The sequence below is a fragment of the Labeo rohita genome, chromosome 24 (genome assembly GCF_022985175.1).
Source record: "Labeo rohita strain BAU-BD-2019 chromosome 24, IGBB_LRoh.1.0, whole genome shotgun sequence".
Lineage (NCBI taxonomy): Eukaryota > Metazoa > Chordata > Actinopteri > Cypriniformes > Cyprinidae > Labeo > Labeo rohita.
In genome coordinates, this window is record NC_066892.1 from 11,360,850 (window position 1) to 11,432,938 (window position 72,089).

The following is a 72,089-nucleotide window of genomic DNA, read 5'->3' on the forward strand; positions in this document are numbered from 1 at the left end:
GGAAACTGGCTTCTGTACCATCTGCACTGAATAATTATTAAACTTTTTTTTCCATTTATAATTTTTTTATAAATAATTTATTAAGTACATGTGTGTTTAAAACACAGAAAAGGCCAGGCTTGACCATCTGTCAGACAGCTTTGTTCTGAAGTTCAGGCCTAGTAACGCAAACTAACCCTGTGGCGCGAAATTAAGAATCCTACTATGAAAAAACTCAATTTATGCAGCCTTTCCGACGTTCAGTCAGTATTAACTCGAGAGCCATTGATTCGCCAGTAGACCGGCGCCCGCTTAGCAACGTCTGCTTTTCAGCCAATCAGGTAGGTGTACTGGGTGAACGTTGTGCAACGTCATGAATATTCATAACCCAGCCCTTCACCGTAGTACTGCGAAATGAGAGGCGGGGCAAAGGCGGAGCCTAACCGGCGGGGTTGGTGAGGCACGGATGGACGGATCACATCCCTCCCTTCCCGTCTTTTGTAGTCAAGGAAGGGGAAAGATGGCGCCTACACATGTACTGAGATGCTGCCAGAGGGGTCTGGCGTGGATACCGGTGATATTTATTGCCTTAGTGGTGTGCTGGTCGTATTATGCATACGTGGTGGAGCTGTGTCTGTGTAAGTGCGCTTTGTTATTCATACCTGAGGGGAACGCGCCTACCGGAAGCAACTGAACTGAAACATCAATGAATGATTTGTTTACATGAGCTGGCTAATTAGCGTATTGATTTTAAACTGGAAGCAAAACAACAAGGATTATGCTCTTGGAGCATGTTTTGTGCTTTACACCGTGTTCTTTATTACGAAGTGTTCGTCAGTTTGGTGGTGACAACTGTATTCGTTTATTTGACAGTTAATTTATATTTAGCTATACAGCATTATATTATTATAAAATAATATTTACAGTGTTACAATAAGAAACACGTGAAATGTTTCGCGACAAATCCATGTTTTTTTCCTATTTATAAAGCAGATTGTTGATAGTTCCGTAGAGAAATAATAACACAAGTCATATTTTTAATATGGAGGAGATGCGTATTATAAGTTTATAAGCAAACATGTTCAGAAAGTCGAGTCTCAAGTCTGTCACATCGTCAAGTAAAGTGTTTATCATATTTCACCAGACGTGTGATAAAGCAGATGTGCCATGAGTCATATCTGCTAAACAGTTTCTTTTCTCTTTCTGTTTTCATATTCTGTGCAGTTACTATTCCCAGTCCTATTGAAAAAGGTGAGTAAACCTTCACTTCACTTTTTTAAGGAAAAAGACAAGGGATAATGTACAGTTATGATGTTGCATAAACTGACTGTATGTAATCCAGTTTCTTTGACATTAATTTATCAAAAACATGAACTCTTACATTTATGCATTTGCCAGATGTTTTTATTGAAAGCAATTTACATTGCATTTTAGTTACATAGTGCATTTGAAACAAATAAATGCACTGGAAATATTGATTTGAGTTGAAATTATTTTATTGCATGATAAAAATAACGTGGGATGATACAAGAGACATAAATTGAGACAGCAGTTTTTTTGACCAATGACCAACTGATCAGTAAGAATCAATTATTTCAAATAGCATTGTAAAAATGTATTAAATTTACAAACCAAATAACTATTCAATGTATTATACAAAGGAAAATCATTCATTTTATGAGTTTAGATTTTTGTGTATGTTTCTAAAGGTACAAAGTCACTTTGGCACAGTTATCAGGCTATTACGGGTTTATTTGGTCTGTGCTTGTGCTGACTACAGCCTTTAAGCACAGTCAGACTGCATCAGCAATCACAAACGTGACTGATTTATACTCGGACTGTTTCTGGCAGGCTTTTCTCTGCGGGCTCATGCGGTCTTGTTGTTAATGACTGTACTTTCTCTGTTCCATGCAGCCATCTACCTGGCTGTGTTTCACGTGTCGTTCATCATGTTTGTGTGGTCGTACTGGAAAACTATCTTTACAAGACCAGCAACCCCTTCCAAAGAGGTACAGTGGGTATACAACAAACAGTTTTATTTGTAGTAACATACCACATAGCTGATAATCCAGGCATTATGAATAAATGCACACAGTATTTATTTGTTTCCATGGAGTGAGTGTTTTTATACGTATCATTTTACACGCTATTGTTGTTCAAGTGGAACATGCTGCTGGTTTGTCACACAGCGAGCTGATTGATTTGCATTGTGCCTTAGTTTTGTCTACCAAAATCTGAGAAAGAGCAGTATGAAAAGGAACAGCGTCCGGAAACGCAGCAGGAGATCCTGAAGAGAGTGGCCACCAGTCTGCCCCTCTACACCCGCACCGGGGCAGGAGGTTAGAGACTCAAGCACATAGAATACCCACAAGATTGTAGATTTTATTGAGGGAGATGCATTTGAAACTTCAAATGATTTAGTTATTTAATTGCCAAAAGTGACTATTGAGCCACTGTAATTATGAAGTTCTGTGTAAATGATCTATATTTAAACGTTGATTAGTTTATTATGAAACTCTTAAAGGAGAAGTCCACTTCCAAAATAAAGGTTCACATATAATGTACTCACTCCCTTGTCATCCAAGATTTTCATGTCTGCATTTTTCTTTTTATATAATGGACTGGTATGGTGCCCCGATTTTGAACTTCCAAAAGGCAGGGTAAATGCGGCTTCAAACGATCCCAAATGTGGTTGTAAATGATCCCAGCTGAGGAAGAAGGGTCTTAGCTAGCGTAACAATCAGTTATTTTCATTTAAAAAAAAAAAAATACAATTTAAATACTGTTTAATCTCAAACGCTCATCTTGTCGTTCTCTCCATGAACTCTGTGTATTCTGGCTCAAAACAGTTAGGGTATGTTGAAAAACTCCAATCGTATTTTCTGAACATGCAAAGAAGATCAAACACCCTTAACAAAAATGGTAAAACAGCGATATAGGACGATTTTGAAGTTGTGGGAGAATGAGATAGGAGTTTTTCGACATACCCTAACTGTCATAAACCGGAACAAAAACAGTCCAAGCAGAGTAAGACAAGACGAGTGTTTGGCATTAAAAAGTATAAAAATTGTATTTTTTTTTTTTAACCGTTACGCTACATAAGACCCTTCTGTCTCGACTGGGATCGTTTGGCGCTGCATTTAAACTGCATTTTGGAAGTTCAAAATTTGGGGCACCATACCAGTCCATTATATGAAGAAAAATGCTGAAATGTTTTCCTCAAAAACCAATTAAAGATTTACGTTATTTAATAAAACCCACATTGATTCACACATATTTTGGACTATGGGGAGCGACATTATTTCGATGACGTGAAATGGTTGCACTTGGTGAGCTACTGGCGCTACCTGTTGCTATTTTTACACAACACAGCTCAGAATACACAATTCGGAAAACAAAATACTGATACCGATGCATATTTTGCTTTTGGTTGCAATTTTCAGTTGAAGCGCAACAAGAAAAACGATGTAAGTCTTCACTGCTTTCCTAGCGATAAGAAGAGAAAAAAAGAATTGGAAGATTCCTGTGGACGAATACAACTTTCTAAAGACATCTTTGTTCACTAAAATGTCTTTGAGGCTTTTAATAGACCACAGCTATTGAAAGAGCTTACAAACGGCAGAGACATGAAACGCTAGATACCATCCTGGCAGGATGTAAACATGCCGATGCATTTCATGACGCCTCAGCCACTGAAGGGAGAATCTCAGTACGGATTTTACTCATTATCCGGGGACGTTCAGACTCCTTGTGGGGAAAAATCGATGGTACGGCATTTGGTTATATCCATTGCCATCTGAATGCTCTTTCAGTAGCTGTGGCAGTATTTTATTTTGCAAGTTTGTTGTGGTAGAAGTAGCAACAGGTAGTGCCAGTAGTGCACCGAGTGCAACCATTTCATGTCAGCTCCCACATAGTCCAAAATATGTATAAAACGATGTGGATTTTTTAAATAACGTAAATCTGTTATAGGTTTTCTACTACAAGTATCAGCAAGTGACATCGTTTCCGTTATATTAATCCATACTAGTCTTAATATCCAGGGTTCCCTTTAAGGAAAAAAGTTTTACCAGGAAAGAAATTAAATTGTAAAATATTAAAAATTAAATAATTTTGTATAGTCTTTTTAAACTTGAAAAATAAAATATTGGAAGAAAATATATCTTATTATTACTATTATTATTATTTTATTGTTTATTGTCTTTTATTTATTATTATTGATTTTACTGTTATCTGTTTATTCTTATTTTATTATTACAGATGTATTAATTTGTATTATTACCAATTTATCATTACCTTTACTTTTGTTTATTTTAACATGGATTTTGCCATAAAATACATATTAAAACTGGCATGTTTTCCCCCCCATCATCTTCTAGCTATTCGGTACTGTGACCGTTGCCAGGTCATCAAGCCAGACAGATGTCATCATTGTTCTGCATGTGACATGTAAGTTGCTGTAGTGTCTCATAATCAGTTCTTATGATGTTTTGTTTTCCCATTTCATTTGTGTCATTTTAGCCACTCAGTATACCAAATTTTGATGGTCTTTCTTGAATGACCTTAAGACTCAGGGTACGTTTACACTAGTGCATTTTAATTTTTAAAACACGTAACCTGTTACAGTTACACCTGTCGTTTACACTACTCCTGCAGACCCCGTTTAAGTTTGAAAACTCTGGGGTTGCATTTCAGTGTAAACAGACCAAAATGGAAACTTTTGAAAACGACGTTGTGGCTGCCCACTTTCGCTGTACGTATCTTTGACAAACATGTAAACAATAACCTTATGCTCATTTGTTGCGTCTCATTTCAGAGGCTCATTTAAGAAAAGTAACCCTTAAAAGCAAAGTTTAAAAATAGACATTCTTCTCTTAAGTAAGTCATCCTTGAGGATGCATGCAGCCTGAATGGTCATGTGACATGCGTTTTTATTAGTGTAGTGTAGACTGAGATCGTTTATAAAATGCAGTGAAAACGCCAGTGTAGACAAGGATTGTTTTCATTTTAAAAAGCCGTTTTACAACGAAAACGCACTAGTGTAAACAAGGCCTCAGTGCTTGTTCTTGTTATTGACAGGTGTGTTCTAAAGATGGATCATCACTGTCCATGGTGAGTGAAATGCAGGTTGTTGGTGAAGCTTAATTTGCTGAAAACAAATCAAGGAACACCCTGCTAACGTCTCTGTTTTCCTCAATCTTCCACAGGGTCAATAACTGTGTGGGTTTCTCTAACTACAAGTTCTTCATCCTGTTCCTGACTTACTCGCTTGTGTACTGCTTATTCATCGCAGCCTCTGTCCTCCAGTACTTCATAAAGTTCTGGACAGTGAGTAGATCCTTCACCGTTCATCATACTCACTCGCAAACATTTCTTCCATGAACATACACATTTTAATTGCCATGTTGTGTCGTATGAGGGTAGGACATTATGTGATTTCTGCAGATTCCTGTCTGTGTTTCCTCCATGTCATGCATCAGTTTGTTTCCCATATACTTGGCTTCGCTTGTCCACTCTGTCACCCTTCGTTTCACTTATGCTACCGTTCAGAGGTCAGGCTGCTAAAAATTCAGTTTTGCTATCAGAGGAATAAGTTACATTTTAAAAATACATTGAGAAGTTCATTTCAAGAACAAAAATTTACAGATAATGTACTCACCCCCTTGTCATCCAAGATGTTCATGTCTTTCTTTCTTCAGTTGTAAAGAAATTGTTTTTTGAGGAAAACATTTCAGGATTTTTCTCCATATAGTGGACTTCAACGGTGCCCACGAGTTTGAACTTCCAAAATGCAGTTTAAATGCAGCTTCAAAGGGCTCTAAACAATCCCAGCAGAGGAAGAAGGGTCTTATCTAGTGAAAAGATTAATTATTTTCTAAAAAGAAAATTACAGTTTATATACTTTTTAACCTCAAATGCTCATCTTGTCTAGCTATGCGTGTACTCTATGTATTCTGGTTCAAGACAGTTAGGGTATGTCAAAAAACTCCCATCTCATTTTCTCCTCCAACTTCAAAATCATCCTACATCGCTGCAGAAAAACCCAGTGTTTACAAAGTAAACGTGCAAAGAAGATCAAACGCCCTTTACAAACAAAGGTAAAATGGCAATGTAGGACAATTTTGAAGTTGAAGAACAAAATGAGATGGGTGTTTTTTGATGTACTCTAACTGTCATGAACTGTAATACATAGAGTTCATACAGAGCTAGACAAGATAAGCATTTGAGATTAAAAAGTATATAAATGATAACTTATTTTAGCTTTTTAGGGAAATAACCAATGCTTTTCATTAGATAAGACCCTTCTTTCTCGGCTGGGATCATCTAGAGCCCATTGAAGCTGCATTTAAACTACATTTTGGAAGTTCAAACTCACAGGCACCATAAATGCCCACTATATGGAGGGAAATCCTGAAATGTTTTCTTCAAAAAAACATAATTAATTTACAAGCGAAGAAAGAAAGACATGAACATCTTGGGTGAAACGTGAGTGAGTAAATTATCTGTAAATTTTTGTTCTGGAAGTGAACTTCTCCTTTAAAGGCATAGTGCACCCAAAAATGAAAATTCTGACATGAATTATTCACCCTCATATCGTTCTAAACACGTAAGTCCTTCATTCATCTTCTGAACACAAATTAAGATGGTTTTGAGAGATGGCAATGGTACTACCACGTTCAAGGCCCAGAAAGGTAGTAAGGACATCATTAAAATAGTCCATGTGACATCAGTGGTTCAACCATGATTTTATGAAGCTACAAGAATACTTTTTGTGTGCAAAGAAAACAAAAATAACTACTTTTTTCAACCATTTTCTCGTAGCTTCATAACAGAACGGTTGAACCACTGATGTCACATGGACAGTTATAACAATATCCTTATTACCTTTCTGGGCCTTGAACTTTTCAGTTGCATTGCTTTCTATGCAGGGTCAGGAAGCTCTCGGATTTTATCAAAAACATCTTAATTTGTGTTACCAAAAAGAACAAAGGCCTTACAGGTTTGGAACAACATGAGGGTGAGTAATTAATAACAGAATTTTCAGTTTTGGGTATCTCTTTGAAATAGAACATGAGACTTTAAAAACATTAAAAAAAAAATCTTTCAGACTTTTGAACGGTAGTGTATGTCTCGATAAGCTCATGTTTTCTGTTGTAATCCCTTCCTGCCTGTCTCTCTGCACCCAAAGCTTTTGCTCTCCCGCTGTGCTCTTCCTGTGTCTAACAGTCTGTCTCTGTTTGCACTAAGCTTTGCCGGAGGAAATCGGCAGAGAATTGTCCAAAGGTAATCCCTCACAGTGTTTAGTAAATGTGTCAGTGTTCGCGCAGTGAGTTACATCAACTGTTTTTTTGTCGTCTTAACCCTGTGACCCTAATGTACCCGTGTCAGAGTGACCTGTTGCCCGTGTCTCTCTCGTTATTGATCTTTGTCTCACAGCTCTCCTTTCTCTCTCCCCCCCTCTTTCTCAGAGTGACCTGCCAGAGTCTCACGCCAAATTCCATGTCTTGTTTCTCTTTTTTGTGGCGGCCATGTTCTGCATCAGCATTCTTTCACTCTTCACTTACCACTTGTGGCTTGTGGGAAAAAACAGGTCCACCATAGGTAACACACCTGACCATACTCACTCCTCCGTATCTTTGTCTACATGTACTGTGTAGATAGATTCATGTTTCTAACGAAGCTGTCATGCCTGTAGACAACTTGCGCACTATTGTTACCATAGCAACAACAGCAGACTTGCTGTGCACAGGCTTGTTCAAATTTATTTTGGTAAACCGTCATTCAGATTTCCTTGTGTTGACCAGATCAGTCCAGCAGTCTTTGAAGCAGTTCTCTGCTTGTTTTTCCATTACGCCCTGTAATTTTATTTTGAAAAAAGCATAAATACACTCGGTCAGCTTCAGTCGCAGGAGCTCAGTGATTTCATGATGTGGTTTGTAAAAACTGTATTTTTAAATATGTTTTAAAATGTAGTTGATTTGTGTGATGCAAAGCTGAATTTTCAGCATCATTACTTCAGTCTTCAGTATCACATGAATCTTCAGAAATCATTCTTATATGCTGATATGCTTTTATTAATGTTGAAAACTTGTTCTGATTAATATTACGATTTTTTTATTGCTAGAAATGAAAATTGAAATGCTTTGAACTGTTTTGTAACATTATAAATGTCTTTTGGTAAATTTAACGCATCTTCGTTAAGTAAAAGTTGCTGACCCCAAACTTTTGAAAGGTATGAATGCATTTTAACCCTCCTCTGTGTTGTTTTTTTTATGTTCAGAAGCGTTCAGAGCCCCGGTCTTCAGAAATGGCCCTGACAAAAATGGATTTTCCCTGGGCTTCAGCAAGAACATTGCTCAGGTGTTCGGGGACCAGAAGAAGTACTGGCTACTTCCTGTCTTTACCAGGTGAATTTACATTTTAACATATTATTATTAATGCAGCTGATTAAAGGGATAGTTCACCCAAAAATTAAAATGACCCCATGATTTACTCGCCCTCAAGCCATCCTAGGAGTATATGACGACTTCTTTCAGATGAATACAATTGGAGTTACATTAAAAAATGTATTTTTTGATTAGTAATATGCATTGCTAAGAACTTAATTTGGACAGCTTTAAAGGGGACTTTCCCAATATTTAGATTTTTTTTTTTTTTTTTGCACCCTCAGATTCCAGATTTTCAAATAGTTGTATATCATCTAAATATTGTCCTATCCTATCAAACCATACATCAGTGACAGCTTATTTATTTAGCTTCCAGATGATGTATAAATCTCAGTTTCAGAAAATTGACCCTTATGACTGGTTTTGTGGTCCAGGGTTACATATATTAATCATGTGACACTGAAAACTGTAGTAATGGCTGTTGTAAATTCAGCCTTTCCATTACAGTAGTGGTAGTGTATATTATAGTTTTGCTTGCTCAGACACCACATTTTCCTCTAAAAATCTAAATTTAAAATTACATAAATATTGTATTAAAGATGCATTAACATTTTTTTTCTGCTATAGTCAAGGAGACGGCTTTTCTTTTCCTACACGGTTGGTAACTGTTGATCCAGAGCAGCCCACTGAATGTATTCAGCCTGCCGCGTTGGATAAAGGGTGAGGAGCCATTTCTTCTCTCACTATTTGGGGACAGTGTTTGTGAAACACTGAATAGTAGTAACTCTCAGTGTGGTTCTTTCTCTTAGTGCTGTAGAAGGGTCTGCTGAGCAAACCACCCCTCTCAGTGAGTCCCAAAACCGTCTGTTAGGCAACGATTACCACACTGAGGAAGATCACAAAGAGACAGACGCTCTAAAGTCTGGTAGGTTACATATTTTGCTGCATTCTAGCAATGAATGAGTAAAAAAGCCTCAAGGAAAACTGTCATCTTGCCTTTCAGATGAAAGTGAGGCCATCACGATCTCCATTGAGAGCGAGTCATAGCCAGGTAAGGTGATTTCACATTAAAGGAGAACTTCCAGAACAACAATTTACAAATAATTTACTCACCCCCTTGTCATCCAAGATGTTCATGTATTTCTGTCTTCAGTCGTAAAGAAATTATGGTTTTTGAGGAAAACATTTCATGATTTTTCTTCATATAATGGACTGATATGGTGCCCCTGATTTTGAACTTCCAAAATGTAGTTTAAATGCAGCTTCAAAAGGCTCTAAACGATCCCAGCCGAGGAAGAAGGGTCTTATCTAGAAACGATCGGTCATTTTTTTTCAAAAAATTTGTATACTTTTTAAGCACAAAAGCTCGTGTAGCACAGGCTTTGAGATGCATGTTCACGACACTACGTATTGAATCGCGTCGAAAGGTCACGCGGAACTACAGACCCAGTGACTAACAAAGTGCAAGTAAGTCAAACACTGTTTACAAAGCTACAACGATGTCGGATGATTCTGAAGTTGTAGGATAAAAAAAGATGGAGTTTTCCGCCATTCTCTACCTTTTTGAGCCGGAGTACACAGATGATGAACTTAGACGTGATTCGTAGTAGTGATGGGAAGTTCGGATCATTTTACCGACTCGGACCTTTGAGTCTCATTCAGCAAAACGAACGAATCTTTTTAGAGTTATTTCGTTCATTTTAGCAAAATATAAATAAAATGTTACGTGTTACTTCCCTAACACATCTACTGCTTAAACAAACGTTGATCACACTACAAACAAGATAAAACCGTAATGCTATAAGAAACAGAAGAGATTAATTCATTGTTTACCTGGGTCTTTAGTCTATGATTCGCTCACCTCGCCTCTTATCTGACAAGTTTTCGGGTTTGAGTCGTTCGTTCATCACGTGACAGCCCCATAAGATGAAACGACTCGTAAAACCTGAAGACTTGAAACAGGTGAACTAATTCCAGTACAGAACCTAATAGGATGTTGCGCATGTGCGACTGAACAAATCACTTCCCGAGATGACTCGTTCTTCCCGAGTCACATTAAAGATTCATTCAAAATGAACAAATCATTCAAGAACGCGCATCCCAGAGCCTGTGCTACATGAGCTTTTGTGCTCAAAGTATACAAATTTTTATTTTTCTAAAAAAATGACTGATCGTTTCGCTAGATAAGACCCTTCTTCCTCGGCTGGGACTGTTTAGAGCCCTTCGAAGCTGCACTTAAACTACATTTTGGAAGTTCAAAATCAGGGCACCAATGAAGTCCATTATATGAAGAAAAATCCTGAAATGTTTTCCTCAAAAACCATAATTTCTTTAGAACTGAAGACAGAAAGACATGAACATCTTGGATGACAAGGTGGTGAGTAAATTATTTGCAAATTGTTGTTCTGGAAGTGGACTTCTCCTTTAAGCACTATTTGTAATATATTAAATATACACACTACAGTTGAAAGTTTAAAGAAAATTTACTGATAATTTACTCACCCCTATGTCATCCAAGATGTTCATGTCTTTCTTTCTTCAGTCGCAAAGAAATGAAGGTTTCTGAGGAAAACATTCCAGGATTTTTCTCCATATAGTGGACTTCAACGGTGTCAAGCTAGTGCAAGGCGAGCATTTGTGGTTAAAAAGTATATAAATTTGTATTTTTTTAAGAAAATGACTGATCGTTTTGCTAGTTAAGACCCTTATTTCTTGTCTGGGATCATGTAGAGCCCTCTGAAGCTGCATTGAATCTGCAGTTTTGGACCTTCCACCCATTGACCACCATTGAATTCCACTATATGGAGAAAAATCCTGGAATGTTTTTCTCAAAAACCTTCATTTCTTTTCAAATGAATAAAGAAAGATCTTGGATGACCTTGGATGACTTTGGGGTAAGTTAATCATCATGGAAGTGAACTTCTTTAAGGTCATTTAGATGATTTTTGAAGGATCACATGCCACTGAAGACTGGAGTACTGGCTGCTGGAAATTCAGCCTTCACAGGAATAAATTACATTTAAAATATATACTGACCACAAACTTTTAAGCTAGTTATGACCATTCCAATGTCATTTCCTTCTCCAGGACTGAAGCTGGTGAGAGGTGAGTCCTCAGTGGTCTCGTGCCTTTGACTCCCAGTATTGGGGACTGTTGAGGAGAATCACAGCCATCAAAGCTGATGCCTTAAACAGCTCTTTTTCTCTTAAAGCTCCTGAACACTTTCTTTTCGTCATCGCTTTTGGAGCGTCCCAAGTCTGTCCTCACATCTGTAAAATTACTCCCAGTCCTCTTCAACTATAGTAGCTGCACTCTTTTAACAAAGAGGTTTGCACGCATGTCTTTTACATCCATTGTTTTTGCACAGCAAACTGTTTTGTTGCTCAGGCCTTCGTGAGACATGCAGATTTCATGTGCATGTGAATTGATACAGGTGATAGTAATTTCAAAACTCTTCTCCAAGTGTTTACCAGGAAATGCACCACATCTGGTACCAGCTGCTGTTTACTTGAGGGGAAAGGTGGGAAACGGTTTCTTTTCTGGATCCGTACCAAGTGACTGAGCTCGTCTGGAATTCTGTGTGCCACAGAGTGTAATGCAGAGCGCAAGGTGCTCATTCGCACTTTTATGTTTTGGAATATTACACGTTTTTTTAACTTCATTGACATTCTTCTAAGATATATGTATATATATATACACACAAACACACACGTGTTCACAAAGTGCAACCGAGTGTGTCTAGGCAAAGGAAAAAAATGCCTGCAAAAGACTAAGCTGCTCCACTTACGGTGACTTTTTTTTTTTTTTTGTCATCGTGTTGATGATTTTGGTGTGAAATGTTGTGCACACGTTGGCCACTTTACGTATGCCAAATAAAGGGCTTAATACCAGAGCTCTGAACTCTACAGGAGTGTTTACAAAATGTCAGTAATACCTCTCTGCTCATGCAGTGTAGCCGGTGTCATCTTGGAAACCAAAAGAAAATCTTTGTAGGTTCCTCCTGCAGTATCAGAACTGGCCAGCAGGCGGCATTTACACTGCTTGATATTGTATTATCCGGTCAGTGGTCTTTGGTATTGTATCACCAGACTTTATTATAGTCTCAATCCTTGATCAAATTATGTTTTTACCCTTTTTTCCTTTTGTATTTTATACATAAGCATTGTGAATAGCTCTATAGATTCAGAAGACTTATTTTTAAGCCATTTTTGCAAAGGTGAAAGGTTCTTTTTGTGTATTTATATTTGTCGTAAGTTATCATTTGTAAACTTTGGTCCGGTGTGGAATAATAATTGTGCCCGTCAGCTGTGACTGTAGCGTGAGCTTACGTGGAACTGATGTGTGGAAATCCAGATGTGTTTGTGTACTACAAAGTGAACCGCAGTGATTGCTTTGTGTGTGTTCCGACTTTTCTAAAGCAATGCCTTGACAAATCAAGACATAACGTTACGCGCAAGCGCACATTTGAATGTCGCTGTTCTAGAGTGTTTGTTGTAAATGAGGGTGAAACATATGGAACCCCTTTTCCGCCATTGAATAAAAAATAAAAAAGAATAATTGCAAATTTTATCTCAAAATTCTGACTTTTTTTTTGCAGTTGCGAAAATTGTGAGATATAAACCTTGTGTGAAATTTGCATGTTAAAACTTAACATAAACTCGCAATTCTGAGAACATGCCAGTCTTTTTTTCCCTTAAAAATGGACCTCATAACTCGCAGTTGTAAGTTTATATCTCACAATCCTGAGAAAAAGAATTCACAATTGCAAGATACAAATTGCAATTGTGAGAGAAAAACTCGCGAGATACAAACTCTCAATTGCGAGAAAAAAGTCAGAACTGTCAGATAACATACTTGCAATTGCGAGAAAATGTCAGAATTGCGAGATACAAACATGCAATTGGGAGACAATTTTCAGAATTGAGAGATAAAAACACGCAATTATGAGAAAGTAAATTTTGAAATAAAAAGTTAGAATTTCAAGATACAAACTCACAACTGTGAGAAAAAAAGTCAGTTTGATACTTTATCTTGCAATTCTGACTTTTTTTCTTGCAGTTGTGAGTTTATATCATGCGATTCTTAGAAAAAAAGTCAGAATTGTCACTATATGTTGAAATACTGACTTTATAATTTGCAATTGCGAGTTCATATCTCGCAATTCTGACTTTATTTCTCAGAGCTGCTACTTTTTCTCAGAATTGCGTGTTTATCTCACAATTCTGACTTTTTAACACAATTGTGAATTTCTCAAAATTCGGAGAAAAAAAGAATTGTGAGGTACAAACTCGCAGTTGCGAGGAAAAAGTCAGTTGAGAGAAAAAAGTCAGAATTTCGAGAGATAAGCTCGCGATTGCAAGGAAAAAAATGTAAATTGCGAGAAAAAAAGTCAGAACTGTGAGATAACAAACTTGCAATTGCGAGAAAATGTCAGAATTGCGAGATACAAACATGCAATTGGGAGAAAAATTTCTGAATTGAGAAATAAAAACACGCAATTACAAGAAAGTCAATTTTGAAATAAAAAGTAAGAATTCCAAGATACAAACACACAATTGTGAGGGGGAAAAAAAATCAGTTGCAAGAAAAATTCAGAATTTCGAGATATAAACTCACAATTGCAAGAAAGTCAAAAAAAAAAAGTTTATATCATGCAATTCTTAGAAAAAAAGTCAGAATTGTCACTATATGTTGCAATACTGACTTTATAATTTGCAATTGCGAGTTCATATCTCGCAATTCTGACTTTATTTCTCAGAGCTGCTACTTTATTTCTCAGAATTGCATGTTTATCTCAATTCTGACTTTTTAACACAATTGCGAGTTTCTCTCAATTCTGAGAAAAAAGAATTGTGAGGTACAAATTCGCAATTGCGAGAAAAAATCAGTTGAGAGAAAAAAAAGTCCAAATTTCAAGAAATAAACTCGCGATTGCAAGGAAAAAGTCAGAATTGTATGTTTTTATCTTGCAATTCTGAATTTATAACTTTCAAGTGCTAGTTATATCTTGCAATTCTGACTGTTTTTTTTGAGAATTGCAAGATATAAACTAGCAGTTGTGAGAAAAAAGTCAGAATTGTGAGATAGAAACACACAATAGCCAGTAAAAGGCCAGAATTGCAAGATACAAATTTGCAATTGTGAGAAAGTCAGTTGAGAGAAAAAAGTCAGAATTTCGAGAGATAAACTTGCGATTGCGAGAAAAAGTCAGAATTGTAAGTTTTTATCTTGCAATTCTGACTTTATTTTTCGCAATTTTGACTTTATAACTAGCAAGTGTTAGTTATATCTCGCAATTCTGATTGTTTTTCTGAGAATTGCGAGAAAAGTGTCTGAATTGCAAATACAAACTTGCAATTGCGAGAAATAAAGTCAGATGTTAGAAAGTCTAAATTTCGAGATGTATACTCGCAATTGCAAGAAAAAAACTAGTTATCCGACAGTTCTGACTTTATTTCTCGCAGTTGTGAGTTTCTATCATGCAATTCAGAGGAAAAAAATGTCAGAATTGTGATTTTGTATTTTGCAATTCTGACCTTATTTCTCAGAATTGCATTTATCTCTCACAGTTTTGACTTTATAACACAACTGCGAGTTTCTTAGAAACAAAGTAAGAATTGTTGGGTGAAAAGTCACAATCACCTTTTTTTATTTAGTGGTGGAAATGCACCATATAAACAAGTCAATCAAGCAGTTAAAAGAAAAAAAATATCTCCGTACAGAAAAACAAAGCAGTCTTTCATGAATTTAGATAGACAGCTAAGATTTATTTATACACCTGCAGCATTTATGGAAAATTTCAGTATCTCAGATCTGATTTTGAATGGCGTGTAAGTATTACCAGATGGGTTTTATAGTTCCTCAAGATATTTTTGACTGTTTATGTGCTGAGGCAATCTCAGTTTATCACTTTTACCATCAGCGACCACCTTTACATAGGTTGCTGGTGGTTATGGAAATTGCAGCGAGTAATTTTGTATGTGAAATGGTGTAGCTGTTTTTGTGGTGTTAAGGAATGCGTATATTGGTAAAGAATGTTTAATACAGGCTTTATAATATTGTTCTTTTTTTGTGTATCTCAGCCTTTTTTGCCATTCATGACATTTTATACTTTATTAACAAGGAAAAAGTAAACGTGAAGCCATAATGACATTATTATAGAAAACGTGGTGTTGGTGTCCTTCCACCATTTTCTTTATTTCTGTTACAAAACCGAAGCCTTGTGCTTCAATGCATGTCAAGAACAGTTAAATATTTGATCTGCTGATGTGGCCTGGATGGAGGTTAGAATTTTTTTGGAATTACATCTTTTAAAATGCATATGTTAGAGATAAAAACAAAGACATATTTTTTAATTTTAACATGGATATTTTGTGAATGAAGTACATGCTTATATGTAACAAGTAACAATAAATGTCCTTTTATAAAATGTCACTCTCTGTTTGTGTGTGTGTGTGCTGGTTCTCAAGGGCTGTTCTTTACCCTGAACTCTTTCCAGCTCATTAGCACCGAGGCCATTCAACTCTTGCCAATCACAAGTTCAGCATGTTAAACATACTCTTCTCATACTCTTTTAACAGTCTTTGTAAAAATGTGTACATGTGTTGAGTCAGTCTTGTGAACTTTGGTCGGTCTGAAGTTAACCTAACTTAACCTAAACCCTCCCAGTTAGTGTTCAGGCCTGTTTCAAACGCACGTGTTTTGGAGTCTCTAAGTTTTTCTTTCGATTGCAAGTAGTGTAATCTATCAATCTGATAACATTCTTTTTATTCCCTTGTATGTAATGTAATTCAGTAGAAATCAGGAAGGAAAACAGATAACACAGAACAAAATTTCCACAACTGGTACTACTATTTTAGTACTAAACAACAATAATGAAGACATTCTTTAGCATTTTTCTGTCATTTTCTCTGACGTTTAATTATAGTGAGTAACATAAACAGTTTTTAAGTTGATGTCTATTCTTTATCGTATTCGGGAGTTGTTTGTTCCACTGTGACCCTGCACTGATTTCCATCTGCGTGAGAGAGTGTGACGCTATTGCGCATGTGCAGTGTAGTCGGATGAGAGCATTGGATTTTCATTGGTTAGTGATCCATCAGTATTTATCCCTTGCATGGGCGGCCCCTTTAACAAGTGCTGGGATTGCTAGAGTACTGGGATTGCACATCTAATCGCGTACTTACGGTATGGGTGCTGGAAGCGGTCAAAATGGATGTAAAGACACTGTCAGACCGGCGTTTCCTTTATGGTTTAGCTGATATTTTCAGTAGATTGCTGTTCACGAATATTACTGCATAAAATCTAAAAAAATCAGCTAATAAAAAAATAGTAGTACAATTACAGATTTTTTTTTTTTTTTACATTGATTTGAATGAATCTGAATACATTACATACTATATATTTATTTATTTATTTATTTATCTATTTCTGTCTGTATCAAAGCTGATTTTTTTAGGTTCATTAGTCCAGTCAAATGATCCTTCAGAAATAATTCTAATATTGTAATTTGCTGCTCAGAAAACATTTATTAATATTATTAAGTTGAAAAGAGAGGAGTACAATTTTTCAGGTTTCTTTGATGAATAGAAGTTCAGAAGAACAGCATTTATCTAAAATAGAAACCTTTTATAATAATAAATGTCTTTATCATCACTTGTGATCAATTTAAAGCATCCTTGTTAAATAAAAGTATTAATTTCCATGTCTTTCCCCAAAAAAAAGGAAAGAAAGAAAGAAAAGAAACAATTATTTTTTTAAGAAATGCTGATCTTTGGATTTTCTATTCATCAAAGAATCCTGAAAAAATGTACTCAACTGTTTTAAATAATAATAACAGCACCACCAACAACAATATATTATATATTATTAACACCAATATATTGAAGTATAATACATTGTTTCTTGAGCAGCAAATCAGCATATTAGAATGATTTCTGAAGGATCATGTGACACTGAAGACTGGAGTAATGATGCTTAAAATTTAGCTTTGATCAAAGTAATAAATTACATTTTAAAATATATTCAAATACAAATCAGTTATTTTAAATAGTAAAAAAACAAAATCACAACATTGCTGCTTTTGCTGTATGTTGGACTCTCAAAAATCTTTCCTTTATAGGTTTGCTCATTCTTTGACTTGATTCCTGTTCACACTCACCCTGACTATTACTGTATTAATTTTCAAGTCATTTTACTGTACAGTTTTGGAGAAAATGAAAGGCAAATTCACCCCAAGCGTAAGTGCATCCTAGCGCTTTTGCATCATGTCCCATTTTTAAATGCTCATAAAAATCTTTCCTTTATAGGTTTGCTCATTCTTTCACTTGATTCCTGTTCACACTCACCCTGACTATAACTGTATTAATTTTCAAGTCATTTTACTGTACAGTTTTGGAGAAAATGAAAGGCAAATTCACCCCAAGCGTATAAGTGCATCCTAGCGCTTTTGCATCATGTCCCATTTTTAAATGCTCATAAAAATCTTTCCTTTATAGGTTTGCTCATTCTTTCACTTGATTCCTGTTCACACTCACCCTGACTATAACTGTATTAATTTTCAAGTCATTTTACTGTACAGTTTTGGAGAAAATGAAAGGCAAATTCACCCCAAGCGTAAGTGCATCCTAGCGCTTTTGCATCATGTCCCATTTTTAAATGCTCATAAAAATCTTTCCTTTATAGGTTTGCTCATTCTTTCACTTGATTCCTGTTCACACTCACCCTGACTATAACTGTATTAATTTTCAAGTCATTTTACTGTACAGTTTTGGAGAAAATGAAAGGCAAATTCACCCCAAGCGTAAGTGCATCCTAGCGCTTTTGCATCATGTCCCATTTTTAAATGCTCATAAAAATCTTTCCTTTATAGGTTTGCTCATTCTTTCACTTGATTCCTGTTCACAGTCACCCTGACTATTACTGTATTAATTTTCAAGTACTTTTACTGTACAGTTTTTGGGAAAATTAAAGGCAAATTGCATCAGTGTGCAGAAGAGTCAATAAATGTTCACAGGTGCTGAAGCCACAGTAGAAACGGTTGTGCATTCTAATGGGTTGTACATGAGTACCTCAGCATGCCCAAAGTGCTGTTATTCTTTAAGATGCAGAACTTTACATTATAACACAAAAAAACATATTTAGGTACAGAGAAACAAGACAATCCAGCTATGCAGGCTCATTCAATATTCAAACTATTATAGTAAAAATAAACACACCAAAACAAATACTAGCTTTGCAGGCATAATCATTATAAACAAATACAACAACCTCAGGGCTATAATAGCAAAGACAGAAATAAAACTAAAGGTTAGAAATTAGTTCTAGTAGACTTCTCAAAGGGGTGATGAACATGGTTAAAAACAATGTCTTTGCTAAATTAAATGTGACAATAACAAATAAAACGTAAGAAGAGGTTGTGTGTATTACGCCAAGAGAGTAATTCCCAGCAATTTTGTTCAATTCTGTACATAAAATGTGTTTCAGTTTCATACGGTATTAAATATGGTACGTTTACACAATAATTCTTTCAAAAACTGAACCTTTGTGTTTGAAAATGGGATACGAGTGCGACAATATACATTTATATAGTGAGTTTGCCTTTAATTTTACCAGAAACTGTAAAGTTCGACTGTAAGTTGTTTGAAAATGGCACATGATGTAAAAGTGCTAGAATGCAATTAGATGCTTTGAGTAAATTTGCCTTTAATATTTTCTAAAACAATGACATGAGAAACAATACAGTAATAGTCAGGGTGACTGTGAACAGGAATCAAGTGAAAGAATGAGCAAAACTATAAAGGAAAGATTTTTAAGTCCAACATACAGCAAAAGCAGCAATGTTTTGAATTTTTTTTTTTTTTTACTATTTAAAATAACTGTTTTGTATTTGAATATATTTTAAAATGTAATTTATTACTTTGATCAAAGCTAAATTTTAAGCATCATTACTCCAGTCTTCAGTGTCACATGATCCTTCAGAAATCATTCTAATATGCTGATTTGCTGCTCAAGAAACAATGTATTATATATTATATATATTGGTGCTAATAATATACAATATATTGTTGTTGCTGTTGCTGTTATTATTATTTAAAACAGTTGAGTACATTTTTTCAGGATTCTTTGATGAATAGAAAATCCAAAGATCAGCATTTCTTAAAAAAAATGTTTCTTTTCTTTCTTTCTTTTCTTTCTTTTTTTTTTTGGAAAGACATTGGAAATTAATACTTTTATTTAATAAAGATGCTTTAAATTGATCACAAGTGATGATAAAGACATTTATATAATGCAAAAGATTTCTATTTTAGATAAATGCTGTTCTTCTGAACTTCTATTCATCAAAGAAACCTGAAAAATTGTACTCCTCTCTTTTCAACATAATAATATTAATAAATGTTTTCTGAGCAGCAAATTAGAATATTAGAATTATTCCTGAAGGATCATTTGACTGGACTAATGAACCTAAAAAAATCAGCTTTGATACAGAAATAGTATATGTATATATATATATATATATATATATATATATATATATATATATATATTGACCGCTCCTAGCACTCATACCGTAAGTACGCGATTAGATGCGCAATAGAAAAAAAGTGCGGCTGGCGTGACCATGTATTTTCAAGACGCGGCCGGCGTGACCGCAGTATAAAACACCAGCCTACTTTCTTCTCAGTTTATTAGTTGCATGCATGCTGAAACTAGAGGTGCTGAGGACAGTGGGCATTCACGGATTATAGTTTGCCCTGGATCTCGTAAATAAACGCTGATTGTCAAGATGGAAACGTCCAATGTCACACTTTTTGATCCGCGATGCAGGCAAGAGGCTCCGTACACTATGGAGGTTCTTATGCGTAAGTATCTTTAATTTGTTTTTTTTTTTACGGAAAGTTACTTTTAAATGTTATTTTACCGAAAACTTGTTGTGTTTAGAACAGCCGACAAACATAAAGTTGCTCGTACACTGTATAATCTTTGTTGTTATTAATGAGATAATTAAAATATGAACTAGATGTAGTAAAAACTTGTAACCATAGCACAGTTCTGCTGTAGTAAATGGTATTATCATGGTATTACCATTCTCAGAAAAATAATAATACTATAATGGTAAAAATTATACTGATTTTTTTTACTATTTTAATACAAAACCTAAAACATTAGTTTTCGTGATATCTAAATAATATAAGTTGGCATAAATGATTTTTTTTTTCTCGAATAATGTATTTTTAGTATTATTCTGAATTTATTTTTCTTGAATATTGTATTATTCTGAATGATTATTATTATAATTATTATTTTACTTTAGTAACAATAACTATAAATGTAGAAATGACACTGATTTTTTTACTATTTAAATACAAAACCTAAAACATTCGTTTTTGTATTATCTAAATAATGTAGCCAACAGTTGGCATGAATGATTTTTTAAAATTGTATTTTAAGTATTATTCTAAATTATTTTTTTCATGAATATTCTATTGTAAGTATTATTCTGAATTATTTTTTTCTTGAATATTGTATTTTAAGTATTATTCAGATTTTTTAAAACATTGTATTGTAAGTATTATTCAGATTATTTTTTTAATATTACCCCAAAAAGCGTAAACAGCATTTACATCAACTATTATTATTATTATTATTATTATTATTATTATTATTATTTTACTTTAGTAACATTAACTATAATGGTAGAAAGTACACAGATTTTTTACTATTTAAATACAAAACTTAAAACATTAGTTTTCGTATTATCTAAATAATATAGCCAACAGTTTCCAAGTTTGCATAAATTATTTTTATTATTATTATTTTTATATTGTATTTTAGGTATTATTCTTTTTTTTTTTTTTTGTAATGTTGTATTGTAAGTATTATTCTGAATTATTATTATTTTACTTTAGTAACAATAACTATAATGGTAGAAATTATATGTATTTTGTACTATTTAAATACAAAAACTAAAACATTAGTTTTCATATTATCTAAGTAATATAGCCAGCAGTTTCCAAGTTGGCATAAATTATTATTATTTTATTTTATTTATTTATTATTTTTTGATGTTGTATTTTAAGTATTATTCTGATTTTTTTTTTAAATATTGTATTTGAAGTATTATTCTAATTTTTTCTTGAATTTTACATTAGTAACAATAACTGTAATGACAGAAATTATACAGATTTTTTTTACTATTTAAATAAAAAACCTAAAACATTAGTTTTCATATTATCTAAATAATATAGCCAACAGTCTCCAAGTTGGCATAATTTTTTTTTCTTTGATATTGTATTTTAAGTATTTTTCTGAATTATTGTCACTATTATTATTATTATTATTATTGTTATTATATATTACCCCAAAAAGTGTTAAACAGCATTTACATAAACTATTTTGTAATGGTACATCATAATCTAATAATTATTGTACTCTAGCAAGGCATTTGTTGTGTTAAGATATCTTGTGTAGTACTTACACTTACTCTTAAATTTGATAACCTTCAATTTTTTTAGATAAAAGCACTGATTGATAAATGTACGGCATGCTATGTTTTTATATGATCATAAACTCATAAAGATTAAAAATGCCAATGAAAACCAATACTTAATACCTCACACTGTTATCCTAAGAAGTGATTATCCTGTGGTTCATTGCTCCTGAACTTAACTTCACATAGCAGATTTGATAATGTTGAATGGCACTAATGTGGGCTCCTTCCATGTTGTTACCCTCAACCATAATTGACTATACAGTATGTGTGTCAAACCCACATTCTTCTTTAAATGCTTCTCACCTTTACTCAAACTTGCAGTAAAGGAAAGGCTGTTAGTGTAACATCAGTGATTGTAAACGCAAGGGTTGATTTGTCCTCAGATGAACTGTGTACATACATAATTACATGTTGGGCAGATGTGTTCTTGTTAAAACGATTTACAAGAAAGTGCATGCACCGGGACTGACGAAGGCTTCAGGAGTGCAGTTGGGAAATGCAAGTTGGGTAACATCACATCAGTGAACAGAATAAAACGCTTAGACACCTGGTACAATGTGTCAATCTGTAATGAGCAATGTAATGTAAAATAGCTTCAGCATGCATGGGCTGGTATAGATTGACGTCCCACACACTGCACCGCATATGGGTTGTGAAACCGTTATTCCCTCTAATCCGAATTTCCTAATTAAGACTGACTGGATTTTTCCAGCATACTGACTGGAAACAGATGGATAGTTAGGAAGTGATTTATAAGGTTTCAAAAAATGTAAAGTTATAAAACTATTTGCCTCTATAAAGCTAGAATTGTCCTTTTATTATAATGTGTATTTCAGTGTTTTCTTTGTTCCAGAATGAGTAAAATAAGGTGATTACATTTAAGACAACTGGCAAAATGTGCCAATTAAGCTTAATATTATTTGTACATTTTCCACTATTAAAAAAAACATTAAGAACTGGTATTTAGTCTTATTTACTATTAGTATATTGAATTAGCTTTTATTTATAATGATTTTGTTAAGATATTTTGTACTTTATTTACAGTAATTTGAAATTTTATGGCCACACCCATAATTATTCAGATAAAACCATTGTTTGTTAAATAGATGGTATGCTTTGTGTTTTATATGGTAGTAAAAACACTCAAAGGAGAGGGATATGATGGTTATAAAATATTTTGGGAAGTTATAAAATTGTTGAGTCTATAGTGTTGTTCTTTTAAGCCATGCTACATTCCTAAAATAGTTGAAATTATGTTCATTTTAATAATTTTGATATGTGTTTTTGTCTTTTTTATTATTATTTTTTTTTAAATAAACACTACCAGTCAAAAGTTTTTGAACAGTAAGATTTTTAATGTTTTTTAAAGAAGTGTTTTTTGCTCACCAAGCCTGCATATATTTGATCCAAAATATTTTTACTATTTAAAATAAGTTTTCTATTTGAATATATTTTAAAATGTAATTTATTTTTGTGATTTCAAAGCTGAATTTTTAGCATCATTACTCACATGATACAGTCACATGATCCTTCAGAAATCATTCTAATATTCTGATTTGCTGCTCAAAAACATTTATTATTATTATTATTATTATGTTGAAAACAGCTGATAAAATATTTTTATCATCACAAAACACCCTTGCTAAATAAAAGTATTCATTTCTATTATTTCTTTCACCCAAAAAATGTAAATATTGAATATTTAAATATTAATAATAATAGTAAAAATTAGTGCTGTCAAACGATTAATCGCGATTAATCACAATCAGAATAAAAGTTTTCATTTACATACTATATGTGTACTGTATATTTATGTACATATATAAATACACACACATAAAGTATATACTTTGAAAATGTTTATGTATGTATTTATATTAATATAATTAATATTATATATAAATATATTTAAAATATAAACATGTTTTTTCTTAAATAAATACATGCATGTATGTATTTACATATACATAATAAACATACACCGTACACACATATATTATGTAAACAAAAACGTTTGGATGCAATTAACTGCAATGGTTTGACAGCACTAATAAAAATGTTTCTTGAGCAGCAAATCAGCATGAATAAAATGATTTCTGAGAGATCATGTGACTGGAGTATTGATGCTGAAAATGTTTAGTTTTGATCACAGGAATAAATTACATTTAAAAAAATAGAAAGCAGTTATTTAAAATAGTAAAAATATTTCACAATATTACTGCTTTTGCTGTATTTTGGATCAAATAAATGCAGGCTTGGTGACTACTGTTCAAAAACTTTTGACTGGTAGTGTCATTTAAGATAATTAGTAGTGTAAGTTAAGATAATGCTAAACAAGTACAGTATGATAATGATGTAGCCATGTGGATGTTTTGATGGTGGTGTTTGTGTTTTCAGAGCTGGATATCTTTGGCATTGTCCTTTTCTCTTTGCTGACTTTTATGGCCACGGTGTCCATGCTGGTTTTCATTGAAGAATGCGTCTACATCTATAAGAAAGTACCTCCAAATAAGAAAGCCGTAATCATCTGGGTAACCGGAGGAGCACCGGTGAGTTCTACAGTATTAGTCAAATATTTGTCCTTTTTATCTGCTCTATTATTCATGTTATCGCTCCCTACAGTCTATTATTTGTTTTCTTAATAATTCATCACTCCTAATTAGCACTGACATGTCAAATATGAGCTTTATCTGTATCTCACCCAGACAGAAAAGAAAGCAATGGTACGGCTAGTTATTTTTAGTGTATGACTGCCTGGGTGAGTGATTATGAGTCTCAAGTTCATCGTCCTCCAAGGTATTATGTTTATCTTAATCTTTTCAGGTCATTGCTACCACATCTTGTTTGGGCATGTGGGTTCCAAGGGCCACAATGTTCACTGATATGACATCAACCTCGTGAGTTCACTTTTCACACCCTGTACTCTTCCCCATTGTTGACTGCATTGAAAAATGAAGTATAAATTATGTATTAAATGATTTCAGTAGCAGTCAAACATTGTTTTCACTCTTCAAAAATTAATTTCGGACTTAATCGGCAGATACTTTGCAATTGTGATGTTCAAGTTCCTGATTCTCATGATTGAAGAGGTCGGAGGAGACAAAGCATTTCTCAAACACTCAGAGAATAAGTCATTTAAGATCAGCACAGGACCTTGCTGTTGCTGCTGCCCGTGTCTGCCAGACGTCCCCGTCACACCGTAAGCAAACCTTCAAATGTGCTTGTCATATGCCATCAGAGCCTAAAAGATTTTAAAGGGAACCCTGGGTATTAAGACTTGTATGGATTAATATAACATAAATGATGTGTGAAATATGTAGTAGAAATCCCATGAACGATTTATGTTGTTTGAAAAACCCACATCGTTTTATACATATGTTGGACTATGGAGGGGCGACATTATTTCGCTGATGTGAAATGGTTGCCTGTTGCTATTTTTACCTCAACTCTGAAAATAAAATACTGATACGATGCCACATGCATGTGCAGCTTTTGGTTGAAATTTTCAGTCGAACGCCAACAAGAGAAGCGATGTTAGTCTTCAGTGCTTTCTTAGTGATAAGAAGAGGAAAAAAAGAATGGGAGGACGCCAGTGGAAGAATAAAACTATCTAAAGACTCTTTGATTCTCTTTGTTCTCTCCACTTTAGCCCTGATGCCTTTGAGGCTTTTAGTAGACCACAGCTATTGAAAGAGCTTACAAACAGCAGAGACAAGAAACGCTAGATGCCATCCTGGCAGGATGTAAACATGCAGACGCTTGTCATAACGCCCACAGCCGCTGAAGGAATTTCTCAGTGCGGAATTCACTCGATATCCGGTGGCGTTTAGACGCCTTGTGGGGAAAAATAAATAGTACAGCATTTGGTTTAAAGTTCTCATTAAATCAAAATGATTTTTTTTTTTGGCTTTTAGTTTGAATATGTTAGCATTGATAAGCTTAGTGCTCCAAAACCAAAAAAAATTGCGTTTACAAGATGTAAGCATTCAGAACTTACGATTTTGATGATATCACACTGCACTTCAGCTTCTCATCAAACATTCTGTCCAATCAAATGCTCTCCAGAATCCGAAACGTCCCGCCCCCCAGGGGCGTCGCTAGGGCTAATCATTCGGGGCTCGAGCCCCGAAAGTTTTTACTCCAGCCCCGAATGTGTTTTTTTGTATGGCTCTATATTTCCACGGAATTTGTCAAAGTTTGAATTAATTAATCAAAAGTTGGTCATTAAACTTAAATCAAGTCGCGATAAGGATCTGTAAATATTATGCAGCAAAAGACTGTTTAAATATGAATCCTGCACGTTCTGCGTGTCTTTTTATGAATGAACGGCGCGGATGCGCGGTTTCGTTTTCTGTACATGTAATACTGACAAGCGCAGTGATTTCAGCGTCTGCCGTTTCACTAAATGAAGGCATAAATACATTAGTCACTTCATGAGCATTTCACTGTTTCATTTGAGTAAAACAAGGGTCAAATATATACACAGAAATGTAAAAGTATTCACGGCAAGTCGGCAACCCGTCAAAATAAAAGTTCGGTTTAACTTTATTCATCATTCAGTATAATGTACGTGCCTACTACTACTACTATTAATTAATAAAAATGAATACTTTTTTTTTTCACACAATATTTCTTCCATGTTTTACATTTTAATAGTAAATCCCCTTTATTTGCCAAAAATCAAATATAAATTTTTATTAAAAGATAAATTAAATCTATATTTTATACCTTCATCTGATAACCAGAAAAATACACAATACAGAATTCCATAAGGCTATTGTAAAAATAAATAAAAGCTGTTTTTATGCATTCAATCAAACAGACATGCTAAAACATATTTGGTAACAATAAAACGTAAAGTCAGAAAAAATAAAACATTTCATAGGGTCCCAAACATGTACATTTTCTTAACTTTTGATAAATTGAGGTAAATTGTATAAGATTCATGGTTTTAATTAATTACACATGATTAATTACATTTTGATTAATAAAATTAAAATTATCCATTAAAAAGAAGACCAGAAAAATGAAAACAGAAAACAGAATTTGAAGAAAAAAAAAAAAAAAAAAAAAAAGGGCCCTATTTTTTACACTAGCCCCTGATGTTTTGGCACCAGCCCCGGATGTTTTAAAATCCTAGAAACGCCCCTGCCGCCCCCTACACTATAAATAGACGCTGAGGCTGCTGCTGAGATCGGTCTCTGGCAGTGTTACAAAGTCCTCGGTTTTCCCGCGGAATTGGGCTACTTTAACTTTAACACTGTAGGCGCGGGTTGAAGCGGCCACAATAACGTCATATTTAGCCCCTAAAAATATGTATTTACCGGGGAATCCCGACAAAAATAAACGTATATTTTATCCCCCCGGAACGCGATTTTTAAAGGGGACCCCCTCGAAACGCGACTGAGCTAGTTTTGAGTAGCAATTGGGTGGGTTTTGTTGTGAAAAACTGGCAACCTTGTTCACAGTGTTAGTATTTTCTGTACGGTGAATGGCATGTAGTGCACAATGTAGGGAACAGTTCAGACAGTGTAAATATGCTTTCTTTTGATTTTGGGGCAAATGAGGTCTGGTTTTGCGTTGTGTTACGCCAACCGCGGGAGCAGGCACAGTTTACTCCGGATTTTGGCTCTGGTCCAGAGACGCGATAGCACGGAGCGGATCATAAGCGCAAGTCGGCATAATATTAAACACTTTTAAAACTACAGCCTCAGCATGATTATGAACACTATTTGTTTTAGTAAAAGTTTCATAATAAATCTAGGGGTAATCTATTAGACTGTTGCTGTCATAAGCTGCCAAATGCTGTTTTACCGAGCGTAACGTAGCTCAGGGAGTTTAACCGTTTCACGTCATCGAAATAATGGCGCCCTCACATATTTCAAAATACGTATTAAACGATGTGGGTTTTTTTTAATAACGTAAAGCTTTTATGGGTTTTCTACTACATATGTCAGTAAGAGACATCATTAAAAGAATAGTCCACTTCCAGAACAACAACTTACAGATAATGTACTCACCCCCTTGTCATCCAAGATGTTCATGTCTTTCTTTCTTCAGTCGTAAAGAAATTATGTTTTTTGAGGAAAACATTTCAGTTTTTTTCCATATAATGGACTGATTTGGTGCCTTGAATTTGAACTTCCAAAATGCAGTTTAAATGCGGCTTCAAACCATGCAGCGCTGGCCCCAAAGAATTCATATTTTTTCATTTTATTTATTTTATTATTTTAGAATAAGTACGTTTTGGGTAAATTTATTTCAATTTAAGACCCGTATCCTCGCGAGTCGCGAATCACGATTCTCTTTTTTTCCCGCTTTTGCAAGTTAACTGTTTGGCTACATCAGAAACAAGTTTCTTAGTTATGAGGAAAGTAGAAAACTGGCTTCGGTGGTGCATATCTCTAGTTTCCCTCTTTTACTCGCTTTCCTTCGCTTTTAAATAGCTTGTAAATGCGCAGTGTACATTTTACTTTCACTTTTAAATTAGCGGCAATTCGGCGTCAGTTGCTTGAATTCCATTAAAGCAACAACAAAATACAACGTTAAACTCACTTACACTAAAAAAATAAAAAAACACAATTTGTTGAGTCAGCTTAAAATAATTTGTTACCCTGCTGCCTTAAAATTCAAAAGTTCCGTTAATTAAAATAAGTTTAGTCATCTTGAAATATTAAGTTGTACAACGTAACAACTTATATATTTGTGTTTGCTAAACTTAACAGATGGGTAAGTAACCCAGCTGTCTTAAAATTTTAGGTTGATTCAACTCAAATATCTAAGTTGTCACTTGGTATAATTTAACATTTCAAGTTGAATAAACTTTTTTTGAGTTGACTGAACTTAAAATTTTAAGGCAGCCAGGTTACAAATTATTTTAAGTTGACTCAACAAATTGTTTTTTACAGTGTAGCCTATAAAATAATCATGGAACTTTTCTTAACAGAACGAATAAAAATAGCTTACACAATGTTATATGCCTAATATAAAATAACAACTTAAAATTTAGTCTAGTATATAAGAAAAAAAAAATAAGATAAGATAATATAAGATAATATAAGATAAGATAAGATGATAAGATAAGATAAGATGATAAGATAGATAAGATAAAATATAATAAACGTAGAACGTTTACAAGAAATTACACCGAGTAAAAATCAGCAAACACTGTAGAACCAAATAAACAAGAAACGAATGTTTCAAAAAACTTCGAAAACCACCATAGATACACGGCAAAAGTCAACAGGCTTTTCAAAATAAAAAATACAGAACTTCCACCATCGTCTTGTCTGTCTCGCCTGACCTCACTCTTCTTGTCGGTCAGCTCGTCTCTCTGCGATGCGACTGAATTCGGCACTATGCATTGAGCAGCCGCGTTCAGTTTTATTTGTAGTGTCTGTTCTCCAACTGAACTTAATGTTTTATTATAAAAAAAAATCAAAACGACGGTAGTGGTCGGTGCCGCGTTGGGCAAGTGACGTAACCGGTGTTGCAGAACACCGACTATGGCAGCAAGCCTATTCTCTGCATTAGGTAACATTATGTTTTTTTTTTTTTTTTTAACTCTTTGTACAGCAGTCATTGTGAATTCTAAATGTATTTTAATGTAGAATATGTTACAGAAATGTTGTTACATAAATATATGAAATATAGAACATTAGAACATATAAAAATTCTGCTGCTGTCCATGCTCATGTCACTTTTTAATGACATGAACATCTTGGATGACAAGGGGGTGAGAACATTATCTGTAAATTGTTGTTCTGGAAGTGGACTTCTCCTTCAAATGAACAGCCTGAACAATAGCCTGTACAGAAGTAAATGAATCGCTCATATGTGACCCTGGACCACAAAACCAGTCATAAGGGTCAATTTTTCCAAATTGATATTTATACATCTAAAAGCTGAACAAATAAGCTTTCTATTGATGTATGGTTTCTATGATAGAACAATATTTGATCGAGATACAGCTATTTGAAAATTGGGAATCTGAAGGTGCAAAAAAATCAAAATATTGAGAAAATCACCTTTAAAGTTGTCCAAATAAAGTTCTTAACATTGCATATTACTACTCAAAAATTAAGTTTTGATATATTTACAGTAGGAATTTTACAAAATTTCTTCATGGAACATAATCTTTACTTAATATCCTAATGATTTTTGGCATAAAACAAAAATCAATATTTTTGACCCATACAATGTATTTTTGGCTATTGCTACAAATATACCCCAGCGACTTAAGACTGGTTTTGTGGTCCAGTATCACATATTAGCTAAATTGCACGAAACTGCTATCTGAAGTTTGCAATTAATTAAACCTTCAACTGGATATCAGCAGGATGATTGCACCTCTGGCCATTCAACTCTTTTGCAAACATTGAGGTTTTTATCATGCTTACTTCATAACCTAAAATTAGGACCTCAGGGCCATTACACCCTATCTGGAAGAAAGAGCAGTCTGTGGCTCCTGGAATCATTAGTTTTATATCAGTGTTATGTAAGACGTCCATTATCAAACTCAATGTAAACAGTTGAATGTAACACCTATGGGTGGGTCCATGTGACCTGGAAGGTCAAATTTGACAAAATTACACCTAAATATTCTGCCTTGCTTTTTCAGACGATCTCTGTTCATACTGAAGCTGGGGTCTTACCAGTTTGCATTGCTGAAATTTCTGTTAAGCATCCTTTCTATAGTCCTCTGGACAAATGGCAACTTCAGTTTAGGTGAGGTAAGTATTCACTTTATTCTTCAACGCGGAAGTAATCTTATGGGTGAGACTTCCAGTTCATTAGCCGCTATAGGTAAATAATGAGAAGAATAACAATGTGCAGTAAACAGTAAAACTGTTTGCATTACAAACCAGTGTGTTCATAATTAAGATAACACATTAAAATAACATGGTAAGACACAGCAATTTGCAATATCAAGCAACGAAACAAGCTTCGTACAGCTAAAAACAACTGGACGCGGATGAGACCGGAGATCTCACCCATTAAAAAGTGAAGGTGCATAGACTGTGCAAATATTTTAATACATAATTTTATTATTTAACTTACTGTAGTCTCTTTCTCTGGTCTGTAGATGTCATCCAGTGGCGCAGCCATATGGATAAACTGCTCTATAGGCGTTATCATGATTATCGCCCTTTGGCCTGTTGCAATCATGTTCATGCATGTGCGAGTGGCATTACGCACCCTTAAAATAATCCCGAAATATGCCATGTATCAGGTTTGTGTGTTTTTTTGTACTTATTCCTTCCAATTTAAGAACATACTTGATGTTTAGTATTTCTGGAATTAATGTTACCAGTGATTCAACTACTATATCCATCCGTAGTTGGTGCTGATTCTCAGCCAGCTGCAGACTGCTATCATCAACATACTGGCAATGAATGGGACTATTGCCTGCGCTCCACCCTACCCATCCCAGTCCCGTGGATACTGTGAGTACCATCATGTGGCAGAATGTAACATAGCAATCCTGTTAAAATATCATAGAGCACATGACTTAAAAAAACAGTTTACCCAAAAATGAAAATTACTGCTTGATTTACTCACCCTCAAGCCATCCTAGATGTATATGACTTTCTTATTTCAGATGAATGCAACTGGAGTTATATTAAAAAATGTCTTTTATAATGCCAGTGAATGGGTGCTGAGATTTTGAACGCCAATAAAGGGCATCAATCCATCATAAAAATCATCCACAGAGCTCTAGAAAGTTAATAAAGGCCTTCTAAAGTGAATTGATGCATTTGTGTAAGACAAATATCCATTTTAAAAACTTTAGAAAGCTTCCGCTAACTGTTGTACACTAAAGTGGCATTCCAGCAGATGACGTAGGATGTAAATGACTGTGGAAATGACAAACGCTGAGAGAGCAAAACAAAACACCGGTTACAAATTAGAAGTACAAAAGATGATTTGTAGAAAAATGTTGGCGGATTTCAATATAAGCCAAGAGGAGACTGGTTTTCCTTTGCTGTAAACAAAACTTGTTTCTCAATAGATTAACATATCACCTACATCCCACGTCATCCACTGGAACGCCAAATTTTCATAAACGCATTTATGACAGTGAAAGCTAGAGATTAGTTTATTATTTTAGGTTTTATAGAAGTATATTTTTCTTGCATAAGCGCATTGATTCATTTCAGAAAGCCTTTTATTAACCTCCAGAGCCATTTAGAGCATTTTTTATGATGTTTGGATGTAGTTTTTTGGACTTTGAAATCTCAACACCCATTCACTGCCCTAATAAATCTTGGAAGAGCCAAGACATTTCTTTTACTATAACTCTGATTGTATTCATCTGAAAGAAGAAAGTTATATACAACTAGAACGACTAAATCATGAGGTAATTTTGATTTTTGGGTTAACTATCCCTTTAATTGTTCCTAAAAACACCCAATTTCTTTTCGCAGTAATGAGCCAGCAGCTGTTGATCGTGGAGATGTTCATCATCACGCTGGTGACCCGTGGTTTATATAGACGTCAGTATGACCCCATACCAGAACTGGATGATGCTGAGGAGACAAAGATTGTCTTAACCTCAAAAACACCCGTCAATACTGCCTGAGAAGAGGAGACTGTTGTGTGTTTGAGGCTGGTTTGTTGAAAAAAAGTAATTTGTGAACAATGGCGATCATTAACTTCGTATTTTCTATATATGTATGTATATTCTATTATCTAACATTGTGCCAGATCTGTTTTTTATTGACGTTACTGTGAATTATTGGAATGCAGAATTTGACTGTAGAGCCATTCAACCATGGCTTTGATGGCTCTGATATTGATGTTTACACTTTATGTTGGGTACGTCAATCTGGAGAATCAGGAATACAAGGGATTAGTCGATCTTGTGAGTCATGGTGCACAATTCTGATGAATTGAGATAAAATGATTTCTATGGCTTGATAATAGGCTGCATAAAGGACTTTTGGAATTGTATAAAGATCAGGAATCATTTATGTTGCTAAATTTTATGGTAATATAAACTCATTGTACTGTAAAGTCTGTCACCTCCTATCGTCGAATACAGATTTTTCCAGTAATCATGTCATTTGTTTAATGTTGTTGTTAAACTAACACTATTAAAATGGGTATTTAAAAAGGTGAAATAAATACTGGATGAAAAAAAAAGATAAATAAAACTTTAAATACTAAAATTGATCAAACAAACAATAAGTTGAAGCTAAATAGAAATATTAAAAATGATTTTAAAATAATGCTATGGGACTAATAAAAAAACGACCAAACTTAAAATGAAGCTAAAAACATAATAATAAAAGCTAACTCAGAATATCAATCACAGCTATAACAATATTATAAACAGTACTGAAATAACAGTGTTATCTGCACATAACTGAGAACCAACACAATAAATGTATTTGCAAACATACAATCAGGTGGCAGAATGTAACGTAACAATCCTGTTAAATTATCATAGAACACATGACTTAAAGAGACAGTTCACCCAAAAATGAAAGTTATCCTATGGTTTACTCACCCTCAATCCAACCTGGGTGTATATGACCTTCTTCTTTCAGAAGAAATACAGTCATATTAAAAAAAAAAATATTCTGGCTCTTCCAAGAATTATAATGGCAGTGAATGGGGTTTAAAAATGTGAAGCCCTAAAAAATGCATCCACACATCATAAAAAGAATCCATACAGTTCTGGGGGGTTAATAAAGGCATTCTAACGTTTTAAAATTCTAAAAAAATATCCATACTTATAACGTTAGCTTCCGCTAACTGTTGTACACATGTACATGAGAGTGGCGTTCCAGCAGATGATGTCACAAATTAGAAGTAGCGTTACAAAATGACCATTTGTAAAGATTTGTATAAGCCAAGAGGAGACCGGTTTTCCTTTGCTGTAAACAAACCTTTCAGTCAGTCAGACTGGGAAACCAGCTAAATTGTTCAAAACCAGCTAAGACCCTTCAGACCCTTAATATATATATATGTTTTTGTTTAGTTTTTTCCTTCAAGCTAATGTTTCTGTTTTTATGGACAAACAGCTGTGTCATATGGGTCTCAGAATTAATAAAAAAACGTGTAGCATCAAATGTTGGCTTTGCAGGAAACACACACAGAATGTAAACAACATGAAAGACATTTAAAAAAAACTCAGAACCGCTGTTCTGCAACCTAACTTCCCACAGAAGCGTTTCATTCAGGTAACTGGATGGACCAATTACAAACCACCGTCTTTTTTCCGTATTCTTCTCAGCCAATCACAGCGCTCGCTGTTTAAAATCATGGTCGGTTGTGTGTTGGCTCTTGTGTACGTGCTGTTTAGCGCAACAGTGGCCGTACAGGAAAACACAAGGCACTAATATTCAACGCAGCGCTCTGTTATAGAAATAATATGAAACGGAGGTGAATTTTCGGATTCGGATGTTGCGGTCAGCTCTATTTTTTGGACGCTCCCTGCCATGATTCCAATATAAAGATTTTTCTTTTTTTCATAAACAGTCTCTGGCCTCAGTCGGCTCACATTTTCCCCTCACAATGAGACTGTACGCATTTCTTCTGAAGGACCATTTACCAAAGATAGAATATTATTCACGGTTTTCACCATCGCCCCTGTCAATAAAACAGTTTCTGGAATTCGGTAAGTACGAGCGCATCCATCACGTGAATACTGACAGTCACTGACAGCGGCACTTGTTACTTTTGATGCAGCATGATTATGTTGATTGCATCAGAATTGAATTCTGTTTTATAACCCCTCTTTGTTTTAGTGTATGTTTAAATCTGTTGATTGTAAATGTAAACAAGAACTTGGTTCATTTGGGAAAGGAAACACGCAGGACGCTTCTGTTTTATGTTATTGAGGAAATTGGTTCTGTTTATATGACAGCATGACAATAATTAACATTTAAAGATCTAGTTTAAACTCAGAAATTGTTGAAATAGAATAATTACACATTCACTGATGCCATGTATGGTTGTCCTTCATTTATTTATCGTCATTTAGCTTGTTAATTGTGTGCATATGTTGCTTGTTTGATGTTATTTGTTTGCATATGAACCATCTCATGTTATAATATTATTATGACATATTTATAAAATAACTTCGTTATCCAATTGTATACTTTTAATAAGAGGGAGAGGCTCTTTATGTAAATACAAAATGAAGTGTTATGATACTAACAGTATGTAGACTACACCTAGGTGACGTCAAACACAACAGATAGTCGCAATAAATTGGTTTTTAGATGTATAGTTCACTCAAATAGCGTAAATCCTGTGACTGAATCATATGCTGTATGACTGTGGAAAAATAACAGGTTTTTATGAATTTTAGTTTTGGGTGAACAGTGCACGGAGTAATGGCACAAAAGGGACTGTCATTATGACATGAGTCAAAAGAAAGGCTTATGCAACAAGGCTAATTATGATATTAGTTACAATCTTAAATAAATTATAGAGATTGCTGAACCTGCTTGTGACGTTTCAGCAGAAAACATATAGAGGCGCTCTGAAGCCTACAGCAAGAGTGAATGAGTTTTTTTTTTTGTAAAGAAGTCTCTTCTACTTACCAAGCTTGCATTTATGTGATTCAAAGTACAGTAAGAGACTGTAAAATTTTGATATATTTTTGCTATTTAAAATAAATTATTTCTATTTGAATATATTTTAAAATGTAATTTATTCCTGTGATTTCAAAGCTGAATTTTTAGCATCATTACTCCAGTCACATGATCCTTTTGAAATCATTCTAATATTCTGATTTGCTGCTCAAAATAACTGGGGTTCAAGCGCTTAAGGTTTTTATGCATATAAGGAAAAACATGTTACATATTATTTAGCAAGGCTGTACCCACCTAAATTAAAGATTAAAGTAGCATTTTTGGCAAATTCAGGTAATTTACCATAGAAATACAGCTTTTTTGAGTCCTTTTTAACTCAGCTATAATCCGATCCCCTTAAAACTTTAAATGCTTGTATAGAATCCCGTTGCATGTGCTCAGCAGGTTTCGTGAAGTTTTGAGTTTTCCTTTAGGCTTTATAGGATTTTGGGTAAACTTGGACAGGCCTCTTTTCTAAACGACCTTCTTATAGCTTTCCAAAGGGTAAATTTCATTTTTTTTTTAAATTATTGGCCTAGAGAGTCCAAACAGTTGCAGTGTTTTGGTGTTTTTTTCCAAGTTAAGCGAAAAACCTAGGACTAGTTCGCAAAAGTAGGGTTTTTACATCTTCTCAGTTATTTAACAAACAATTTAATTGACAGCAGTGATTCTAGAGGCAAAATTGTCCAGAATGAGGAGTTCTATTGTAGATAGAAATATTGTGCGTATGTGTGAAAAACTGCACAAAGCCCTTGAAAATTGCTCTCAGGCATTTGGGGCTGTGAGTCGAAGAGCCCCACCGAGATTCGTTCCAATCAGCCTACGTCAGGGGTGCTCAACCCTGTTTAGTTCCAGCCATGATCAAACACACCTGTGTGTAATTATCAAGTGCTCCTTCAGATCCTAATTAGCTGGTTCAGGTGTGTTTGATCAGGGTTGGAGCTGAACTCTGCAGGAAGGTCGATCTCCAGGACCAGGGATGAGCACCCCTCGCCTACTTAACCTTGTCTAACCAGTGCTCAAACTTTGTAGGCCAATTACAGCCATGTTTTTTGAGCTATCGAAATGTCCTTGTAGCCACTTGTGGCACTTTGGACCAAGATTTTCATGTTGAAAGTTCTACTTTTTTTGATAATTACCTTGATATTCACTCTCCAGAGAATTTTTCTGCACTAGTTTGGTTTTAATTGGGCGAAAAAAAAAAAAAAAAGCAAAATACCCGAAAATTTGGCCAGGCTAACAATCGAATCTGTGCGTTTTGACTGACGCGAGCCAAGGATTCCAAAGACATAAGACACTTGAGCCTGCAACTGATGGTTTAGAAGTTATGAGCGATTTCGTTCTTTTGTTTGCTGTAGCGCCACCGTCAGGCCGATTGGGCCGAGCCTTGGCCACATTGTAGGTGGTGTGAGTACTACCATCCCTCCAAGTTTCAAATCTCTATGACTTACGGTTTGGCAAATCAGCATATTAGAATGATTTCTGAAGGATCATGTGACACTTAAGACTGGAGTAATGATGCTGAAAATGCATTTTTGATCACTGGAATAAATTACATTTTAAAATATATTCAAATAGAAAGCAGTTATTTTAAATAGTAATAATATTTCACAGTATTGGTAGTTTAGTTTAAATTTTTGCGACGACACAAGCAGTAAACCGGTTGAGATTTGCTGTGTGGCGTATAATGCTTGAAATTGGTTTGTGTGTGTTCAGGCTAATTAATAAGTTGTTTAGTACTTTGCACGTGTCTCGAGTTTCAGGTATGGATGATAAAGCATTTTTCACTACTTTCCCTTCTGTAATCACTGACGGCCCCTCCTGTTTTCTCACGTTTGTTTTTTGCTTGCTGGAATTTTAGGTAGGGATAATGCATGTGAGAAGACGTCTTACATGTTCCTCCGGAAGGAGCTTCCGGTGCGTCTGGCTAACACTATGAGAGAAGTCAATCTGCTGCCTGACAAGCTCCTCAGTCAACCGTCAGTCAAACTGGTGCAGAAATGGTGAGTATAAATGAGTTTAAAATGTAGGATGTCAGATATACACGCTCATGAGCCTGAGCCATGTCACTTTCCCTCCACAGGTACATGCAAAGTTTTTTCGAATTGCTAGAGTTTGAGAACAGGAAGCCAGAAGACCCACATGCCCTGAATGAGTGAGTAGGATTCTTTTTATGGTGTTTTTTTTTTTTTTTTGTGAGCCATCTAGATGGTCTTGTTCTGCAGGCAGTTGCACGGCATGCTATTTTCACGCGGGGTGAATTCAGGCCAGAGTTGAGAACAGAGGAATAGTGACTGAAAGCTGCCCTGACAGTGGAAAAGAACAAATATGCATGCTGGGTCAGCAAAAAAAAAAAAAAAAAAAAAAAAAAGAAAAAGGAAGAAGCCTACTCGCATGCCTTTTCTACATACAATGGCATTTATTATTCATAGAAAATACTGTAAATTACTTGGAAAAACTACAAAATAGAGCAAAGATTTGGGTTTACTTACAGTTTGCTCTAGCAAAACAATATAATGACTAGGTCAGTTTTAGATGTTTTTTTAAGTATTGAATATTTTATTGTTCACTGTAATTTCCTCTTGTTCTATTTCTCTCTCCATATATATGTAATTTCCTCTATTACTATTTCCATAGAAATATTTACACTACCAGTCATAAGTTTTTGAACAGTAAGATTTTTAATGTTTTTTAAAGAAGTCTTTTCTGCTCACCAAGCCTGCATTTATTTGATCTAAAATACAGAAAAATCAGTAATATTGTGAAATATTTTCCTTTCTATTTGAATATATTTTAAAATGTAATTTATTCCAGTGTTCAAAGCTAAATTTTCAGCATCATTACTCCAGTCAGTGTCACATGATCCTTCAGAAAACATTCTAATATGCAGATTTGCAGTTATTATTATTATGAATATTTAAAACAGTTTAACATTTTACAGAGTAAATTTTTTTTCAGGATTCTTTGATGATTATAAAGATACAAAGATTAGCATTTATCTGAAATGAAATGCTGAATTAAATTGTTCAAAAGTAATAATAAAGACATTTATAATGTTTCAAAAGAATTCTATTTCAGATAAATGATGTTCTTCTGAACTTCCTATTTGTGACCCTGGACCACAAAACCAGTCATAAGTGTAAATTTCTCAAAATTGAGATTTATACATCACCTGAAAGCAGAATAATAAAAAATTTCATTGATGTATGGTTTGTTAGGATAGGACAATATTTGGCTGAGATACAACTATTTGAAAATTTGGAATTTGATGGTGCAAAAAAATCTAAATATTGAGAAAATCACATTTAAAGTTGTCCAAATGAAGTTCTGAGCAAAGCATATTACTAATCAAAAATTTAATTTTGATATATTTACGGTGGGAAATTTACAAAATATCTTCATGGAACATGATCTTTACTTAATATCCTAATGATTTTTGGCATAAAAGAAAAATCTATAAATTTGACCCATACAGTGAATTTTGGGGTATTGCTACAAATATACCCGTGCAACATAAGACTGGTTTTGTGGTCCAGGGTCACATTTATCAAAGAAACCTAAGAAATTCTACTCAGCTGTTTTCAACATAATAATAATAATAATACATGTTTTTTGAGCAGCAAATCAGAATATTAGAATGCTTTTTGAACGATCATGTGACTGGAGTAATGATGCTAATAAAATTCAGCTTTGAAATCACAGGAATAAATTACATTTTAAAATATATTAAAATAGAAAACAGTTATTTTAAATATAAAAAATTGTACTGTTTTTCTGTACTTTGGATCAAAAAATGCAGGCTTGGTGAGCAGAAGAGACTTAAAACAAAAAATACAAATCTAGTAGTATAGAATTTTACTATTGACCATTATATGAAAGTAATTACTAACTTATCAATCTCAGATAGAATTTCAATATTGTGATATTTATTTAAAAATGTGTTGTATATATTTATCTACAAATTATTATTATTATTTTAACCTATCAATGTTTTTCTAGCTTTCTGGAGACTCTTATTGAGATCAGGAACAGACACAATGATGTGGTCCCGACTATGGCCCAGGGTGTGATCGAATATAAAGAGAAGTTCGGTTTCGATCCGTTCGTCAGCTCCAACATCCAGTACTTTTTTGGACCGCTTCTACACCAACCGAATCTCTTTTCGCATGCTCATCAACCAGCACAGTACGTGACGCCAAGAAAAACACCACTTACTGGTCCACAGCTTTTCATCAAGTTTTATCGTAATTGCTTTTCTCTTTATTACAGCTCTCCTTTTTGGCAATGACATCAACCCAGCCCATCCAAAACACATTGGCAGTATTGATCCCAACTGCAATGTTGCTGAGGTGGTGACTGGTAGGTTCAGAGTTTTTATTTTTTTTGTTCTGTCACAAACACTACCTTTAAAAAGTTCGGAGTCTGTAAGATTTTATTTTATTTTTTTACAATTATTTTTTTTTTTAGTTTTATATTTATCAAGGAATACTGAAAAAAGATTATCACCAAAATATTAAACAGCAAAACATTTTAAACATTTATAATAATAATATTGAGCAGTAAACTAGTATATTAGAATTTTTTAAGGATCATGTGACACTGAAAACTGGAGTGATGATCCTGAAAATTTAGCTTTGCGTCACAGGAATAAATTACATTTTAAAATATATTCGAATAGAAACCAATTACTTAAAATTGTAATAACAGATTTCACGATATTACTGTTTCTATTGTATTTTGATCAAATAAACGCAGCTTTGTGAGCATGAGAGACTTCTTTCAAATCCTACCAACCCCAAACTTTTGAATGGCAGAGAAGGAAAAACATCCTTATCTTTTGTTTGGATTTTGTGCTTCACTGATTCAGCGTAATGTTGTTTTCAGATGCATACGAGACTGCCAAGATGGTGTGTGAGCAATATTATTCAGCTGCCCCTGAACTCAAAATAGAGGAATTCAATGGTACATGTCCTCCTTATTCTCTCAAAACTCAATATATAATGTTTATTTCAGAGTTACTTTATGTCTAAATCATTTTAAAACTTCCAGAGCTCCAAAATAGTACAATATGTTACTTTTTATGTAGCAAAGGCTCCTCAAAAGCCCATCCAGGCTGTGTATGTTCCCTCACACCTGTTCCACATGCTGTTTGAATTGTTTAAGGTACAGTATGTTTCTAAAACTTGCAGATATGTATTGAATTTGATATATGAAGTACTTGCATGTATTATGCAATTCAATAATTAGCAGCCCTTATTGTTTGTGTTATTTCCCAAGGCTCTGACGTATAGCTGTAACAGCTTGTGTTTGTGTTTTCAGAACGCAATGCGGGCCACCAATGAGCTCCACGAGGGCAGTACGGAGGGTCTTCCTCTTATAAAAGCAAAAGTGACCCTAGGGAAGGAAGATCTCTCTGTGAAGGTCAGTTTGCTTGCAAATCAGTTTTCTTTGCAAACACATACACATGACATGCCTTGATCCTAAGCTTTGTGTGTTTTTCATCATAGATCAGTGATAGGGGAGGGGGTGTGGCTTTACGGAAGATTGACAGGCTGTTCAACTACACCTACTCGACTGCACCAACACCCAGTCTGGACTCCAAACGAGTGCCATTGGTAAGGAAGTGTGGCTATGGTATTCTCAAAACAAAAAAAATCATCCTGTCATCACTTAGTCACCCTTATGTGGCTGGAAAACCACCAGTATGACTTTATATGAATGTGAAACACAAAATAGATGTTTAGCAGAATGTTAAAGGGATAGTTCACCCAAAAAAGTTTTGTCAATAATTACTCACCTTCATGTCGTTCCAAACCCGTAAGACCTTCGTTCATCTTCAGAAAGATGAAATTAAGATATTTTTGATGAAATCCAAGAGCTTTCTGACCCTGCATACACGTTTCAGGCCCATAAAGTTATTAAGGACATGTTAAAAGAGTCCATGTGACATCAGTGGTTCAACCGCAATTTTATGAAGCTACGAGAATACTTTTTATGTGCAAAGAAAACAAAAATAACAACTTTATTCAACAATTTCTTGTGTATGCGTTGCTGTACTCTCATCAATGTGCATCAAAGACTGATGCGGAAGAAAATAAATTGTTGAATAAAGTTAAAGAAAATGAATACATAAAGAAAATGAAGGTTTGTAGTACAATTAGTATTTTTAGAGGAAGCATTTATTTAGTAATGTAATACAGTACACTACCAGTCAAAAGTTTTTGAACAGTAAGATTTTTATTGTTTTTTTTTTTTAAAGAACTCTTCTGCTCACCAAGCCTGCATTTGACTTAAAACACAGCAAAAGCAGTGAAATTGAAGGAGTGAAATTTTTACCATTTAAAATAACTGGTTTTATGTGAATATATTTTAAAATGTAATTTATTCCTGTGATCAAAGCTGAATTTTCAGCATCATTACTTCAGTGTCACATGATCCTTCAGTCATTCTAACAATCATTCTAATATGCTGATATTGCTGAATATTGCTGTTCAAGAAACATCTTTTTTGTATTATTATTATTGTCAGTATTTAAAACAGTTGAGTACATTTTTTTTCATGATTCTTTGATGAATAGAAAGAAATAAAAAGCTTTTGTAACATTATACACTATACCATTCAAAAGCTTGGAGTCAGTATTTTTTTCTTTTTTTAAAAAAGACATGTTAGAAATTAAAGCTTTTATTTAGCAAGGATGCATTACATTTATCAAAAGTGATGATAAAGACATGTTTCTATTTCAGATAAATGCTTTCCATTCATCAGCTGAGTAGAGTTTTTTCATTTTTTTTAATAATAATTATAATTATAATAACAACATAATTGTAATAATAAAAGTTTTTTTGAGCAGCAGCTCAGAATATTAGAATGATTTCTGAAGGATCATGTGACTGGAGTAATGATGCTAACAATTCAGCTTTGAAATCACAGAAATAAATTACATTCAATATATTCAAACAGAAAGCAGTTATTTTAAATAGTAATATTTCAGAATTTTACAGTTTTTGCTGTACTTTGGATGAAATAAATGCAGGCTTGGTAAGCAGAAGAGACTTCTTTAAAGACATTAAAAATCTTACTGTGCAAAAACTTTTGACTGGTAGAGTATTTATAAAGTACTTTATTGTATTACATTGCATTATACATAATGCATATATTATATGTGTCAATTATATAATGGCATTATTGAGATCAAACCTGGCGTTTTTTTTTTTTTAATCAATTAATCAGTGACATTTTGGTCTGTTTTTATCCAATGCTATCATATTGTTTCAGAACCAGTGTTGCTATTGCTAACTAAAACTAAAAAAGCTATTAAAATTATCTCATTAATTAAAATAAAAATAAAATATAAATATTAGATGAAAAACTTAAACTTAAAAATTAAGAACAGTAGGCTTTGCGACTAATTGAAATAAAAATTACTAAACCTAAAACTGAAATAAATATAAATTAAAGCTAAATAGTAAAAATAAAAAAGCACATAACAAAGTTACTAAAACATAGAACTAAAATTAAAATTACTATTTAATTACTATAGTATGTAAATCATTCTAAAAGAACACAGCACAGCACTGTAAAGTCTTATGTACTTTCATATTTTACTTTATTTATTTTATTTTTTTGTCCTATTATTTGAACTTCTCTTTTTGTGTTCATTGGAAGATTTAAAGAGATAGTTCACCCTAAAATGAAAATAATGTCATTAATTACTCTCCCTCATGTCGTTCCAAACCCGTAAGACCTTTGTTCATCTTCAGAACAGAAATTAAGATATTTTTGATATTTTTGAAATACAAGAGTTTTCTGACCCTGCACAGACAACAACGGAACTGACACGTTCAAGACCGAGAAAGGTAGTAAGAACATTGTTAAAATAGTCCATGTGACATCAGTGGTTGAACCGTAATGTTACAAAGCTAGGAAAATACTTTGTGCGCAAAGAAAACAAAAATAACGACTTTATTCAACAATTCCTTCTCTTCTGTGTCACCATCGGCTGATGAGGTGGAGTAATTCATGACAGAAGTAAATTTTTGGGTGAACTGTCTCTTTAAAATCATAAGAGTTTGGAATGACATTAGAGTGACTAAAAGAAAGAGACAATTTTAGGTGAACCACCCGAATTTAACCTTGAACCACAGCTCTAAATCTAGCTTCGTCCTCTGTAACCTGATCTCCACGCTCTCTAGGCTGGATTTGGACACGGTTTGCCAATATCCAGACTGTACGCCCGCTACTTTCAAGGAGACCTGAAACTGTACTCGATGGAAGGCGTAGGGACCGATGCCGTCATCTACCTGAAGGTAAAAACAGCTCTCAACTTGCACTTCACGTAATTATCCCACATGGGTTCTGAATGACATCCACTCTCCATCCTCTCTGACCAGGCTCTCTCCAGCGAATCATTTGAGCGTCTGCCCGTCTTCAACAAATCTGCTTGGCGACACTACCAAGGAGGCCCAGGAGCGGATGACTGGAGCAACCCGAGCAAAGAGCCCCGAGATGCCTCAAAATACAAGGCCAAAAGATAATCGCACTCGCCCCATCCGTGTCCCACTGCACCCATTACAGACCTGCCGTCTTTAGTCTAGCTTCAGTTGCCATGGCAACATCACATCGATGCTGAGTGTTCTATACTTGTTAGCATTTCCAGAGCAGGAGAGCTGATGATGGAAGTGTCGTTAGGTCTCTGCTCCTTCTTCCTTTGTGCAGCTACAGACGTAAGATACAGAACCTCCTTTTAGTGTCTTCCAGGGTAGTTAGAGGAGAGAGTGTACATTTGTGTCCGGGGTGTTTTGTAATCGTGCCACAAAGTAGCCTCCCTGTTTCATTTTCTAAAACGGCCAGAAGGACGCCTGGAGTTTGAGATGGTCAAAACAAAGAGCATTTCTCTTTCTGCCATTCACAAATTCACAGGCACTGGAGAGAGCGTTTGTCCACAGTTTCTGTGGCTATGACTCCTGTTTTTTAGGCAGTGGACTAATGGAGAAATCATTTAAAAAGGCTCAGAGGAAAATTAAAATAATTTGGTTAAACTCAAAACTACAAGAACACGTTGAGGTTATTCTTCACCCGTAAAATTAAAAGAAAAATATGAAATTATATTTTGCATTAGAGAAAAATTAAACCGCACAGTACAATTAATCATATATATAATATATAATATATATATATATATATATATATATAATATAAAAAAAAAATGGCTAATTGTACTGTACTATATACGTAAGTAAAATGTATTATTTTATGATTATTTTAAATTATAAAATCATTTCAATTATTATATTGCATTTATTAAAATGTATATACATTTATTAAAATAATGTTTTACTTCTATATGTGTGTATATATATATATATATATATATGTCTGTGTGTGTATATGTACACACAGATAAATAAAATTATTATTTTATGATTTATAATAAATGTTTAATTTATAAATAAAATGTATTTTGAATTAAGTCATTTTAATTATTATACTGCATTTATTAAATTGTATATACATTTATTAAAATATATTATATTATATATATATATATATATATTGATAATAAATGTATAATTTATAATGTATAGTTTAGTACATAATGTATATATATTTTAATTAAATGCAGTATAATAATTAAAATGGGTTTATAGTGCAAAATAATTCATTTTACTTACATATATATATATATATATATATTATATAATATAATAATTAAAACGGCTTTATAATTCTAAATGTTATATATATATTTTAATTATTTTAATTTATATTTTATATTTTATATTTTATATTTATATTTTAAAAATTTTAATTATAAAGCTGTTTTAATTATTATATTGCATTTATTAAAATTATGTATATATGTGTGTTTGTTTTTGTTTTTTTGTAATAGAATTTTAAGGTATTTACATTATTAAGAATGTATTTATTTCATTCTGATTTTAATTGGGGGGAAAAATCTGTCCAGACGAGATTATTTTCATTGCTGGGTTACAGTAATGAAAATTTGAGGATGAAAAATGTGCTTAATTCTCATGAAAATGTCATAATGCAAACAATTTTAGTCATCCTAAAAATAAGTTTCTTAATGCAAAATGGTTCTTATTTTTCTTTTAATATTTTGGGTGAAATGTGAGCGGATATTTTGCTTGTTAGACGCACCCGCACTATGTTTTTTTTTGGGGGGGGGGTGGAGGAATGTGCTGATAAACTGATTTCCAAGCATGGTGGAATGCATTTTTAAACAAACCAGCGTAGTTTCAAATATTTATTTATTTATTTGACCCCCATATATTTCGAGTTTTCTCCCAACTTTGTGCATTTGTGTAGGGATGTGCTGATTCTGAGCTGGGCCTCAGTGCAATTAGCTGCAGTACATCACCTACATTCACTTATAGGTCAGCAATACAGAACTAATGTAAATGAAGTGAGACGGTGGTAAACTTTGAAGAAGAATGCACTATTATAGCATTTGTGCTATAGTAATTAATTATTCTTTTTTCATCTTAAGCAGATACTGGTTTTACAACATTATAACCCCTGAATGATGACATTTGATAGAGTTGATAGACAAATCGCTTGCAGAGATGTTTAGATTTCAGCAACATGTGAGTGAGAAAAATGCATAGAAAAAATGTCATGATTTATTTTCATTATACCACTTCTCAGACATTCCTTTTGATGGAATTAATGTTCAGAGGACCTCGTCTTAAAATAATTCCAGACGCAGATACGGTTTGGAACTGCAATGATTGTAAGAAATACAGGACAGCTTTTCTGGTTCACAGGAACCAGTGCTTAACTACAAACTTAACTTCGCCCAGGCTAGTTAGTTTGTGACACTGTGTCCTAGTTAAAACAAAAACCTGTCATTTATCACTTAATGGTTCTTTTGTACGCACAAGTATATTTAGGTGAACCTGAAGGATATTTCTATAGTCAGGTGAGTTTTGCCTATTATTTGAATAATTTTGCTATTCGAAACTCCATAAGATGAACATTTGTTTAGTAGTTGGTAGTTTTACTGCAGCACTCCAGGGTAAGTCAAAATCACATTTTAGCATCTAAAAAAAAAAAAATTATATATATATATATATTATTAAATTATATATATATATATATATATTTTTTTTTTTTGAGGTGCTAAAATGCGATGTTGTACATTTTCTTTTTCACGTTCATGAGATTCATCCATCAAAACTCCGCAGGCATGCTGTTGTGTTATACCAACTGATTGTATATTTATCAGATGTTCTGTTACTGTTCCACGTCCGTTTCCTCCGTTTCCTTAGAAAACATTCGAAACATCTACATCTGTCTTAATGCTGGTTTGTGTTGTGTTTGGAGGTCTCGTGAGACCTCAAGAACATTTTTGAGAAACATACAGTACCTTACATTTTCTCATGTTATTGAAGTGTAGATTTCAGTATTTATTTTAAAATATTTGTAATATGGTTTCTTAGTTCTTATGTTCAAATACGTCAATGAAGAATGCACTTTGATGCCTTGAACTCCAAGCGTTCAGAAGAGCAGAATGAAGTATGCAAGCATTTTCCTGTGAAAACAAGCCTTCGCGATCTCACGTGTCATTGTCAAGCTCAAATAGTCGTTGGTTTTGCCAGTATCCTCTAGTTTTTGCATGCATACGGCACATTAGGAAAATGTTTACCGGCGATAAAACTCCTGATATTTTAGTGTTGTCATGCAACCATATTGTATCTTCAAAAATGGCCGTTTTTGTGAGACTATTAGTGTTTTTAGTTCTTTTTGTTATAAGTTAAACACCACTGCTTATAGATAAATGCTGTTCTGAACATACAAAATATGTTATATATTAGATGATTTTGTGTGATGCTGACACTGACGCATAAATCATCATAATATTGATCTGTTGACATTTCATCTGAAGTACCTATAAAAAAAGAACAATAAAGAGATCTTCCAGTACTACCATTAATATGTGTACATTAATCTCAGAGCTGAAAGTTGTTGTTTCTCAGTTTATTATTTACATTTTAAGCCAGTTTTAATGTAAAAGAAAAAACATACAAACAAAAGGACCTTTTTTTTCAGTGCAGATGTAAATTGAAATGGCTCTGGCATACATACCTAGACAAGACAGGAAGACATTACATGATGTACGGCTGGTAGATTGAGCAGCACTGATTTAAAGAAATAGTTCACCCCAAAATTAAACTGTGCTAAACATTTATTCACACTCAGGCCATTCAAGATGTAGAAGAGTTTGTTTTTTTATTGCAACAGGTTTGGAGAATTTCAGCATTACATCACTTGCTCACAAACAGATCCTGTGCAGTGAATGGGTGCCGTCAGAATTAGAGTCCAAACAGCTGATGAAAACATCACAATCCATAAGGCCAGGTTTAAGGTTTTACTTTACTTTTTAAGGTTTTCACTTCACACAGTATTAATCGATGCACTGACATCGTGTGGATTGCAATGTTTTTATCATCTGTTTGGACTCATTCTGACGGCACCCATTCACTCCAGTGTTTCCATTTGTGAGCAAGTGATGTGATGCTACCGTTCTTCATATTTGATTAAGAAACAAACTCATCTACATTGTGGATGGCCTGAGTAAATGGGTGAGTAAATTTTCAGCAAATTTCATTTTTGGCTGACGTGATATTCCCTAATTTGCATGATTTTTAGTCTCTTAGATTGAGTTAATTTTATTACAATTTATCTAAAAGCCACTAGACCTTTTGGATGTATTATTCTTAAGACATTTGATTTGATAGTGTCATAGATTTGCAAAGAAAATGCTCTATTTTGAGGTTAAGGCTGCAGTAACACACAGGTTTATGACTATTAATGAGAACTAAACACATTCATGCACAGACAGCTCAGTGAATGCTAGAGGCTTCCTCATGGGTGCGCTGACACATAGTTATGAGGTGGATCAGACATCATTTTTTGGAGAACAATAAACAGGGATTGATGTACATAAAGTATGTTACAATAAGACAGTCCCAATGTTCCAGTCAGACCTGAGCAATAGACGACAGAATCAGTCCTCATCCTTTGAAACCTTTATGGTGAATACACTAAAGTTGCGCCATTTTTGTTCACAATATTTCAGTGCAAAAATCAGTGTTTATTTCACAAACCACACTTTTTTGGCCTTTTTTTTTTTTCACACAAAAAATAAAACTTTGTTATTAATTACTCACCCTAATGTCATTCCAAACCCGTAGACCTTATTTTCAGAACAAAAATTAAGATATTTCTGATGAAATCCAAGAACTTGCTGACCCTGCATAGACAGCAATGCAACTGACACGTCCAAGGCCCAGAAAGGTAGTAAGGACATTGTTAAATTATGTTAAAAAGGCCCTCGCACCCGGGCTTACCACCACCCGGTGGCTTTAGGAAAACAGTGAACGGTGAGCAATATGCATTTCAACTGGTAAATATAAAAGAAACATGTAAAAGTCATTTATATGTGCCAGTCTTCCTGATTCCAGGTGGTGGCGCTATGACTATAACTGAATATTTGCCTTTAGATGTCTGCAGGCCAGTACTCTTACCAATGGGAAGTTTGGTGCAGACTGGACATTGTATGTTTAAGTTAGTGCAAAACAAGTCATTTCCTGTTGCCAGCAGGTGGCTCTATGATTATAACAGAATATTGGCCTTTAGATGTGTTCCAGTGTTGCCAACTTTGTGGTTTTCCCATGGAATTGGGCTACTTTCACACTGTTGCTGCAGGTTACTTTTGATTTTGTTATATAGCCCCTAAAATGTGAATTTACCAGGGAAACCCTGACAGAAAAATGTCCCCTGTCTATTTAACCCCCCTCTAAATGTAATTAGGCTAGTTTTGAGTAGCAATTGGGCGGGTTTTGTTATGAAAACCTGACAACCCTGATGTGTTCAAGGCCAGGATTTTTCTTGGAACGGGTGAAGTTTGGGGTAGATCGGAGATTGTATGGCTGAGTTACAACAACTTCTGTTCCCATGGTAAAACCTTGAACTTTTAGGCCGCCACAGACATGCCCTTTAAGGAAAACTCAAGAACTTCACAATTTAACAACGCAAAGGCCTTTTAGCCTGACCAAATATAATGCTGATGTCATTAAATCTTTATGAGGAGTTTGTTAGAGTGTAAAACATGCCACTTCCAGTTGCCAGCAGGTGGCGCTATGACTATAACTGAATTTAGGCATGGACATGTGTTCAGGACAGGACTCTTATCAAACATGTGAATTGTATGCCTAACAACTTTCTTTTTCATGGCAAAACATCAAAGTTTGTCAGGCCGCCACGGACACACGCTTCAGCGAAAACTTAAGATCTTCACAATTTAATGTCACAAAGGACTTTAGACACTGACCAAATTTGGTGTTGATCTGTTTAAATTTCTAGGAGGAGTTTGTTTAAACAAGTTGATATGATTTTTTAGGGTCTTAATGAAAAGTCTCTAATATACTTTGATTAAAAATTCTCAATCGTTTTGTAAAACAACACCCTTTTTACCTTGTCAAAATGAGCTCAGCAAAAATCATCTCATGCTAAGGGGTTGTTCCTTTAAATGCAAACGAGCTCTGCTCGCCCCGCCCCTCTCTTCTCTCTGGAGAGACGGTCTTGTTTACATTAGCCGCATTTAGCCACGTTTAGCCGCTAAACTTCCTAACTACCACGTTATTAGGAAATGCGATCGCAAAGATTCATAAAAAAAACCCTTATACTCACTTTTGCTGTAAGTGAAGCTGGATCATGAATGATTCGCGTGAACATAGACGGATGTATGTACATCGGGAGGTGCATTACATTCACAAACAAGCGTAATCTACTGCATCTTCAGTGGCTCAGATGTCGGGAGTAAATGACGACCACTATGTTCATTATTACATCCAGCAACACAACACCTCAATCGCTCAATTGGAGATATTCTTGTCTAACTTACATCCCTGCTCCGGCATGGAAAAAAAGAGGGCGGACTGTGACAGCTGATTCGAGGTAAATCGCTCATGTCAATCAACTATGGTGGGAGCGGCCTCTGACGGTGTGACGGCACACCGACAGGCATCTGGGAACGGCTCGATTTGAAAAAGGGGATATTATTTTTACAGATTAATTTTGCCACACCCACTTCTGAAACCCATATGAGATGTAAAGTTTCACCACTTTTCGTGCGTGTTCAAAAATTTGTGAGTTTGAGTATGTTTAGGCTCTCACAAATACTATTCATTTTGGAGAAGAAAAATCTGAGCAATTCCAATAGGGTCCGTGCACCATCGGTCCATGTGACAGGAGTGGTTCAACCGTAATGTTATGAAGCTACGAGAATACTTTCTGTGTGCAAAGAAATAAAAAATATTGACTTTATTTCTTCTCAACAATTTCTTCTCTTCCATGCTGGCTGAACCACTGATGTCACATGGATGATTTTAACAATGTTCTTACTACCTTTCTGGGCCTTGAATGTGTCAGTTGCATTGCTGTCTACACAGGGTCAGAAAACTCTTGGATTTCATCAAAAATATCTTAATTTGTGTTTTGAAGATGAACGACAGTCTTACAGATTTGGAATGACATGAGGGTGAGTAATTAATGACACAATTTTGATTTTTGGTTGAACTGAACCGAATTTGTTGGTGCTAAAACAACAAAAACAAACAGTGGCCGCAATTGATTTAGTGAATCCCACCTCTGTTTGTTAAATCTCTTCTCAGGTTCTGTTTTAGGGCTGCAATGGCTTTCAAATATTTGCTGTAATGCCAGCATAACTATACAGGACTTCAACAACCCTGTGTTGTGTACAGTACTTTAAATTTTCCCATGAGGGTAGTTGACCTGTCATCGCTGCCAGTGTGTGTAAATGTGTGTTTGTGGGTAAAGTGCAGTCTATTATGTGTGATGGTTTATTCCTCACTTCTCGTCCTCGTCGCCCTCGCTCATGCTGCTGATGGAGGCCGAGGCGCCCTTTGGGGACGGGGGAGGTGAGGTTCTGGGCATGGCCCAGCGGGATGGAGGTGATGGAGAGCGGATGGGGAAAAGTCCCTTGGTGGACTGTTGCTGGGTGAGCAGCGTGGAGAGAAGGCTTGGATCATTCGTCCGCTACGTTCCTGAAACATTTGCTTCTGGAAAAATGAAAAGGTCATGTTCAGAAAAATGTAAGTGTGATTGGAAAAAAATGAAAAGTGATAGTCTTATCTTGCTTACCCATGTTCCATCTGGACCGAAGAGCTCTAGAAAGTTCCCAATGAATTCTCGTGATTTCTCCTCCCATTTCTGAATAAGATCGTGGCTCTTTTCTTCCACTCTATACACAAAATGCTTGGACTTCTCCTCTACCGTCCGCACCTTCTCTTTCATCCTGTCCACCTGATTCTGCAGACGGTACTTCTTTTCCTGTCCAAAAAGAGTTTTAAATGTTAGTGTTGAATAAAGTTATTTTTTGTTTTCTTTTTGCACAAAAAGTATTCTCATAGCTTTTTAAAATTAAGGTTAAAGCACTGATGTCACATGGACTATTTTAACAATGTCCTTACTACCTTTCTGGGCCTTGAACATGTCAGTTGCATTGCTGTCTATGCAGGGTCAGAAAGCGCTCGGATTTTGTGTTGCAAAGATGAACGAAGATCGTACGGTCTTAGAACGACCTGAAGGTGAGTAATTAATGACAGAATTTACATTTTTGGGTGAACTATACTTTTAAAGGTTATTCAAAACACATTTTACTTTATGTATGATATTCTTCAAAGTAAATCAGGATTGTTTTAAGGCAAGACACTGCAGGTGAATAGGGTAAAAAATTAACTAATAGTTATCACCTTACTTACCCTTGATTGATTGATTGCATTGATAATTGCAAACATTTTTTGTATTACAAGTTTTCTAAAATGATTAAATATGCAAATGAGGCGTTATTTAACAAAATATATTCCGTTTGTAAAATGTTGTGATGTGACACCAAAATATTAATATTAAAATATTAAAATATTTGTTATAAATCTTATGTATAATAAAATATCTACAATATTTTTCTGAGTAGTGGTTAAGGAAAATGTTTTATCCATTTGTTTTAGAGGTGAGTGTTATTTTAGTATCATTTATTTTTTTCATTATTATTTTTAAAAATAGATTTTTAAATATTTTTTGGGTGCTTTGTAATTTTTATTATTTTTTATTTTTATTTGTATGATGTTTTAATTTGAGCTATTTTGGTTATTTAACTTAGCTGACAACTAGCTAAAATACGTTTTTAAATTTTTATTTTAATTTATTTTATTTCAGTTAATGTTTATTTTACTTCAAGTAATAAACTACCAGTAAAAAGTTTTTGAACATTAAGATTTTTAATTTTTTTTTTTTTTTTTTTAAGAATTGTCTTCTTCTCATCAAGCCTGCATTTATTTGATCCAGAATACAGCAAAAGCAGTAATAATGTGAAATATTTTACTATTTAAAATAACTGCTTTCTATTTGAATATATTTTAAAATGTAATTTATATCCGTGATGAATTCAATAGCTACATTTTCAGCATCATTACTCCAGTCTTCAGTGTCACATGATCCTTCAGAAATCATTCTAATATGCTGATTTGCTGTTCAAGAAACATTTATTATAATTTATTATTATTATTAATTTATTATTATCAGTATTTTTTCAGGATTCTTTGAATAGAAAGATCCAAATATCAGCATTTATCTGAAATAAAAAGCTTTTGTAACATCATACACTATACCGTTCAAAAGCTTGGAGTCAGTATAAATATATTTTTTTGAACAAAATTATAGAAATTAATACTTTTATGTAGCAAGGATGCTTTAAATTGATCAAAAGGTCTTCTGAACTTTCTATTCATCAAAGAAACCTGAAAAACGTATACGCAGCTGTTTTCAACATAATAATAATAAATGTTTTTTGAGCAGCGAAACTTAATATTAGAATGATTTCTAAAGGATCATGTGACTGAAGTAATGATCCAGGTTTGAAAACATATCCTGCCAGAAAATACCCATTGGTCTGGTAACAAACAAACTAGTCAGCAAAACTGAAGCATAACACACAGACTTGCATTTGGGGATCCTTAGATCCTTCATTAAGTTCATTTACTTACATTAATATAACTAACGTTGAGTTCTTTAGCGGTGTAGCCCCTCTGCAAGTTGCGTCTAGCGTACACGTCATAGTCTCTCACTATCCGGGTGATCAAGTCAGACGTCGAAATCCCTTCTGTCCTTTTAGTGGGCACAAACATACCTGAGACACTCACACATGTTAGATCTTTTCTGAAACACAAACACACACATGCTCTCAAGCGAAGGCCACTTTTCTTTACCTGCCTCCTTAATATGCTTGTACACGTCCTCAGAGCCAGCAGAGGAGTACGGGATGTCATCATGCGCCACAAAGTCAATCTGGAGAATACGAAACAAAGGGTTAACCACAGGGAATTGTGAGAGCGGTATGGTGCTGGGATGTAAATAACTGACCTTGTGTTTTTCTAAAAACTCTTGAGTCAGAGTCCAAGGCGCATCACGCAAAACCTCATCGACGTAGCGGCAGTGTCTCAATGCCTCGTACCGCTCGTCTTCCGTCATTACGGTGAAGCCCTTGTACTTGTGAGTGAGTTCATCACTACATACTTAACACAAACACACATACATATTTCATCAGTTTATGACCACAAAGTTCATAATTCAACATTCTACAGAATATTGATCAGTAATCAGTAAATTAAACGTGTCTATACCTCCAACTATAAGGTAGGCGTTAGGAAACAGATTCTTAGCCTGCATCAGGGCACGAGCGTGACCAGAATGAAAAAGATCGAAGATGCCATCTGCATAGATTCGCACCGGCCGGTCCACTGAAAATGAGAAATTCATGACACTTTTTGAAATCTTTTACAGAAACAAAAACACAAAACACAAAGAAAGTATGTCACTTTACACCATTGAAAAGTCTAGGGTCATTATTTTTTTTTAAGAAATTGTCAGCAAGGACACTTGATGAGTCATTTCTAATGTTACAAAAGATTTCTATTTCAAATAAATGTTCTTTTGAACTTTCTATTCATCGATAAAATACTGAATAAAAAAAGTGTCATAGTTTACACAAAAATATTAAGTAGCTCAACTTTTTAGGATTGATAATATTAAGAAATAGGGACATCCTAAGGTATGTCCGTGTTTTAACCACGAAAAGACGTCAATATAAGAGTTTGTAAACAATATATATCACGTAACGTCACATTTACCTCAGAAAAAAAACATAGGCTACTCGGTAACCACGAATTTGTTAGTCAGCTAGAAAAATGAACTCTAGAGAGGAGCATTTTGCTAAATATATGCACAATATAACATATTCATTATATGTTATATAATGTTTGAATACATTTATTATTATAAAAACTTAAATGAGTGTAATTTAAGAGTTTGTATACAAATCAGTTCATTTTAACCCTCAATATTATAGTAGTACCAACTGACTCATGTATATTTTTCAGCATTAGTTGAGAGATTTTTTTTTCCTTGAGAAAATTTTTCATGTGCTGGACCTGATATATATTCAAAATAAACTATATTGAATCGAATCGTGAAATTTGTGTCTAAAATCCAGCCTTAATAAGAAATGTTCTTGAGCATTAAATCATATTAGAATGATTTCTGAAGAATCATGTGACACTGAAGACTGGAATAATGATGCAGAAAATGTAGCTATTAAATTTAGTTTTGCATCACAGGAATAGATGATGTTTTAAAATATATTAAAATAGAAAACAGCTGTTGTACATTGCAACAATATTTCACAATATTAATATTTTTACTGTTTTTATTATCAAATAAATGCAGCCTTGGTGAGACTTCAAAAACAAAAATGCTGTTAGTCAAGACAGAGTAAAAGACATGAATATAGCATGCAAAACCATTATTTTGCACCGTTCACTTTTTCCTCTCATTTTTACTTTCACAAACTTAAAATAGTCCATTATCTCCTTGAAGGACATCAAAAGCCATTCAACCTTGCTCCTTTTGTCTCTTCTCCACTATAGCAGAGCTCAGTGATCATTGGCCAGCAGAACTCTGGTATGCGAGAGCTTTGTGAGCCGTGGCTGTGAGAATCTGGGTCACAGAATGAACAGGGAATCCCTGAATCTAGTCCTGCTGGGTCCAATCCCAATGGTGGACTATCCTACAAGCACTACATTTTCCTCTGACACTGATATGGCATTAGTTAAGTCATCAATGTTTGATGGGATTTGTGAAGTGGGCCCAAAACCAAAAAGAACTTTCAAATATTAGTTTTGTTTTTTTTGTTTTGTTTTGTTTTTTTACACACGTACACGTACACAATTAGTTTATCATGTGTTCTTGTTACGTTTCAGTAAAGATAGATGAAGATAGATGAAGTCTTGCTTGTCTATAGATTGTGTCAATAATTATACAGTACAACTGAACAATATTCTCATCATGTACTTTACATATTACATAATGTACTTTACTATACCACTCTAAAGTTTCAGGTTGGTTTGAAGAATATAGAGTTCAAAAGAACAAAAACATTAAAATATCTGCTTTTTTTAAAAAAAAAAAAAAAAGTCTTACTGACCCTCATTTGTGTGTGTATTTATTTTATTGTGATTATGTAAGTTATCAAGATATAATGAATGAAGTTAGAAGCTTTTAAAAAAAAGTTACATTTAAGTTAATGTTTAAGAGCTTGAGTGCATATTTCTGAGTGTCTAGTACTACATGAAACAAGCATATTAAAATTTTTTTAGGTTATAGCCTAACAGAAATGACCTTATTAGAAAGGTAATTTTTAACTTGGTGTTCGGTTTTGTTATAATAACTCAACAGGGAAAATACAGACTGACCAGGCGTTCCAAGTCGAGCTTGCTCTACAGTCAGCTTCTCATGTGGCGCCCGACACTCACAACTCGTCTCCGGCGTAAATATGGCTGGTTCTATAAGTGTCTGCAGAGAAGATTGAAGAATACATTGATTTGAGAAAAAAAGATGAGAAATAAACAGACGGAGCAGCTTCCCAAATAAAATAATGTTTAAACAAGCCTGACATGACATCCTATTTACCCTTCTCAAAAATGTTTCCCTTTTTGTACGAATAGAGGTTATTATCTGACGTATTGATTTCAAGACAATCTGTGTAACAGCCTTTAAAGCGGGTATTGATTTGTCCAGTAGAGGGTTCTCTAATGTCACTGACTTAAGACAAATCATTCGTCCACAGCATAGCAGCACAGAGGGGGGATAGAAACAGACATACATTACACAGATATTTCAATCCATTCAAACCTCCTCACGGGTTATAGCACAACAGTGAACAATAGGCCTACAGACATTGTGACAACACATGGTTCTGAATTTCAATGTATGGGAGGGAGGCAGGGATTTTATTTACAGTTTCTGTGAGTTTATAATTCAGAAAGAGATCCACTCATATCCCATATGGGGGAGAATGGGGTTTGTTATCAAAAAATGTACTCTACTCATCTTATTTTTCAATGTGGAAGTAAGCCTATGGGCAAGACTTCCAGTTCATTAGCCGACGCGCCATCAATCCGCCATATTGGCGGCAATGAATGTAAACACGCTGATTATTGCTGCTGAAAATGGTCAATTATTGTCATGTTTTGGGCTGTACTATTCAGTCAGACCAGGAAAACATTTGGAGTACTATAGGCTGCCAAAAGTTACAACAAATCAAGGTGAAGAGTGCAAAAAAACTGTCTGAGGAACAAAAGGCATTTGTGGTTGGCCAAACTAAACCAGGATTTTCAGAGCAAGAATCTTGACAACATTCGTGTTTGTTCTCATCACTTCCGGTCAGGTAGGTGAAATATTAGGCTAATATCTTAAATAATACTGCTTGTATGTATCTTTACCACATTTTAACTTTAGTTTTTTCAAAATATTGTGCCCTTTTTTGCTTACTAAGCCCCGCTCTATATGATTTAGCAGCTTCCACACTTATTTTTTGTGGTTTAGACGGCATAAATTAGCAGAAAAACGAGTCAATGCTGTTGTTTACATCCGAGTATCTCTAATATGGCTTCGCATTCCGGGTAATTGACCAAACCGGGACCCAACTGCAAACCTTTTATAGGGAAATGAGGAGAGAAATAACAACGTGCAGTAAACTGTTTGCAGAACCAGTGTGTTCATAATTAAAATAATACATTAAAATAATATAAGACACACCACTTTGCAATATTAAGCAGCAAAAAGAGCTGTTTTGTACAGCTAACCGAATGCAGAAGCCAGACCCATAAAATTTAGGCTACAAATGGCCGCGCCCACTCTTACCGGAAAAATAAGGTGCTATTTGTAAAATGTAACCATAGTAGAGTGAAAGTTAATCATTTGTACTTGTTGTCCGGGCATCACGTCTTAAAGCAGGGTCGCCAGGTTTTCACAACAAAACCTGCAAAATTGCTACTCAAACTAGTCCAAAACTAGCCCAGTCGCTTTTTGAGGGGGTCCTCCGTTAAAAATCTTGTTATGGGGGATAAAATACACTTTTTTTTGTCGGGGTTCCCCTAGTAAATTCCTATTTAAATATGACGTTATTGAGGTCGCTTCAACCTGCAGACATCAAAAACAGCCGCTGAAAACCTCGGACTTGGCAACACTGTCTTAAAGGGACAGCAGCCTATAAATACCTAATTAATATTAATCGAACAACAAAATACAGTTTTAACAAAGATTAATCTATATTTAATCTATGCATTGAACAAGCAGTGTTATTTTACACTTAATTATTGCATTTCTGTACCCGAATACTTAATTAGTAATTTTGTCTAAATTTATCTATGCTTGTAATTTGTGTAGCCTATTTGTTCTTACTTTTTTACTGGCTGTTCACTTGTCTTTAATCAAGTTTGAACTTTCTTAGTTAGGCTAGGCTAATTTATTTATTTATTTATTTAATTAATTTTTTTGCTGATCCAATAAAATGATCTGATCCGTGACTCAAAAAACGCAATATAATGCAAAATATGAGTTTTGCAATCCGTTGAACTATTAACAATAGCTGTTACATGTGCATTAGTGACCCTGGACCACAAAACCAGTCATAAGGGTTGAGATTTGGGATAAAATGGAGATTTATACATCATCTGAATGCTGAATAAAAAAGCTTGATGTATGGTTTGTCAGGATAGGAAAATATTTGGCCAAGATACAATTATTTGAAAATCTGGAATCTAGAAGTGCAAAAAAATCTAAATATTGAGAAAATCGCCTTTAAAGTTGTCAAAATGAAGTTTTTAGCAATGCAAATTACTAATCAACAATTAAGTTTTGATGTATTTATGGAAGGAAATTTACAAATTATCTTCATGGAACATGACCTTTACTTAATATCCTAATGATTTTTGGCATAAAAGAAAAATTTATAATTTTGACCCTTGCAATGTATTTTTGGCTATTACTATAAATATACCCATGCTACTTAATACTGGTTTTGTGGTCCAGGGTCACATATATAATACATACTAAATTCATAAAACAACATAAATGGAAAAGGTACAAAAATGGCAAAAATACAAAAATATCAAACCATTAAAATGTGGTTTTATTGTGCCCAATGGCTAAACTTGACTATATTATATTATATTATATTATCTGTTATATATATATAATTCATAAAACAACAAAAATGGAAAAGTTAACAATATCAGACTGATAAAAAAAGCTTTTACTGTGTTCAAAATGATCTTTTTTTGTCATCATTTACTCAAACTTGTATGAATATCTTCCTTAACACACAAAAATATATATTTTTGAAGAATGCTGGCTACCAACAGTTGGTGGTAGCCATTGACTTCCATAGTATTTCTTCCCGTACTATGGAAGTCAATGGCTACCGTCAACTGTTTGATAATCAATATTCTTTAAAATATCTTCTTTTGTGTTCAACAGAAGAAAGAAACTCATACAGGTTTGGAACGACATGAGGGTGAGTAAATAATGCCAAAATTGTAATTTTTTGGGGATCTGTTCCTTTAAAACCTCACAGCTACTTAAATCACCTTTGAGGCATATTCCTAGTGTTTTGTAAACATGTGGGCGGAGGCACCAGATGCTGTTCAAATGAACTCCGGGCCAAACACATTACAGAAATATTAAAAAACAATTTCTGCATTAACCTTCCAGTGACCTTTGGGACAATAGTGACCATCTGTCTATTAAAGGAAATGCCCAGTGAAAGCTTCTTCCTGCAAGAAACAGACCCAGCTGGTACATATGCATTTACATATCCAATGCAATGTAGGTGTGATGTCTGATTACTCATTGGAGTAAAAAATCTCCAAGGATTCATTCCCATAGCAACGGAGACAGTGTTTCAAAGGATGCTGGAGACCTTTCCCAGAATTCTGTACAAGGTGAGAGGGAGGAGCAACATCACAGAAGGGCAACCTGCTGATAAACGCAATCTGGATGGTGTCTGTAACATTAGCTCAGCACCATCCCACCAAAGCGCTGGCTCTTTCACTTCAAAACAACATCTGGTAGACGCAGAGGATTAAAGCAGCATTATGTCAAGGCATTAGAACAAAACAGCTCACTTTAACTGCAGTTTCACAAGCTAAACATCACTCGGACAGCAGCACACAAAGACAAAAACAGATAAACACAGGCTGAAAACAAAGAGAAAGTGATCCTCAACGTCTCTCAGATGCCCTCGACGACAACAAAACGCATATATCTCACCGTTCGTGGCAGTGGACAGGTATGTTCCAGCTCCTCCATGATTTCTGGAGGGTCCAAGCCAAACAGGATGTGACTCCACCTGTACCTGACTCAGCATCAGTCTGGAGACGCTTTTCTAGCCGTTAGCCGAGCTGCGGTCAGGGATGCTCTACTCCAGCCTGGGTCTAGATCCCGCCCACTCGCTCTTGTCTTCCTCTCAGCCTCTCCCGGCAGGACCCGCCCCTCCTCGGCTATAGAAAGAGGCCCTCGGCTCCTCCCTGTGCCCACACACACACACACATAGGACCTCAATGATGGCACAACAACAACAAGGAAGAGAGCCTGTTGATGAGGGCAATGGCAAGTCTGGGGAGGACCAATCAGCAGGCATGCTCTCCTGTCTCATTTACATACCGGAGGGTGATTGGCTGAGCAGGCTATAGCACCATCACTGTGAAGCCGCTGCTGAGCATCTCTGATTGTTCTTCATCTTCCTTCATCATTGTAGTGCATCACAAAGGCTTGCTGAAAGAGATAACAATACAGTATAACAATGGAGTTGTGCTATTTTTGATATACATTGGAATGATTTTGCTTGCTATACTAAACTGCTTAAAATTAAGTTTCAGACCAGTTTAAACCATTTTAAGATACAAAACAAGGACCACAGCTGATATATATGATATATATTTGTTTGTATTTTATATGCAGGTTTGCAATTTAAAAAGAAACTAGAAATATTGGAAAAAAAATATATATACAGTTATAACACATTACAAAAAAATGCAATTAATATTTTAGTTAACAATAATCTAAATATATGTACAACATTCACTGTTTACTACTATGATCAGTTTAGCGGATATAACAATTTTATATGCTACAATGTACTGATATATGATATATAGACCAGTTTAATTTGATATGTAAGTTTAGTGAAGTTTTGAAAACATTAGTGAAGATCACAATTATATATCTATATCTATCTAAATCTCTCTCTCTCTCTCTACAGGTTTGCAATTAAAAACTGGAAAAATGTAGACATTTAATTTGATATATAGGTGTAACACATTACAAACAATATACAACTAATATATATTTTAACAATAAAAAAATTGAAAAATATATTTTTATTATAAAATATATTTATTATAAAATATATTAATAAAACATCTAAATTATTTTTATTATATATATATATATATATATATATATATATATATATATTTTTTTTTTTTTTTTCAAAAAGAGGAAAAATTCATTAAAAAATTTGTAAAATATTTATATACGGTTTTGAATGTTTAGGGAGGAGCATTTCATATTTTTATATGCACATTCGATTTAATTTAGTTTTGAAAACTTCACTATTCACTATTTCCTACTATTAACTTTAATAGTACTTTAACTTTAATTTACTACTACTATTTACACACACACATATACACACACACACACACGTTAATATATATATATATATATATATATATATATATATATATATATATTTATGTACAGGTTTGGAATAAAACATTGGAAAAATATAGACAAATTTAATTTGATCTATAGTTAAAACATTACAAACAAAACAAAAATATTTAGGATAATATAATTCATATTCATAAGGGTTTTTTTTTTCAAAAAATAATACAATTTTTTTATTTATATATGGTTTTGGATGTTTAGGGAGGCGTGTTTATGAAAAGCAGTTCATATTTTATACGCACATTTAATTTAATTTATAATATAATATAAACAATTCCCTAATAAGATTTTACTTTATAATATTTAAAAAAAAAATCTTAATACATGTATGATCATATAATTAACACTCAATAACTAAACATCGATTACGTCAATTACGTTTATATAATATTATGTTATATTACATCATTTATAAATAATTGCACAGTCTATGGAGCGGACCTGATTTACATTTCACTGTTGGTACTATAAACAGTTTCCTAATAATATTTTACTTTATTTTTTAAAAAAATCTAAATGCATGTATTATCATATAATTATCACTTATTAACTGAACATCAATTACGTCAATACGTCAACATTTATATTATATTATATTATATTATATTATATTATATTATATTATATTATATTATATTATATTATATTATATTATATTTATGTACATTACATATAAATATATTATAATGTTTCGGTGTTCTTTTCCCGCCACTTGGTTTATTTTCCGTCTTGAAACTGAATCGTTCTCATTCAGAGAAGAGTTAATTTGTTATCCACTTGGTGGCGCCATTGTATCAATTTTAGTTAGTGCTTTTGAACATGGCACCAAGTGGTTATTTAACAAAGTTACAAGATGCTACCGAATATAATAAAGGGGTGTAAATTAGATACATTAAATTTAGAAGCATCTGCAATATTTGTTAATATTTTCCCATTCACCTTCCATCCATTTACTCTCTGCTGTCAGCCCCTTGGCTAATAAATTGAACAAAATGAATCATTTAGATTTATATTAACTTAATATTAGACGATAATGTTTCTTAACAAACAGAGAGATGAAGAGAATGACAGCAGCTCCATTCACCCCACGCAAACACACACACAAAAACTTTCCTTTGACTGCCTTTTCCCCGAACTATGTCTCCATTGTTGCTTTCATTCAGTCTACTCATACAGCACAGGTAATTATTTCAGTCACAGGACAGAACAGAAGTGCTTTGAAGAGCAACCCCCACCCTCAGAGAGGAACGGTGTGGTCCAAGAGATCTGGCGAGAGACTTGATATCCTCTTCTGTGTTTCCTGTGAGCTCCTCTCCTCATCAGCATGAAGACCGAGTCTCATTTTCCTCTTAGACTCGGGGTATGTACTTTTGACTGCTGTATCCCCAGAGACTCAGAGGGCAACAGCACTGAGAATAACATTTCCATCCGTATGGCCGTAGTTAATAGATTCTCCTCTGACGGCTTGTGAAGCAGCTGTGCTCCAGCTCAAAAAGGTTATCGGCCTTTGTCATAATCAAATAGAGAATAAACAGGAAGATCATTTGGAAGAGAAGAGACTCTTTCCTCCGAGGCGTTGAGAGGGTCTGGAGAAAAAAGAAAAAAAAACCATCTAATTTTTGAGGCAATTGCAATGTGACATAAGTGTGCTGATTCAAGGTTAAGGATATTCTTTTATCTCTCTTGAATACTGAGATTCTCCTGAGTATTGTTTGACGTAATCTGCTTAAGTGACATTCATTTCATTCTGGTCTCAAACATTTAAAAACAAAACTAATTAATTTTTCATTTAGACATGCAAAATAATACACTGCAAGGAAAATGCATGCTCATATACTTCCTAATCAATCTAAATGTTAATTAGCACTGTAGCATCCTTTCTAAATGAGAAAGTTAATTCAAGACACATCTTAAGAATATTACAGGCTAAATCAGTTTTACATGAATAGTTTACTCAAAAGTGAAAAATTAGTCTTAAGCATAAACATACAATACCAGTCAAAAGTTTTTTGATTTTTAGTATTATTCAAGTCTCTAAACACTACAGCTAAAGCAGTAATATTGTGAAATGTTTTTATTATTTAAAATAACTGCTTTCTATTTGAATATATTTTAAAATGTAATTTATTCCTGTGGTCAAAGCTACATTTTCAGCATCATTACTCCAGTCTTCAGTGTCACATGATCCTTCAGAAATCATTCGCTATTCAAGAAACATTTATTATTATTATTATTATTATTATTATAAATATTCAAAACAGTTGAGTAATTTTTTTTAGGATTCTTTGATGAATAAAAAGATCCAAAGATCAGCATTTATCTAAAATAAAATGCTTTTGTAACATTACATACTATGCCATTCAAAAGCTTGAAATCAGTATATTATTATTATTATAATTATTATTTTGTAATTTAGTCATTTCTAATTATAGAAATGATTACTTTTATTGAGCAAGGATGCTTTAAATTGATGAAAAGTGATGATAAAGACATTTATATTGTTACAAAAGATTTTTATTTCAGAAAAATGCTGTTCTTCTGAATGTTCTACTCATCAAAAAACCTAAAACATTTTTTTTACTTACTGTTTTCAACATAATAATAATAATAACAACAATAATAATAATTGTTTTTGAGTAGCAAATCAGAATATTAGAATGATTTCTGAAGGATCATGTGACTGGCATAATGAGGCTAAATACTCACTATATATTCAGAAATAAACTGCATTTTAAAATATATTCAAATAGAAAGCAGTTATTTTAAATAGTAAAAATATTTCACATTTTTACGGTTTTTGCTGTACTTTGGATCAAATAAATGCAGGCTTGGTGAGCGGAAGAGACTTCTTTAAATACATAAAAAATATTACTGTTCAAAAACAACAGGCGTTTTTTTTATTCATCATTTAATTCATAAGGTTACATCGCTCCGCCAACATGTGGCGAAAAGTGAATCATTGAATCATTCCTGAAACCGATTCGTTCAAAGCAATGATTCATTCAAAAACAAAACTGGGATGTGTAACGGTCATTCTCCTGTGGTATTGTTTGCAACTATTTTCTTTGGCGCAGCAAGGAGACGAATCAACTGTCGACGCTGTATCAAAAAAGGTAAGTTGCTGAACTTAAAAAAACTTGTTTAATGAACTGTTTTATAAAAGAAATATCACACTCACTTGCGCCGACTCCCAGAGTTCAGTCACATCATGGTCTTAACAGCACGCCAACATCGCAATTTTTCAATTTCATTTAACACGTTTTTGGTGCCCACAACTTGTAATTGCATAATTTTGAGATGGGACATCCAAGTCACAGCGGTACGCAAAAAACATGCACTTGCCCTGCGTTGATTCACGAACAAATGACTCTTATGAACAAGGGCGTCGCTGTACTCTTTATCGAGATACATGCCCCAGTCAAATATTTCTTATAAATCCTTGTTTGATAGTAGAGATGACCGTATATCGACATGGGAGTCATTTTCTTTAATAATATTTAAGCAACTATTTTCTGAGCTGTTTTAGAGTGAATATTGATCGGTTTGAAATTGTTCGCGGTTCACGTTTGAATCATTCGGTGAGTTCACTCATCAACTGAATCGTTTGCAGCGGTGTCTCACAGCGTAACGGATGCTTTATATAAAAAGAAAAACAAAAATATCGCTGCGTTAGGCGATATTTACCTGCAGTCAGTTGTATAACTGCAAATATGTCTTCTATCATCGTTTTTAGCAATGAGGCAGCTCTTTATTGCCCGCGCAGCCTGTGAACAACAAGAATTCAGAATTCAAATCCGCATGTCCAAAACGGAATCAACAGGACTATCAACTAAAATGTGGATATGGACATTTTTTTATGAGGGAACCTGTGGGCCAGTACTGAAACAAGGCTACAAACGCTCCTGCTTATGAGTCAGTTCTCCTAATGAATAGTTCAAAAGACTCAGCAATGAAATATTAAGCGTTTTGAATCAGATTATTGGTTCCCCTAATGAACATTAATGGCGGCTTATGAATCAGCATGTGACTCACTTACTAAACTGCAAGTTATTGTTATTGTCCATTTTATTTTTGTCGTTAGAGTCGGCAATACACCATTTGTAATTTTTATTGGTCTGGCTTCCGGTCTTCCAGTTATTGTACAAAACAGTACTGTGTATTGCAAATAGATGTGTCTTACCCTGTTATTTTAATGTATTATATTAATTATGAACACACTGGTTTGTAGTTCAAACTGTTTTACAGTTTACTGCACTTTGTTATTTTTCTCATTGTTTCCCAACAGAGGGTTTGCACTTGCACAGGATTTGGTCAATTACCCGGATATGTAAATAACAGTATGGATTGCATGGTTAATGTACTACTGAATATGTTGTTCTGCTAATTAATGATGTCTAAACTATGGGAAAAAAAACGTGTGGAAGCTGCTAAATCATAGAGAAGGATTTAGTAAGCAGAAGAGGATGCAATAGTTTGACAAACCAAAGTTAATAGGTGGTAAATATATGTATGAGCAGTAATAATTAAGATGTTAGCCTAATATTTCACCTGCCTGACTGGAAATGATAAACAATCACAAATGTTGTCAAGATTCTTGCCCTGGAAATCCTGGTTCAGTTTGGCCAACCACAAATGCCTTTTGTTCCTCAGACAGTTTTTTGCACTCTTCTCCTTGTTTTGTTATAACTTTTGGCAGTCTATAGTACTCCAAATGTGTTTTCCAGTCCGACCAAATTACTACAGCCCAAAACATGACAATAACTGACCATTTCACCATCAATAATCAGCAAAATATGCAAGTTTCATTTGTTTCAGTGGCATTGTTTATGTTCAGTGCCACCAATATGACGCGTCGTGAGAACACTCTCTTGACAGCATCTCTGGTTAATTGTCAATTACTACAGAAGCTAATTTTGACTAGTTATCTCTGATCTATAATAGCGTTTAGTGCTCCTCATAAATCACAAACGAATAAAAATGTGGGTAACACTGTATAATAAGGCTCCATTAGTTAACTACATTAGTTAGCATGAACTAATAATCTTAGTTAATGTTAATCAGAAGTTGAGCTAACATGAACTAACAATGAACAGTTATATTTTTACTTACTTACATGAATAAAAATTCATAAATACTGTAAAAATTGCTCATTGTTAGTTGATAATAGTTAATGCATTATTGACATCAACTAATGGGACCTTATTGTAAAGTGTTACCAAAATGTGTAAAGGAAGTCGATGGTGCAGTCCTAACGGTACAACGGTTGCCTCATAGATGTCTATTCTCCGTCTTTTTTTCCTCAAGAACTGATGAAATAGTGTTTTTTGTGGTAATCAAAAACATTCCACATATGCTGTTAATAAAGCTTAACGTGCAACTGTATTGCTTTAATTTCTTCTTTTTTAACAATGCAGTTATGTGGGAGACCATTGCAGGAAAAATCAGGAGAAAGCTGATGTCAGAGCATTATGATGTGAATTCATGCTGACATGCTTGTCAACTATAGAGTGCCTTGATTCCCATTGTTTTGTCAGACCTATGTATAGCAATTCAGGCAATGTATATTTAGAGAGCGATAAAGCTTAAGCCATGGCATCCAAGGGCTGTCTCAGTTTGAAGAGCTCTGTGGGGAAGTGCGCGCAGGACAATTGATGTAGTTACGGATCGCAGCTAGCTGCAATAAATTCATTAACATGCCCAATATAGAGCCTTTGAAATAAAACTCATGTCACAGCAAGAGCAATTTCCTGACTATAAGAGCCTGATCACATATGCACCATGTGAAAATGTAGATTAATTATGACTGACATCTGGCTTGTGGGGTTAGGCATTATTTTATGATAAAGCAACAAGCAAAGCATCAAATGCCATTTGTTTGATGAGAACCCCAAAGCTGAACAACATCTCTCTAATTGTTTACTATAGATAGCTTACAGGTATGTGAAGAATCTTGTTACAGCACCCAAAGCTGTGATTCTGCATTTAACAATGTCAACAGATCACCAAATGGCACTGTTTTATTTTGGGCACCACTAATTACACCCGGTATTGAACGCTTCCTGTGGAAGTGAAGCTTCTGACAGCTATGGAAATGAGAATAGGAATGACGTTCTTGCGTATGCCTGCAGGTAGAGTGACGGCGAGAATTTTAATGAGAGGTGAACGCAATATTAACAGCCGCAAACTGTTTTTGTTTAGGTCCTCGTGTGAAGTCCCATGTCCCGTTGTTTGAGAAGTTTTCATCACCACTGGTTGTTCGGTGACGCACGCAAAGTTGCACGAAGGGTTGTTGAGTGCTTGTTTTATAATCAGAGCACGCATGTGCGTGTGTTTTGTTCAGTGAATTTATGTTATTGCAATCCAGGTGTTCCCAAGGTGTGATGCCAAATCACTTTTAAATTTCCCTAAGGCTTATTTTATTGGATTTATCATGGTCTTAAAGGAAAAGTTCATGCAAAAATAAAACTGTGCTGAACATTTACTCACTCTCATGAAATTCAAGATGTAGATGAGTTTGTTTCTTCATTGGAACAGATTTTGGAGAAGTGTAGCAGTTTAACAATACTTGCTTACCAATGGATCCTTTGCAGTGAATGGGTGCTGTCAGAATAAGAGTTCAAACAGCTGATAAAACATCAAAATAATGCATAAGTAACCCATACAACTCCAGTCCATCAGTTAACATCATATGAAGTGGAAAGCTGATACGAAATACGAATCTTCTATCCCTAATTTTGCTTTCTCTGGTGAAATAATCGTCTCATCTGAATAAGGGGAGAAATATGCACAGATCAAGCACTGCGTTACAAAAGCATGCTTACAAACATGGAGCTTTTTACTGTACAAGATGTCAAGAGTCATGTGGATTACATGTGGATTACTGCAATGTTTTTATCAGCTGTTTGGACTCTCGTTTTGACGGCACCCATTCACTGCAGAGGATCCATTGGTGAGCAAGTGAAACAAGCTTATTTACAAAGTAAATTTTCACCATTTTTTTTATTTTGGGTGAGCTATTCCTTTAAGAGGTATATTTCCGCAGCAGAACATGATCAGTTTTTGAGAATGCACATATACCTGAAGGTCACGCTGTCATTGTGTTGGTGGTGGGAGTGATCAGGCTCTCCCTGTAACACTTTCTGACTGGTTGCACCTTCGGTGATCCGTGAATCATAAAACGGTAGGCATCGACATCTCCTAAATGGAAGGTAAAGTGTTGTTGTGTTGGCTTTCCACTTCTCAGGGAGATTGCTGTTGACCTGTCACAAACAGAGGGCATGATGAGCAGAGAAGGGAAGCAAACAAAAGGGCAATGATTTCATGCCCGTCTGACTTAATCCAAGTGACCATATAACGAAAGACTCTCAGTTGGATGTGTTCTTGTATTTTTAGTCCAGTGTTATGTAAATGAAACAGACCCGCTTGGCCTGGGACATCCAATTAGACGGAATCACATGGAGGGAAAAACTGTGTCAGGAAGTCCACAGACCGTGATTTCCCACTGAATCATATCTCATATTTGTTCCGTCAACTAAGGGGATTAATTGGAGCAACCAGTTCAAGGTGTCACAAAAGTAATATTTTAATAGAGTCACATTGCTGTAAATAGCTTATAGATGCACTGTTGCATTAAATTGAACACAACACTTTATGTAAGATACCAACAATTTACAAAAAAATAGTTATTTGATGAATAAAGCACATTTATTTTGTAAAATGGTGCTTTGGATTAAATAAGGAAATGTGACCTTTGTGTCCTTTGACTTATTAAAGAATTAGTTCACTACTGAAGTAAAGTTTCCTGTCATCCAAGATGTTCACGGCTTTCTTCAGTTGAAAAAAAATTAAGGTTTTTGAGGAAAACATTCTAGGATTTTTCTCCATATACTGGACTTCAATGGGGATCAGTGGGTTGAAGGTCCAAACTGCAGTTTCAATGCAGCTTCAAATAGATCTACACGATCCCAGCCGAGGAATAAGGGTCTTATTTAGTGAAACGATTGGTCATTTTCTAAAAAAAAAAGTTACATTTTTTAAATACTTTTTATCCATAAAATGCTTGCCTTGCACTAGCTCTGCATCTTCACGCAGTATGTAATCACATTGGAAAGGTCACGTGCTGTTGTTCGTCTATACACTTCGGTTCAAAAAGGTAGGGTAGGGTGAAGAACTTCATCTCGTTTTCTGAGACTGACATCGTCTGACATCGTTGATGTTTTTTTGTACAGGGCGTTTGACTTTCTTTGCATGTTAGCTTTGTAAACACTGGGTTGGTACTTCTGCCTACAGTTGTGCTATAATGCAAGACGAGCATTTGTGGTTAAAAAGTATATAAATTTTTCCTTTTTTTTAGAAAATGACAGTTTCGCTTGATAAGATCTTTATTCCTTGGCTGGGATCGTGTAGAGCCCTTTAAAGCTGCACTGAAACTGCAAATTGGACTTTCAGCCCATTGGTTCCCATTAAAGTCCACTATATGGAGAAAAATCCTGGAATGTTTTCTTAAAAAAACCTTCATTTATTTTCAACTGTGGAAAGAAATACACAAACAACTTGGATGACACAGGGGTGAGTAAATTATCAGGAAATGTTAATTTAGGAGTAGGGTGGCCATATGTGCCATTTTTACGGGAAACGTCCTGGCCAGTATTTCTATTTGGCTTTGTTTTCTGTTTTCATACTTCCTGAAGGTAATGATCGAAAAGTAGTTTGACCAATAGCATGCTGTGCAGGCATTATACATCGAAACCGTGGACTTGGCAGCACTGGCTAAAGTTTACAGTCTGCTCATCACCCCACAGAAGAGAGAGGCGGGGTGAGCAGAGCTCATTAGAATTTAAAGCGACATGCAACAAAACAGCATTTTTGAGGTAACAAGTGTGTTTTTTACACTACCACTACCTAAATTTTAACTAAAGTATATTATATAATTTTCATTAAGGTCCTAAAGAATCATATCAACTTGTGGAAAATGGGCATCCGATGACCCCTTTAACTAAAACTTACATTTTTTTAGTTTCCCAGCTGAGGAAAAATGAAGATAACACATGAATCCTGCGGTAAGCACCTCAATGTATAGCTCTCGTCTTCCCTCACATGATGTTACGTGTTTGGTAGGGTATTACAGCACCTGCTTCTTCTCACATGATCAGATATGAAATGGAAGAGACTCTGGCCGCATTTGCCATGGCTAACATCCTGCACGATCTGGCTGGTATCCTAGAAAATCCCAGCATGCGAGCGTGCGTCCTTGAAATTACATTCCAAGGTTTTTCGAACATTTTTTCATCCATCTAGGACATGCTGCTACAGCAGGAAGTCATGCGCTTCCATGCTGTGGCCTGGACTGACTATAAAGGCAAGCTGCATTAATCACAGAGGTCATCCCTAACCCCTCCGCCATTCAAGGCCTCATTAAAAAACAGTGACATCATTCACCAAGCTCAATATTTTAGCCACAAGACAAATTTTCACTTTTTTCCCCACTTTTCTCTGTTCTCAAATACTGTGACTAATCTCCACAGTGTCAATAAAGCTGAGAAATCAGACTATTATTACCCAAGCTTGTCAAAAAGCTTGGGGCTAAACTCTTTTTATATTCTCATAATCTCAGCCAGAGTGCAAGACAAAATGGAAATATCACACATGCAAATATTCGGTGTTTGCCTCTGGGAAGAGAGCCCACAGAAATTCCCTTTGAAGTGACTAGCATGCTAAACCAAAGATTCAGGCAGGAGGTCATAAGCTCTCCTTATTAATTGCTGTTTAATTGGAGTATGGTCAGGATGTAATTTGGCCAATGAAATTTAATGAAACAGTGATATATTTATGGCATCTACTGTACCAGCAGGGGCTAAACAGGCCATGCTAATCAAAAACCCTGAACTACATATAGTTGTGTGTACATATTAGTGCCACATAAATAGTACAATCACAATAAACTTTATTTTATATAGCGCCTTCAAAAGCATCTTCTCAAGGCGTGTTATACAAAAACAACATGTATAGCCATATAAAAGACAATAACAACAAAACAATAAAAACCAAAATAATAAAATGAGTGAAAATGTAGATAAAGACTAATATTAAAAGTTCAGAAAACAAAACTTAACGTAATCAAGTTAAATATGATCTCAAAATTAGAAATTTATTGCTGCCTGTTTGGGAAAAAGTCAAATATTGTGTTATTTACTCCCAAACTTAATTTCCTCTAAAATTGTTTCAACTTTAAAATTGCACTTCACTATGCTAAATAATCAATTTTGTGAAATATTAGATTTGAGTCATTTGTTTGCGAATCACAAATCTTACAATATACTTCCAGTGTGTTTGTTGTGGGCAGGAAACACTGGCTCACAATTTAAAACTGTAATGCACCATTTTCACAGACTGTGTTGACAGATTTCTTAAAGGGCACCTGTTATGCTGCTTTTTACAAGATGTAATATAAGTCTCAGGTGTCCCCATAATGTGTCT

General features: G+C 34.4%; 4 protein-coding genes across 10 annotated transcripts; 3 read left to right on the forward strand and 1 right to left on the reverse strand.

Annotated features, from left to right (window-relative positions):
* The first annotated feature begins 435 nt into the window (after positions 1 to 435).
* zdhhc20b (zinc finger DHHC-type palmitoyltransferase 20b) lies at positions 436 to 15,800 on the forward strand. Of its 7 annotated transcripts, XR_007825648.1 has the most exons (17): positions 436 to 617; positions 1,204 to 1,230; positions 1,894 to 1,988; positions 2,198 to 2,318; positions 4,359 to 4,428; positions 5,059 to 5,091; positions 5,187 to 5,307; positions 7,228 to 7,263; positions 7,449 to 7,581; positions 8,261 to 8,387; positions 8,994 to 9,086; positions 9,176 to 9,291; positions 9,370 to 9,417; positions 10,909 to 11,260; positions 11,454 to 11,471; positions 11,578 to 11,693; positions 11,830 to 15,800. XR_007825648.1 is itself a non-coding variant. In XM_051098301.1 (15 exons), exons 1-13 carry the CDS (start codon positions 446 to 448, stop codon positions 9,411 to 9,413), a joined length of 1,188 nt encoding a protein of 395 aa, XP_050954258.1. In that variant the 5' UTR covers positions 436 to 445; the 3' UTR covers positions 9,414 to 9,417; positions 11,454 to 11,471; positions 11,578 to 15,800. The 7 variants fall into 7 exon arrangements, 3 of the variants coding, with proteins under 3 accessions (XP_050954258.1, XP_050954259.1, XP_050954260.1); XR_007825647.1 differs by having other exon boundaries at positions 11,578 to 15,800; XR_007825645.1 differs by having other exon boundaries at positions 11,454 to 15,800.
* A 4,219-nt stretch (positions 15,801 to 20,019) lies between these two features.
* slc51a (solute carrier family 51 subunit alpha) lies at positions 20,020 to 32,923 on the forward strand. The gene is made up of 8 exons (XM_051098307.1): positions 20,020 to 20,227; positions 24,256 to 24,407; positions 24,682 to 24,755; positions 24,899 to 25,057; positions 30,479 to 30,590; positions 30,944 to 31,090; positions 31,199 to 31,304; positions 32,286 to 32,923. The coding sequence occupies exons 1-8, from the start codon at positions 20,152 to 20,154 to the stop codon at positions 32,438 to 32,440; spliced, it is 981 nt and encodes a 326-aa protein (XP_050954264.1). The 5' UTR covers positions 20,020 to 20,151; the 3' UTR covers positions 32,441 to 32,923.
* A 1,199-nt stretch (positions 32,924 to 34,122) lies between these two features.
* Positions 34,123 to 44,342, forward strand: pdk3a (pyruvate dehydrogenase kinase, isozyme 3a). Its single transcript, XM_051098299.1, is given in 12 exon segments — positions 34,123 to 34,483; positions 37,306 to 37,447; positions 37,528 to 37,599; positions 39,444 to 39,570; positions 39,572 to 39,629; positions 39,714 to 39,803; positions 40,329 to 40,406; positions 40,531 to 40,607; positions 40,764 to 40,865; positions 40,952 to 41,059; positions 43,637 to 43,750; positions 43,835 to 44,342. Coding segments are annotated over 12 exon segments (1,215 nt in total). The 5' UTR covers positions 34,123 to 34,380; the 3' UTR covers positions 43,979 to 44,342.
* Positions 44,343 to 51,054: 6,712 nt separating this feature from the next.
* On the reverse strand, positions 51,055 to 60,796 carry pcyt1ba (phosphate cytidylyltransferase 1B, choline a). The gene is given in 9 exon segments (XM_051098306.1): positions 51,055 to 51,452; positions 51,455 to 51,547; positions 51,630 to 51,818; positions 53,531 to 53,673; positions 53,753 to 53,831; positions 53,907 to 54,058; positions 54,167 to 54,283; positions 56,294 to 56,393; positions 60,153 to 60,796. Coding segments are annotated over 9 exon segments (1,029 nt in total). The 5' UTR covers positions 60,192 to 60,796; the 3' UTR covers positions 51,055 to 51,335.
* Positions 60,797 to 72,089: the final 11,293 nt, after the last annotated feature.

Excerpts from the sequence above, each read along its gene's own strand:
- zdhhc20b (XM_051098301.1), top strand. The coding sequence starts at position 446 with ATGGACGGATCACATCCCTCCCTTCCCGTCTTTTGTAGTCAAGGAAGG. Across the intron at positions 7,582-8,260 it reads AAAAAACAGGTCCACCATAG|AAGCGTTCAGAGCCCCGGTC; the intron begins GTAACACACCTG and ends TTTTATGTTCAG. Across the intron at positions 8,388-8,993 it reads CTACTTCCTGTCTTTACCAG|TCAAGGAGACGGCTTTTCTT; the intron begins GTGAATTTACAT and ends TTTCTGCTATAG.
- slc51a (XM_051098307.1), top strand. The coding sequence starts at position 20,152 with ATGGAAACGTCCAATGTCACACTTTTTGATCCGCGATGCAGGCAAGAG. Across the intron at positions 24,408-24,681 it reads GGGTAACCGGAGGAGCACCG|GTCATTGCTACCACATCTTG; the intron begins GTGAGTTCTACA and ends TAATCTTTTCAG. Across the intron at positions 25,058-30,478 it reads CCAGACGTCCCCGTCACACC|ACGATCTCTGTTCATACTGA; the intron begins GTAAGCAAACCT and ends TTGCTTTTTCAG.